The sequence below is a fragment of the Furipterus horrens genome, unplaced genomic scaffold, assembly GCF_987537825.1.
Source record: "Furipterus horrens unplaced genomic scaffold, mFurHor1.1.pri manual_scaffold_1, whole genome shotgun sequence".
Taxonomy (NCBI): domain Eukaryota; kingdom Metazoa; phylum Chordata; class Mammalia; order Chiroptera; family Furipteridae; genus Furipterus; species Furipterus horrens.
The window spans coordinates 46,659,654-46,731,742 of record NW_028327171.1 but is presented as its reverse complement, the minus strand read 5'-3'; the positions used below and the strand labels follow the sequence as shown (position 1 = coordinate 46,731,742).

The 72,089-nt window shown below is 41.4% G+C and overlaps 1 protein-coding gene, 1 non-coding gene and 1 pseudogene across 2 annotated transcripts; 2 read left to right on the top strand and 1 right to left on the bottom strand.

The window, feature by feature from the left end:
* Positions 1–12,483: 12,483 nt before the first annotated feature.
* LOC150021026 (large ribosomal subunit protein uL24-like) lies at positions 12,484–13,421 on the top strand (annotated as a pseudogene).
* Positions 13,422–38,454: 25,033 nt separating this feature from the next.
* On the bottom strand, positions 38,455–57,745 carry LOC150021025 (nmrA-like family domain-containing protein 1). The gene is made up of 5 exons (XM_090275136.1): positions 57,612–57,745; positions 50,809–51,047; positions 48,865–49,114; positions 45,790–45,980; positions 38,455–38,771 (listed from the first exon to the last, which is right to left on the bottom strand). The coding sequence occupies exons 1-5, from the start codon at positions 57,649–57,651 to the stop codon at positions 38,592–38,594; spliced, it is 900 nt and encodes a 299-aa protein (XP_090131262.1). The 5' UTR covers positions 57,652–57,745; the 3' UTR covers positions 38,455–38,591.
* A 4,032-nt stretch (positions 57,746–61,777) lies between these two features.
* LOC150021024 (U1 spliceosomal RNA) lies at positions 61,778–61,943 on the top strand. Its single transcript, XR_016513722.1, has one exon. It is a non-coding gene; the product is annotated as a U1 spliceosomal RNA (small nuclear RNA).
* The last annotated feature ends 10,146 nt before the right edge of the window (positions 61,944–72,089 follow it).

The following is a 72,089-nucleotide window of genomic DNA, read 5'->3' as shown; positions in this document are numbered from 1 at the left end:
TATTTATATGTTTTTATTAAATTAAATAAGAGTGTGCACACACACAAATGTGATAAAATGTAAACATTAGGGAAATCTGGGTGAAAAGTATATGGAAATTCTTTATAGTATTCTTGTAATTTCTTAAACAGCTTTTATTGTGATGAGGAAGAAGAGATAAGTTCGCCAAAGGTTTGGGATTTTTGGTTGTTTTTTTTTAATGACAGAAACTTGAGCATACTTAAATACCTATGGGAAGATGCCAACAGAGGGGAGAAGGTGAAGAATGGGGGAGGGCGAGTCCAAGAATGAGAGAGAATTGAAGGAATGAGGAGACGCTTGTGACTATAAAACAATATGTGTTCAATGTAGAAAATCAGGTAAATATAGAAAGGTATACACCAAAGAATACAAATCACTCATCATATCAAAACCTAATGCGAAGATACATTGCTAGAGGCATGTCAGGTGCAGGCAGGCCAGTGGGAGGCCTGGAGGACAGAGGCATAGAAGAGACCTCAGAGGCCCTCTGAATTTGCTTACTCATTTCACAGATGGGGCAACTAAGGTTTAGAGACACAGAAGTATTTTCTTTAGATTACAGAGCTAGTTAAGGGAAAACATCATTTTCTAACTCCTGATCCAATGCTCTTTCCACTTCATAGAGCCTATCACTGAAGTTCCCAATGGTTGTCAACCAGGGGAGATACTGTCCCTCAAAGCAATGGCAGATGTGTGAAAGCCTTTTGGTTTCTTGTTTGTTTTTTGTTTGTTTGTTTGTTTGTCTTTAAGATTTTATTTATTTATTTTTAGAGCTAGGGGAAGGGAGGGAGAAAGAAAGGGGGAGAAACATCAATATGTGGTTGCCTCTCACATGACCCCAACTGGGGACCTGGCCCACAACCCAGACATGTGCCATGACCGGAAATGGAAACGGCGACCCTTTGGTTTGCAACCTGGACCCTCAGTCCACTGAGCCACACCAGCCAGGTCAAGAGCCTTTTTGGTCATCATAAGACAAGGGGATGCTATGGCCATTTAGTAGATGGGAAGCAAAAATGTTAAACTTGCTACAGTGACCCAGGAAGTCCTGCACAATGAAGGCTGCACTGTCCAAAATACCAACTGCACCTCTGTTAGGAAACCTTACAGGAGCTGTGCCTGGAAATCAGGCTTCTGGGGTCCACATCCAACCCACTATTATTGAGCTATGAGACTGGGCAAGTCACCAATCCTCCTCATTCATTCGGAAAACCAGCATTTTATACCAGATGGGAACTCCCATCCCTCAGCCTTTGACTTGCTCAGATTCTGTCATCACATTTGGTTGGCCCCTCAAAGGGAGCCAACAGTGGTCAGGAGCTGATTCTGCCAATGACACACAGGTGTAGGCAGAGTAAAGCCCCAAACCCTTCACTTTGTCAGTTCCTTGGGCTCAGCTGGTTCACAACTTACTAAGCTAGACATCTAGCATCTTAGATGATAACTATGCTATTATTTGTAAAACTCTTGAGAGTTACAAAGCATTTTCTCCTGCATTATTTCATTGTTCTCCCATTAGTGCTCTGAAGTAGTTATCACAACTCCAGTTTTATGAATGAAAGAAACTAGATTCAGAATACAAATGACTTGCCTCAGATAACTGGGTCAGTAATTGAAAGATGGAGCTGGGATGGAGGCCCATCTTCTGAGGCAAAATCCAAAGCTCTTTCCATCCCCACTCTATTGCCCTAAAGGCAAATGCCAGTTTTGTACCTGCTCCCTTGGGTCCAGGCCGGGCAATGATTTCCACTTCCCCATCTTCCTTCACTTGGATCAGAAATTAACTAACGAGCAAGCAGGAGGAGCACAGGCTTGCTCTTAGCTTCCTTAGCAAACAGCTTTCTAATGCCAACAATGGATGGTTAATTGTTTTAAAAGTTAGTGAGCTCCCTGTCACTAGGGATGTTTAAGAAGACAGTGGATAACTACCTGGCAAAGATGTGGTAGGGGAGATTCCTGATTTGCAAGCTCAAAAGATCTCTGAGGTCCTGTCCAAATTTGAGAGCAGAGGACCCTGTGCTTAGGGAGACAGCATGGCTTGGAAGCTGAATGGGCAGAGGCCCAGGCTGTGGAACAGAGACAAGTCTGGAGAAGGAAAGAAAAAGAAAAAAAAAGTCTTAAAGTAATTGTGAAGACTAAAACAGATTCTTTTCTTCCAAGAAAAAGACTGGAGCCCCAACAGGGATGAGGAGACAAACTGGGCTGATGCCTAAAGAGGAAGTTAGGGGAAATGTCAGTATTTCTCAAATAGCCTTGCCCAGAAAATGTGTCAACAAACACCCAGCCAAACTTCCCTGACTCCAAACTCAGACATCACAGACGAGAAACAGAGAAGCGGTCCCTGGAGAGAAAAGCACTTGAATTGAGTTAAAAATATATTAAATTTACAGTCAGTCAAAAATGCTAAAGGCCCAGAGAATATCTTTAAACCAAACTTCTCCCAGGTCTCGGAAAGTGGGATTTTTTAAAAAGCATTATCTGAATCAACATTTGGGGGTAGAGGGTGGGACTGGCCTTGCAGTGGGAAATCAGCATTTCACCTTTTAGCTGGAGGACTTTGAATGCAAGTCCAGAGGGAATTCTGGGGACTCTACTTTTCTTACAATGGAAACTAGGTCCAGAATGTATCTTTGCAGCCTGGCATCCTGATGTCAGGTGAAAAAGGGATTCACATTTGTGGAAGCCAACAGAATGCCTTTTTTTCCCCTCCAAAATCCTTTAGAAATCTCATTCAACCCCTCTTTTCTTTTCTTTCTTTCTTTTTTTAAGATTTTATTTATTTATTTTTAGAGAGAGGGAAAGGGAGGAAGAAAAAGAAGGAGAGAAACATGGACCAGTTGGTTGTCTCTCACACACCCTCAACTGGGGACCTGGCCTGCAACCTCTGCATGTGCCCTGACCAGGAATTGAACCAGTTATTTTTCAGTCTGAAGAATGATGCCCAACCCACTGACCCACACCAGTCAGGACAACCCCTCTTTTCAGCCATGAGTACACTTAATACATTTAGGAAAAAAAGGTTTTAAAATAACTCCTTTTCTTATACCCATAAAACAGAGAGAAAATATACAGGCATCAAAAACAGAAAATAAATATTACATGTTTCCCCACCACCCCCAAATAAGCATTTTTAATATGTCTACTAGATTTTTTAAATTTAATTTTAGGTTTTTGAATGTTTCAAAATGAAAGTGGTATTAAGAAAATATTCTCTGAGCTATATTGCCTCCACTTGACCCCCGTCTATCATGTTTCCTACCCACTCCCAGGTGAACTCTTTGGCATTGGTTGTGTATCCTTCTAGTGCTCCTAATGCAAATATAAGCACAAACATAAATTATAACTTGACACCTTTCTTACTACAAAAGGTCACATACCACATATACTACATCTAGCTTTTTAAAGCACATGAAAATATACCTTATTTTATATTTTTTAATTTGTTATGCAAACACTTTATTTTTTGCTAAAATGGGATCATACTTTTTATAACTTGCTTTTTTGCTTAAGAATTTTTTATGGACACGTTTGCCTATCATCAAATAGTCTTCTAGAGTATACTTTTTTAAATTAATTATTTATTTGTTTGCTTGTTTATTTTATTTTTAGAGAGAGAGGAAAGGAGAAAGAGAGGGTGAGAAATATCACTGTGTAGTTGCCTCTCACTTGCGCCCCCAACTGGGGACCTGACGTGCAACCTAGTTATGTGCTCTGACTGGGAATCGAACCAGTGAAACTTGGCTCGCAGGCCGACGCTCAATCCACTGAGCCACAGCAGCCAGGTAGAGTATATTTTTAAAGGATATGATGTCAGGAAAAAGCCCTTGGATATAAATATGACTGGGTTTTCATTTTTGTTTTTGTTTTTGTTTTTTGCGTCCCCCAGGGTAGTCTCAAGTAGGAAAGAATGCTGGAGCTGAGGCCTACGACTGAGTCCCAGCTCAGCCAGTTGCCAGCTACATATAGGCAATGACGGAGGCAAGACAGAGGCTGTGAGCCTCAGTTCCCAATATTTACACACTTTTGCACCCACAATAACGCCAGCTTGGCCTACAACCCAAGACTGTAGTGAGAATTAAATGAGACAATGGTTAGGAAAAGACCATTCAATGTGAGGCAACAAGGTGTTAAAATATTAATATACGTACAGCATACACACAAGCATACACCCACGCCTGCACACACCCATGAATATACAAGTATTTTCTTTTTAATAGGGAATCTCTTTGGTTCCTGTTTTATGGTTATTCAGTAAATAATTTTTCTTAAAATTTGAGTCTTCCCTCAACAAATTCAAGAAAATTGAAATCATATCAAGCATCTTTTCAGATCACAATGCCTTGAAACTAGAAATCAACCTCAGAGGAAAAAATCAAAGACACCCAAACTCATGGAGATTGAATAACATGCTATTAAATAATGAATGGGTTAACAATGACATCAAAGAAGCAATCAAGAAATTTCTAGAAACTAATGATAATGAGCACACAACAACCCAAAACCTGTGGGACACAGCAAAAGCAGTCCTGAGAGGGAAGTTTATAGCAATACAGGCATATCTGAAAAGGCTAGAAGAATCTCAAATAAAAAACCTAACCACAATGCTACAAGAACTAGAACAACAACAACAAACAAAGCCTAGGGCAAGAAGAAGGAATGAAATCATCAAGATCAGAGCAGAACTAAATGACATAGAGACTAAACAAACAATCCAAAAGATCAACGAAACTAGGAGCTGGTTCTTCGAAAAAATCAACAAAATCGACAAGCCTCTAGCCAGTCTAATCAAGAAAAAAAGAGAGAAGACACAAATAAACAAAATCAGAAATGAAAGAGGAGAAATCACGACTGATACCTCAGAAATACAAATGATAGTTAGAAATTACTTCAGACAACTGTATGACAAGAAATTTGACAATCTAGAAGAAATGGACAAATTTCTAGAAACATACAACCTTCCAAAACTGAATCAAGAAGAAGTGGAAAGTCTCAACAGACCAATAACAAAGAAGGAAATTGAAACAGTAATCCAAAATCTCCCGGCACACAAAAGCCCTGGACCGGATGGCTTCACAGGCGAATTCTACAAAACATTCAGGGAAGAACTAACTCCTATCCTCCTCAAACTGTTCCAAAAAATCCAAGAAGAAGGGAAAATTCCAAACTCTTTCTATGAAGCCAGTATTATCCTAATCCCCAAACCAGGTCAAGACACAACAAAGAAAGAAAACTACAGGCCAATATCACTGATGAACATCGATGCTAAAATCCTCAATAAAATATTGGCAAACAGGATCCAGCAACACATCAAAAAGATCATACATCATGATCAAGTGGGCTTCATTCCAGGGATGCAAGGATGGTTTAATATTCGCAAATCAATAAATATAATACATCACCTAAACAGAATGAAAGACAAAAATCACATGATCATATCAATAGATGCAGAAAAAGCATTTGATAAAGTTCAACACCCATTTATGATGAAAACACTCAGCAAAATGGGAATAAAGGGAGCATATCTTAACATAATTAAGGCTATATATGAGAAGCCTGAGGCCAACATCATACTCAATGGACAAAAACTGAAAGCATTCCCCCTGAACTCAGGAACGAGACAAGGTTGTCCACTCTCTCCACTCCTTTTCAACATAGTGTTGGAAGTCCTAGCCACAGCAATCAGACAAGAAAAAGAAATAAAAGGAATCCAAATTGGGAAAGAGGAAGTGAAACTTTCATTATATGCAGATGATATGATAGTATACCTAGAAAATCCTATAAACTCCACTAAAAGACTACTCAATATAATAAGTGAATTTGGCAAAATCGCAGGGTACAAAATAAATATACAGAAATCTAAGGCATTTCTGTACACCAACAATAAAATAGCAGAGACAGAGACAAAAAAGAAAATACCATTTACTATAGCAACAAGAAAAATAAAGTACCTAGGAGTAAACTTAACCAAAGAGATAAAAGACCTGTACTCTGAAAATTACATAACATTGAAGAAAGAAATTAAGGAAGAAACAAATAAATGGAAGCAAATACCATGTTCTTGGATGGGAAGAATCAACATCATCAAAATGGCCATACTACCCAAAGCAATTTACAGATTCAATGCAATCCCTATTAAAATACCAATGACATATTTCACAGACCTAGAAGAAATACTCCATAAATTCATATGGAACCAAAAAAGACCCCGAATAGCAAAAGCAATCTTGAGACAGAAGAACACAGCAGGAGGAATCACAACACCAGATATCAAACAATACTACAAAGCCACTGTAATCAAAACAGTATGGTACTGGCATAAGAACAGACATATAGATCAGTGGAACAGAATAGAGAGTCCAGAAATAAACCCAGGCCTCTATGGTCAACTAATCTTTGATAAAGGAGGAAGGAACATAAAATGGAGTGAGAAGAGCCTCTTTAACAAATGGTGCTGGGAGAACTGGATAGGGACCTGCAAAAAAATGAAACTAGACCACCAACTTACACCACACACGAGAATAAACTCAAGATGGATCAAAGACTTAAATGTAAGCCGTGACACCATAAAAGTCCTAGAGGAAAACATAGGCAAGAAAATATCAGATATCTCACGTAACAATCTCTTCACGGATACATCTCCTAAAGCAAGAGAAATAAAGGAAAAAATAAATAAATGGGATTACATCAAACTGAAGAGTTTCTGCTCATCAAAAGAAAACATCAGCAAAATGAAAAGGAAACCAACCATATGGGAAAACATATTTGCCAATGACATCACAGACAGGGGACTGATTTCCAAAATATATAAAGAGCTGATACGACTCAACATCAAGAAAACAAACAACCCAATTAAAAAATGGGCAAGGGACCTGAACAAACACTTCTCCGAAGAGGACATACAGAAGGTCCATAGACACATGAAAAAATGCTCAACATCATTAGCCATCAGGGAGATGCAAATAAAAACCACAATGAGATACCACCTTACACCAGTCAGAATGGCCATCATCAACAAATCAACAAGCAACAAGTGCTGGCGAGGATGTGGAGAAACGGGAACCCTACTGCACTGTTGGTGGGAATGCAGACTGGTGCAGCCACTATGGAGAACAGTATGGAATTACCTCAAAAGATTAAAAATGGAACTGCCTTTTGAACCAGCGACTCCACTACTAGGATTATACCCGAAGAATCTTGAAACACCAATTCAAAAGAACTTATGCACTCCTATGTTCATAGCAGCACTGTTTACAATAGCTAAGTGCTGGAAACAACCTAAGTGCCCATCTGTAGATGAGTGGATCAAAAAACTGTGGTACATTTACACAATGGAATACTATGTAGCAGAAAGAAAGAAGGAACTCCTACCATTTGCAACAACATGGATGGAACTAGAGAGAATTATGCTTAGTGAAATAAGCCAGGCAAAGAAAGAAAAATACCATATGATATCACCTAATACAGGAAACTAAAGAACAACACAAACAAAGGAACTAAATAGAACAAAGAGCAGAATAGCAGTCAATAGGGGGGAGGGGAGAGGGAGAGAAGGGGGATAAGTAAGGGAAGGGTTTAATTGAAGAGCCTGTATAAAAGACTCATGGACATAGACAACGGGGAGGGATATGATTGCGGGAGAGGGGGTGGGCTGGGTGGGGGAGAGAAATTGGGGGAAAAGGGGACAACTGTAATTGAAAAACCAAAAAAAAAAAAAAAAAAAAATTGAGTCTTCTAAAAACATTTTTCTTGTTACATATTGAATGTATATGCATCATAGAAAAATTAGGAAGAGTAAATAAACAAAAAGGGTAAAATTGAAATAATCTATTTTTGTAAAAATCTCCAATTTTCCATACATATGTGTATACATGTGCATGTGTTATATACACATTACATATATAATTTATAAAACTTGGCTCATAATGTATATTTTGTTTTGTAACCTCCTATTCCCACTCAACATATAACATATATTGTTTATATTCATAATAGTCATTATTGTCATTCATAATTATATAGATTTCTGTACTATGGTTTTTTAATAAATAAACTTACCATACTTTGTCTAACCAATCCACTTTTGTTGAAAATTTAAGTTCTTTTGAGATTTTTATTATTATACATGTTATACTGTACATCTTTATACTCATATACTGTACTCACATACATTGAAGAAGTCAATGTAGAACAAGTGTTGCATGTTTTCTTTTATTCATTCACCGTGAACTGTCTAGGTGCTAGAGTTACAGAGATGAATCTGGTTCAGGAACTGAATTATGATTACATTTCAGGTTCACTGAACTCCTTACGGTTCCTGAAGTCACTTTCACAACACTACTGTCTTATTCATAAAGCCCCACACTACTCCCTAACCTAAACTGACCCTTTCTTTGCCTGGAAAACTTCAAATCATCTGTTAAGACCCAATCCAGATATTCCCTGCTTTGTGGAGCTTTCCCGGATCCCCCAAGAAAGAATGTTTCTCCTGGAGGACTTTATGGCCCACGAACACCTGTCACTTTCAGTAATTATCCATGTACCCTCCTATTTTATCTCTTTTTCTGCATTGTAGGTTCCTTGAAGTTGGGAACTTATTATCACCAGCTATGCCCAGTAAGATCCCTACCACATAGATGTTTTTACTGAAATGTTTATTGAATAAATTACTAGTGCCACATACTTAGTAAAATAACAGATACAACAACAGAAGTTACATTATTGGCAGAGAAGGGCTTTTAGCAGAGACCCATGGCCAGCAACCAGTTTAAGGAAAGGTTCAAGTTGTCCTGGCCCAGGGGGTAGGCCAGCCTCTTCTTGTGTCCTTTTTGTCACTCTTTCTTGTCCCTGACTATTGAAGATTTCATTTCTAAGTGTTTTGGCTTATTTAGGCTGCCAAGGGGCACCAGGGATGGGGGGCGGGGGGCATTTTGAAGTAAAATACACGAAATCATGAATATCAAATTATGGATAAAATAATTATTATTTCAACCAAGAAAAGAAAGCAGCAAAATGCAAATTTTAAAAGTTGACCAACATCACAAAGTCCCTAGCTACCTGATGCACTTCTCTAGTATGTTTAAAATTTTTCAATTATTTGAGGAAGAAATATACGTTAATCTAAAATTCAGGAATACACAAGAACAATTCAAATAGATTTTTAAATGACTAAAATCAGGGGCAGGAAATATGCATGATAAGCCTTAGCATATTGTAGTGCCAGGACGGAGGGAAGGAAGGAAGTGCTAAGAAACTGAAGACTGCGTGTCAGAAGGGCACAGGCGCCAACTGAGGGAGCTCCCAGTAGCCAAGGCTGGAATGATTTGAGCAACAAAGTAAAGAAGTATTGGATTATAACCCAAAGTATAAAATAAATATCCAGACTCCACACTCATAGAAATAAATAATTGAATGAGAGGAAGGAAGGAAAAGAAGGAAGGAAGGAAGGAAGGAAGGAAGGAAGGAAAGTCTTCCAAGTGGAAGAATTCCAGATAAATTATGCAGATACTGCCCCCTCAAGGAGGGTTACATGACGCCCCATCCCTTAGGAGAGGGCTACACACGGTGATTTCCTTCCGAAGACTAGAGTAGAGAAGGGGTGGGGTGGGAACAGTAACTGTACAGTGGGGAAACCTGACAAACACTGCCTCAGCCAGGTGATCAAGGTGGGCATCAACAGTACATAACCTTTATATGATGTGATGAAAATGACACTTTACCTCTGTGGCCTTCCTCCGCAAAACCCATAACCCCAATCTAACCGTAAGAAAAACAGACTCATTTAATAGAGATGCATTCTACATAACCTGACAGGTACTCCTCAAAACTCCCTGGCTGGTTTGGCTCAGTGGATTGAGCGTCGGCCTGCGAGCTAAGTGTCGCTGGTTCGATCTTCCAGTCAGGGTACATCAGAGAAGGAAAACTCTGACTCCAAAAAACCTCCGCTGCCTTGCGGCATACCTCTTCAGGGGAAAGGCTAAGGGAGTAAACCCCGACAGAAAATCTGGAGCCAGAGTCCCTAAGGCGGTTTGACGTTGTAGTCAACACCGGCAACTCCTGCGGCGCACCTGAAGCCAAGCTGTATTGACTCCGTCTTTCCCTTGGACCCTTCAGCTGCGAAGAGAGGGGGGGTCTGCTGCATGGGCAACAGCAGACCCTCCATATCACCCCGCCCAGGCTCTGTAGCTTCAGCTTCACTGGAGAGGACACTCCAGCGTCATCGCAAGATGTCAATTCAACGCGGGAGGAGACAGATACCGTGTCACTCCCGAGTCGGACTGCACAGCCATTCTCGGCGGTGCAGATAGACTCTTAAGAAGCTACACCATCGTCTCTCGAGACGGACGGCTGCCGACGACGACAACTCCTCAAAACTGCAAAGTCTTCAATAAAATAAAAATTTGAGAAACTGTCACAACCAAGGAAAGTATACCAGTGCCCTGGCTGGGTAGCTCAGTTGGTTGGAACATCATCCCATTTCACACCAAAAGGTTGTGTGTTCGATCCCCAGGCACCAGGGCACATACAGGCGTGGGGAAAGGGCTGATCGATGTTTTTCTCTCATATCAATGTTTCTGTCTCTCTCTCTTCTTTCCTCTCTCTTTAAAAATAGTGAACATATCCTCAGGTGAGGATTTTTTAAAAAGTGTAAGAATACATGACAACTAAGTGTAAAGTGCTCTCCTGAATAGGATCCTGAAATAGAAAAAGGACATTAGGTAAACACTTAAGAAATATGAATAAATATAATTTTTAGTTAATGAAAATGTATCAATATTGGTTCATTACTTGTGACAAAGGTACCCTACTAATGTAAGGTAGTAGCAATAAGGGGACACTGAGTACAGGGTGCATGAGAACTCCGTACACTCTTCACAGCCTTTCTGTAGCTCTAAAACTGTTCTAGAAAGAAAGTCTACTAGAAAAAATGGCTACAATGTTGTCCTGAATTCTACAAATGCATAATGAAATTATTCCTAAACTACAAAATTTAACTTTTTAATGAACATGTGTTGGGGTTTTAACATGAGAACACTTGTTTTCAGGCCGTTTGGCTGCATCAGGAGAAGCTTTCCTTGTTCCTGTGTCTAGAACAACCAGGCTTTATCAGTAAATAAGGGGTTTCCACACCTTACCTGGAAGTCGTCGTCGGCAGCTGTCCGTCTCGAGAGACAATGGTGTAGCTTCTTAAGAGTCTATCTGCACCGCCGAGAATGGCTGTGCAGTCCGACTCGGGAGTGACACGGTATCTGTCTCCTCCCGCGTTGAATTGACATCTTGCGATGACGCTGGAGTGTCCTCTCCAGTGGAGCTGAAGCTACAGAGCCTGGGCGGGGTGATATGGAGGGTCTGCTGTTGCCCATGCAGCAGACCCCCCCTCTCTTCGCAGCTGAAGGATCCAAGGGAAAGACGGAGTCAATACAGCTTGGCTTCAGGTGCGCCGCAGGAGTTGCCGGTGTTGACTACAACGTCAAACCGCCTTAGGGACTCCGGCTCCAGATTTTCTGTCGGGGTTTACTCCCTTAGCCTTTCCCCTGAAGAGGTATGCCGCAAGGCAGCGGAGGTTTTTTGGAGTCAGAGTTTTCCTTCTCTGATGTGCCCTGACTGGAAGATCGAACCAGCGACACTTAGCTCGCAGGCCGACGCTCAATCCACTGAGCCAAACCAGCCAGGGTTTTACCTGGAAGTATATACTTTAAAATGAACAGGTAAGAGTGAGTGCTCCAGCTGAAGTAAGAATGGGGGCCTGTAGCCCAGAGAAGTGGCGCTCCTCTCCCAACCCTTCATGGCACCTGGGGAGCTCTCCAGGGCTCTGAGAAGGGTGTTTGATCATTCATTCAACAAACACTTGTGTAACAGATCAGGGCCCTCCCCAAAGTCCCCACAGCTCATGGTTTTGAGGATGAGGAAAGGAGAGAGTACAGCTTTTAAGGTACTTTGCATATCTATGGCAAGTTGGTAACTAGATAATGCTGTCCTGTAGCCCAGGGCAAAAGGGCAGATGATCGGCTTAAAATGCTTTTATGCTGCCTCCAGGTAGAAGGGTGGATGATAGGCTTAAGACACTTTTCATAACAATGACATATGATGCTTGGGTCAGCATTTAAAATTAAGGGGAGCCAGGAGATAAAAGGAAAGAAGCCACACACCCTGAAAGGCGTATAGATGGGAGTTGGCTAGGAGGTCTGGTGTGTAGGGAGAGTGCCAAGATGCAGCAGCTAGGCAGATTTGTAGGAGAGCTGGTCCACCATGGAAGAGGGCCCTACGGGGGGAAGTGAGTGTAGAAGAGAAGAGGAAGAGTCATGAGGAAGGAGCCATGAGCCAGAAGGGGATTCAGCCATGCTGCCTGTAGTGAAGTTACAGTTGTGCAGTTTGTATTCGGGATTCGGCCACGTGGCCTGAGCTAGTAAGACAGCAGACATTCTCTTCCCTTTTGCGGCCATCGCTGAGGTACCAGCAGTCAAAATGAAGTTCAATCCCTTTGTGACTTCTGACAGAAGCAAGAACCATAAAAGGCATTTCAATGCACCTTCCTACATTCACAGGAAGATTATGTCTTCTCCTCTTTCCAAAGAGCTGAGACAGAAGTATAATGTTCAATCCATGCCCATCCGAAGTTTAGGTTGTATGAGGACATTACAAAGGGCAGCAGATTGGCCAAGCAGTCCAGGTTTATAGAAAGAAATATGTCATCTACATTGACCGAGTACAATGGGAGAAAGCTAATGGTACAACTGTGTACATGGGCATTCACCCCAGCGAGGTGGTTATTACCAGACTAAAACTAGACAAAGACCATAAAAAGATCCTTGAACGTGTTAGAAACAAGGACATAGTGACTCCCAAACCAGTAAAAAGTCATTAGTAACAAAGGGCAAATGTAATTAAAGGGTCTTAAGGGCAAATGTAATTAGAGAGTCTCTGAGAAGGGAGCTGACAGCACTGGCATATCTACAAACCACAGAAGGGGCATTTAGATACCGTGTTAGATTGTAACTCCGGAGTAACCAGTAATGGAGAAATGGGGAAGAAGGAGAGGGGAGGGGGAGCTAATTGCGTTAGGGCGGGGAAGCTAATCGCTCTCACTTTAGGGCAAGGAAGATAATCACTTTAGGGTGGCAATTTTAGGGTGGAGAAGATAATCACTTTAGGGTGGCAATTTCAGGGTAGGGAAGCTAAGACTATAAAACCAGTTTCCTTTGTCTGCTTGGCGCGCATTCTCCTGGCTGTGAGGGTGCGCCCGGCTCTGCAGACTCATGAATAAAGGCCTCGCTTTACTGCTCAAGTCCTGTGTCCCAGTTTTTATTGTGAGTGTTCCTCACAAACGTAAAGCCAAATCTCACCAAGTAGGAAAGGAAAAGGGCAAATACAAGGACGAAACAATTGAGAAGATGCAGGAATAATGTAATCTTCTGTACAACTTTCATTAAAAACTTGAAATGAAAAAAAAAAAGAAAGTAGGTATTGCTGCTGCTTTGATCATGCCTGATCCACCTGACTCCAAAGCCAACAAGAACTCAGACTCTATCTGGACTCTTGGAAATTGGGACTTAAGGACAGGACACTCTCTTAGAACTTGTACCTTTCCTGGACTTCACCATGATCCAGTGTAACACAGCACATGCTTTCTTGGACTATTATACAGAGGCTGAGGACATCATACTGCAGGTCCTGAAAGAGAGAGCTGGCAGATAAGGGGTAGGGAACTATTGGGCGTGGTTTTGGTTTATAGCCTTTTGGGGAGCAAGGGAAGTGCTGGGCCTTGTGGGAGATCAGGGCTTTAAGCTGAAGTGCTCCCAGCCCCCCAGGTTGGAATATTATAAACAAAGACCTGTTTTTCTCAACACTAATTGTTGGCTCTTACATCAAGGTGCCACGTGAATGAACCCTGCTTTGCTCGGTAACACTTGAGTTGCTAGAAGACAGACAACATTTCTGTCTTCAGTAGGAGGTGGTCTGGAAACCCTGCACTGGTTCTCAGTTCTGGCTGGACTTTAGATCACCTGTCAAGCTTTTCTAAAAAGGACCAAAGCCAGGGCATCTCTCCAGAATCTCTGAGTAAGGGACCCAGAAATCTGTATGCTTTAAAAGCTCCCTGAAAGATTCTAAAGCACAGCCAAGCTTGAGAAACATTGACTCAATGATAAAAAAACAACCTGCTCTAAAGTGGGTGTTCTGTGATTTTTGTCATTATGGACAAGGAGGAGAAAAGGTCTGAAGTCAAGACTCTGGTGAGGGTCCCCTGCCTTGAGGGAGCCTGGGAGGAAGAAGCAGGGGTGGCAGAGGCTCCTCAGCTGAAGGCAAGGCTGGCTGGCGTTGGTGGAAGTGGGGGTGGGGGGCGGGCGCTGTGGAGCAATGGTGCAGAGCTACCCACGCACTTACTCGTTTTAGAACACATCAGCTCTTTCCAGATATGTGTACTGAAGAAGCCTCCTCCTGGAATTTTCCAGAGAGAGCTGAGGACTACTCCCAGCATAAAAGCAACACACCCAGGTTCTGCTTATCTTGATACAAAGAATCTTAAGACTGGAAGGCCCTTAAAGGGTCACCAATGTCTCACACACACACACACACACACACACACACACACACACACACCTGTCAACACTGTTAGTGTATGAGCTGTAGGTTTCAGAGCAAGTATTGATGGTGCATCTGAGCATAGCTGTAGCTATTTGATTTGTCTTTCAGTGCTTTTACAAATGCAAACAAGAACTCAGTTTAAGGAGAGCCTGGAAAATGTGACTAATGGCTAAAAAAGAGGAAGAACCAAGTCCTGGTGGCCTGGAGTTGAACAACTTCCCACTGCCTTATAACCTTATAAGCAAGGTAAGATCCTCCTCACTTTACAGAGGGGGAAGCCGTGCCTGAAAGAGTCAGAAGTCTTCCTTTGGGTCATTTAGCTAGCTTGCAGCAGAGCTAGGATTTACTTCTTCCTAAGAACTCTGTGAGGTTTTCAGATGAGGAACTGAGGCGGGAAGATGGTGCATAGCAGGATTATAATTGAACCTCGGTCTCTAGATCCAAGGTCAGAACTACCTCCAAGGTATCACAGCTGCCAGTTGATCAGGGAGGCACTGTCTGTCCTTCTCCCTCCCTTTCCCACACCAGGAAAGGATCTGGAGAACTCTCTGTGCTAACTTCACAACTTTTCTGTAAATGTAAAATTATTCCAAAATAAAAAGTTTATTTTAAAACAGCAAATATTCAGTATCATTGCTCCCAACCCTTTATACACTACAAGTAAACAAGATAAAATAATTTTTTAAATATTTGTTTTTTAACTCTTTAAACATTTTGAAATATCTATTTCTGTGTATGTTTTGTAACCTGCATATATCAATACAGTAGCACATACATAAAGTTCAGTACTTTCTAGAGCTGCTGTGACAAAGTACCACAAAGTACATGGCCTGAGACAACAGAAATAGTTGGTCTTACAGTTCTGAAGGCTGGGTCTAAAGTCAAGGTGTCCTCAGAGCTGTGCTCTCTCTGATGTCTCTAGGGATGAATCTGTTCCATGCCCTTCTCTCTGCTTCTGTTGTTATTGGCAATCCTTGGTGTTCCTTGGCTTCCAGACACGTCACTCCAATCTCTGCCATGTTTGTCACTGATCTTTCCCCTGTGTGTCTCTGTGTATCTTCTCTTTTTATGAAGACACCAGTCATATTGGATTATTGGTCCACCCTACTGCAATACAATCTTATCTTAACCGCAGCTGCAATGACCCTATTTCCAAAGAAGGTCAAATTCTGAGATTCCGGGAAGGCTAAAAATTTTGTGGGATACTAGCCATCCTAGTATAGTATGTCATCCGGCCTCCCAAAATTCACATCTGACCTGCCTACAAAATATATTCACCTAATCCCAATATTCCCAAAAGTTTGAAGTCATTCCAATATCAACTCTAAGTCCAAAATTTCATTTAAATGCCATCAACTCAAAAAGCCCCACAGCTCACTATCTAAATCATTTATGGGTGAAACTTAGGGTATGGACCTGTGAAACCTGAAAACAAGTTATCTGCTTCCAAAATACAATGGTAGAACAGGCATGGGGTAGGTATTCCCAGTCCAAACGGGAGAAAGAAGAAAAAAGGGTTATGGATCCCAAGCCAGGCTGAAACCCAGTGCCCAAGTCTAGGTGACAGTCTAGGTTTATTAGTCCAGTCTTGCTATTTTTATATTTGTTTAAATTTTTCCAAAATAAAGAAAAAAATTAAAGAAAAGGAAAAATAGGTCATTTTTTCTTAATATAAGAAGTGCAAGCTTATTGCAGAAAAAAATATGAACAATAAATATTGCTCCTAATTCCATGGCCTAGAAGTAACCCACTGTTCACATTTGGTATAATTCTACATACACATTGAATTTTTTTCATGTTTTATCATTTTTCTACAGTATACCTGTACTACACATGTGAAAAAAAGAAAACAATATATTATATCTATAGGACTCTGACTACTTTGTCCAACCTGTCTGCCTCCCCTGCCACGTCTTTCCCAGCCATTGTTACAAACAGCATTGTTGGAAGAAACAGTTTCCAATTTCCAGAGACATCCAGGCACCAGCCACTGATTACCACTAAGGAGATACAATGGGCGAGGAAGATTTATAAGAACAGAATGAGATGTTACCTTTTTCAGACGAAGTCCTGGGGATTTGGTTTTTGGCTTCCAATAAACCACGTACTTTCTTTCTTCTTTAGCTGGCTATAATGGAGACTCTAAAGAAATTAAACTGCAAAATATATTATCACTGTAGATTGTGAAGGAAGATGATCATAGAAATAATTATTTGAGGTAAGGTACACACAGTTGTCAGAATCTGTAGAGCTGTTGATCTTTGTTTTTAAGTATTGATTAAATTTTAGAACTGTGCATCAATTCTGAAAGGAATAATACTCCAACAAATAAATGTGGACTAAAAAGAAACATCCTTAGATATGACTAGGGACAAACTGGATTGGATTAAACTGGCTGATAATAGAATGTTGAAACTTATTTAAGATACCTCATCAAATACCATCTATCTTTTTATATCTCCAAATACTTGCTCAATAAATCAATGTTTTTGAGTTAGTGTTTAGTAATAATGTGTAAGTTCAATTATTTCATAAAATGTTTTATTTCTATTTAAGAATAATATCACAGTTAAATGCAACAATCCCAGCAGCACAGCCTCAGTCAGCCCCCTTCCGTCAGACTGTGTATCCTCCGCCCACGACGGTTTTTATTAACTGGGATTCCGTCCATTTCTGTGTAAGTTTATGAAATGTGCTTTGGCTTGGAGCACAGAAAATCCATTTAGACATTAATAGTCTAGCTGCAAGTTATGTTATTCATTCACAAGAGTAACAACAGTGTGCTGTGATTTTTTTCCAGCATTTTTCTCTTAATTTTATTGGCTAATAAAATCCAAACACAGGAACCTTTTGCCCAGAAAGTGGCGCCAAAGGAAAGCAGCTGCCCACAAGACCCCCAGGGGTTCTCCGAGTAGGACCTGAGTCTTGGGGGTGGTGAGAAGATGAGAGGAAGACCTGCTCTCCAACTGCTAGGCCTCCCCGCAGGGTCAGCCAGAGGCTGTCCTTATGGTTTCCCAAAGGATAGCAGAGAACTCAGGTGTCCCTCGAAATCTAGAAAGTCAAAATGGTGGTATCACTGCGGCGTGTTCCCTCATTTAGTTCTTTTGCTCAGCTGTGCTTTCCCTAACAAACCTTAACAAGCAATTTGGAGCAAATGTCATGTGCCAGATTCTATGTAAGGTGTTGGGCGTATGGAAAGGAGCTCACAGCTAAATAGCAAAGAGAGAGACACGTAAACCAATCACTGTAGCCCAACTTGAGGAGTACCATAAGGAGGCAGAAACAAAGGACATGGAGGCCCAGATAGATTTGGTACAAACTCAGTTAAACTGAGATTTAAAAAGGGAAACAAGTGACCAGTATATTTGTAAAAATAATTCCCAAAGAATTATTATTGTATAAAAGTGGGTCAAATACATATAAGAACATTACCTCAACTCCATTTAACACATGGTCAGAGATATCAGTAGGCAATTAGAAAGGAAAAAAAAGTAATAAACGAGCAGTTTTAACAGATCATCTATTTTATTTGTCTCCAAAGACACAAAAATTTAAAACAATGAGAACAAAAGCTTATAAAATCCAGTTCTCAAAGGTCTACAGAATAATTGAAACTCCATTTAATCTAGTAGCAATGCAAATTTATACAAACTTCTAGGAAGACAATTGGACAATATAACACAAGTCACAATAATAATTATCCTTTTAAACCCAATACTCCCAATTCCACAGAATTTATCCTAAGAAAATAATTGTAATGAAGAAAAAACCCTATATGTATAAAGATCTTTGTCACTGTTATTTATCATAGTGATGGACTGAACCTATCACACATACTAACACAAGGGGAATCTTTCAGTAGATTACAAAAAATAATTTTATAGGCTTTGAACAACATGAAAAATGGTTTACTTCTTTTTTAAAAAATTGATTGTAGAGAGAGAGCGAGAGACATTGATTTGTTGTTCCACTTATTGATGCATTCATTGGTTGATTCATGTATGTGCCCTGAGCTGGGATAGAACCCACAACCTTGGCATATCGGGACAGCACTCTAACCAACTGAGCTATTGCCAAGGCCAGTTTACTTCTTAATATAAAATGTAATAAAAGAAAAACACAAACTGTCCACAGCAATAAATATAACTCTTATCTGCAGATCCAGTTGAGACTCCAGCATTAGAAACCCTCTGCTAGAAAGGGTTTCAAAGTGATTCACGAAACTTTAGGCTAGAAAATTTCGTAGTCAGAGATAACCAGCTTATCTCTGTTATGCTTCCTTTTCCCTCGTCACCTCCTATTCAAGTCATCCTGTTTTATTCATTCCATTTTAAGATTCTTCTTTACCTCTCTGTCTACCCTCCTTTGAATGTAGATACCATGTCCTACTCATTGTTGTAACTACTTACCCCTTCGCCAGCCACTAACAAATTCAATGAAACCATGAGTATTTAATTACTTAACAGTGTACAAATATGTGTGAGAGTAAATGCAATGAAATGACAATAATTTTGTTAAGCTGGTGGAACTGAGAGTGTATTTAAATTTTTTCATTTTATATTTTATTTTACAATGCTTTTTTATTTTATTTTTTTAAGGTAGTGCAAGTTGCCTGGAGAGGATTTCACCATGGTATCTGAAATCAGGCTCTGGGCATTTATGTCCCATAACAGTAAGCAAGTTTATCTGGAAAAATAAATTCATCAACTTAAAAGACAAGCCAGGACATTTTTGGAAAAAAGTAAGGAAAGAACCCTTATTCTACAGATATTATAACTTCTTTTAAAGCTATGATAATCACATGCATGAGAAAGAAGCCAACAATCCAGACACTGATCTGAGTGTGACTGTATTGTTTTATTATCACTGGAACATCTGACTTTAAGAGCTAGTACATCCAAGTATTCAGTAGTGCTGGATAGCCACACAGTTTTCATTGTGAACCATGACGAGTTTGAAAGGGCACACTTGGCAGAATAGCATAGGACCCACCTTGGACATGACTCAAGTTCATATGGAAGCGTTACTTATTTTCCTTTTCCTCTTGTCAGTAATTCTCTAAAATGCTCCACTTTTATGACTTTCAAAGGAATTAAACTTGAATAGTACAAAATTGTACAATTATATTACAATTCAGTGGCAATTATCAACAGATCCATTACTATGAAGTAATAATGATGATTATAATAATAATGATTGCTAACATTCACAGTCTGTTTACCATGTGCCAGATACAGTGCTAAACAATTAGCAAGATGATTAAGACTACCACCCTGCTAGTTCATGTGTGCTAGTTATTTAGTATTTAAAAAATTCTATGAATTTCAGATGAGCCACAGTCTGGAGGCAGATGAGTCACATTGAGCTCCCAGAATACATATTGGATGCACAGGCCCTAGAGAAGGGCCCACATTCCCATGTGGCAACAAGGGGCAGGAGCTGAATTTCTCAGGTTCCCTTTAGACAGGACAAGCACTTCTGCATTCACTACAATCCCACTGCTCCCTACTGGGCTTATACCCAGCCTTCTACATTTAGATAGTTTGCTTGCCTCCTATACATTTGAGTTTTCGACCCATCCACCTAGACATTATGACTGCAAGCCAGGCATCTTCCACTAATTGTACAATACCAATAGGCAAACAAAAGCTAGAAGGGACATTGGCAATCATATAGCCTGATGGTTTTTCCAACCTTTTTATAGCGATGAAGTATTTCTTCCAATAAAACCTTACAGAGAGGCCTGATCTCTAAAGACAAAAGAGGAGCTGTTCTGGAGGTGGGGGGGGGGGGGGCAAGAAGCACCCAACCTACTTGGCTCCTTCTACCTCCCATGCTTCTCACTTCCACCCTCTGTGGGACCCCTTCACAATCTAAGGGTGCTGGCAACAGTCCAGTCTCCTCCTTACAAAACAGAGGACACAAACAAGTGAAGTCATCTGACCTCAGTGTCACAGCTAGTTAGTGGTAAGACCCAGGTCTCTGACAGATGATTCAGTGTTTGACAGTTTCTTCCATTAAAGTTGTTGATTTTGTGGAAAGGAAAGAAGGAAGAAAGGAAAGGAAGAGCAGAGGGAGGGAGGGAGGGAAAGAGACGCTTTTTTCAAGCCCCCTTGTTACTCCATGTCACATACCAGCAAATACCTTTATTAGAAAACTTAAACTAAATAGTCAAGCATAGAATTATGAAAGCACATGGTGTTGCAGCTGAAAGGAACATTGAAAGTTTTTTTTTTTCATTCCACCCGTTCATTTTACAGACCAGATAAGTGCTTAAAACCAATTCCCCTTCTTAAGTGTTCCAAGTTACCATCCTGTTCAATATGTCAAGTACTGTTACATCTTGACTTGATGGTCAGAAGCCAGAACTTTCTATTTTAACCAGTTTCTTTATGAAAACCATGAAGTTAAGATATAAATTAAAGTTGTGATTTCTTTCTCTTTGTGATTTGCTTTAATCTTTGAAAGGCACTCTCCCAGTTGGACATTCAAACATCTCCTTACTCCAGAAAGTGCATTTACAAACTTATGGGAAGATTTTTTTCAGACTTAACTTTTCTAAAAGAATTCATGTCAAACTATCTGTGGTCAAAGAGCTTTTATTATAAAATTTTCAATCCATTGCAATGTAGACCAATAATTTATACAATGCAACGAAATCCATTAATAGACTAATGAAATTTTAAAGAGACTCAAAAATAAAAACTTATTTCTCATTTTTTATTATTAGATTCTAAACCAAAAAAAAAAAATTACTCTATCAGATTGCTCCAGCAGTTTCTAAATGCCTACTTTCTATTCCTGTATTTTCCCTATCATGAATCAATCACAAATACTTCGTGGACCAATCTTGGACCTACACTGAGTAGCTCCAGGGTAAAGCCCCATTGAGGTGGTTGGTATGGATACAGATTATGTCAGTAAGGCTGTTTACATGAACCAGGTATTGCTTCTCATTTAATCCCAGTCCCAGTCAGCTGTTTGGGGAATATGGGTATGACCCTCAAAGGTCTGGTGCATGGTCCCTTTATTGCTCAAGGGAAAGAAGTACACAACCTCCTACCTGCACCACCTGAAAACAAGCCGGGCAGGGTTCAAATCATGGAGGGTTTGCAAAATAGACCAAGGAATTTGGGTACTTCATCCTCAACATAATGGGAAGTTGTTAAAACACCTGAGTTATGTTAGGGTATGGAAAAGATAGGAGTCCACAACGTGAAGCATGGTTTAGAGGACAACCTGACCCATTAGGAGGCTTCTGTAATAGTTTTGGAAAGAGATAATATGTCCTGAACTCAGAAAGTAGCAGCCAGGTTTCAAGAGCAATGTAGGGGACTTGATTATTGATTGAATGGAGGTGATAAAGGGCAGGGAGGAGGCAACAATGATGCCCAGGCTTTGGCTTGAATGACTGGATGGCTGGTAGTGCTATTCAGTAAGCTGAGAGCGCAGAAGGAGGAGGGTGCTGAAAGCAATGTGTTCCATTTCTGGTAGGCTGTGTTTGACCTTTCCTGACCCTGGGCTATGGCTCATGGTGGTCTCTAAATTGGAATGCTCTACCTTTATATTACTCGTTAAATCCAAGACTTTGCAAACATAAAAGAGCTTATTAAGAACATTAGAGCAACATAAGAAAATATTTATTAAGTAATATTAGGTAAAGTAATAAAAATGCAAATTAAAACAAGGTAAAATTCTTCCCCTCTTAAATTGACAAAAAAAAAAAAAATTTTTTTTTCTTTTAATTAAAATGCCCCAACTGCCAAGGATGTGGAAAAACTGGCATTCTCACACGTTGCTGGTGGTAATGCAAATTGGTGCAAACCTTTTGGAAGAAATTTGGCAAAATGCACCAAGAACCATAAAAGAGCTTGTATCCTGTGACCCTGTAATTCCACTTCTGGAAATCTACTCTAAGGAAATAACTCAAAATGTAAGAGAAGGAACTTTATACACAAAGATGTTTATTACAGCAGAAACTGGGAACAAACAAAATGTCCAATAATAGAAGATTGGTTAAATAAGTTATAATAAATTTACTTGTTTGCCTCTTGTGCATAATGAAACTAATCAGTAATGAATAGGAATGAGCTATAATGTAAAGCATATATGTATAATATATATCTGCTATTGTTTTAATATGTAATTAATTTCCATAGGAAAAAAGAGCAGAAGGAAATGATCATAATGATTGGGTTATGGTGGTGAGTCTATAGATAGCTTCTAAAATTTTTAAAAATAAATTTCCTTAAAGTCATTGTAAATAGTCAAAATGTTTTAATAAAAACCATAATGTATCGCTGATTGGTGTAGCTCAGTGGATTAGGTGTTGTCCTGCAAACCAAAAGGTCACTGGTTTGATTCCAAGTCAAGGCACATACCTGGGTTGCTGACCAGGTCCCTGGTTGGGAGCATGTGAGAGCCAACCAATCATTGTTCTCTCACACATCGACGTTTCTCTCCCTCTTGTTCTCTCTCCATTCCCCTCTCTCTAAAAATAAGTAAATAAAATATTTTAAATAAAAAACATAGTGTATACAAAGAAAACTGTTCAATGAAAAAAAGTAAAATAGAAAATTTTATCTGTGTTAGTACTAAAACCTATGTATGTTTTTTCATGGACCAAGAATGGAAAAGACCATAGGTAAAAGCATACAGTTGATTTGTTTGAGCAAAGGATTTTTTAAATTCTTTATTGTAATTACAACATTATATGTGAACTTATATTCATTTCAGGCAATCTACCCAATTATAAAAACCCATCTCTAAGACTTCACCTTTTTAAGGCTTTCCTCATCCTCTGATTAAACACTATTGCTTCTTTTTTGAACCATCATGGCATTTGGTTTTAGTTCTTGTATAATTACGGCCCAATAGTTCTCAAACTTTAGTGTGTATCAGAAAACCTGGTGCTCATTGCTGGGCCTTATCCCCAATTTCTGATTCAAAAGATCTGGGGTGGGGGCTAAGAATTTGCATTTCTGACAATTTCCCTGGGACCGCACTTTGAAAACCATCATAGGAATAGATGCAGATGCAATAGGATACCAGTCCCCAGGAGCAATGTCTATTCTCTTCCTATGCCAACCCATCCTGATTAATCCAAGATTATAGACGAGGAACCCAGGCTGTGCCATTCAAAATATATTCTGCCCTTGGGCACATAATTGGTCCAAAGTGCAGATCAGATGTTCATTCCAGACCAATCAGAGCCCTTCCCTGTGATTTTCCAAACACAGAATCATTCAGGTGTATGCGGGTAGCCCTCCTGTCGTGGAAGATAGCCAGCATTACAGAGAAGCCCAGATGAAATGCAGAGTCCTGATGGTGTTTGTCTGAGCCTGTGCACATTTGGATGCTTTTTGGTGAAAGTAGCAGGCATTGAACTCAAACCATGAACAAAATGAAAAGAGAAATTTAAAAAACTGTCTCACGTAAGATGAGATGAGATGAGGTGGGCCCTATGTCTGGCTTGGTTTTTTTCAAGTCTTTGGTGACATCATAATTGGCCTAGTCTAATCATTAGGGTCAACATTAAAGGGTGACATGTGAAAAAGGAGTTAGGCAACACAGCCTCGAGCTATGTCATGAAGTCACTCACAAAGATCTCCATTCAATCTAAGAGCTAACCTTCTAGAAAACGTGTTGTTTGACTATTTATTTGATCCTGTGACCCTTTATTATTATTATTATCATCATCACCATCATTTTTACTAGTTTTGCTTTACTTGCTTTGGGTTGCTGTTCATGGCTATCAGAGCCCTATTATTTTAGTCTCCCTTAAAGTATCTTACTTTTGTCCCTATGTCCCATTCAACCTTCAGGTAACCACAACCCTATTTTCCTGTCTAACCTACAGCTTACGGCTTTGGCTGGGGTCCCACCCTTGGCTTGGAGATGAAGCGTATAACCTAGACATAAGCCCAACAGCGCATCATCTCCTTTCCCCTACCCACACTGGACTAAGAAATGGGCATGTAACCTGCTCATAGCCAGTGAGGCATGTGAGGCTTTGGCTAATAATTCTGAGAAAGGAAACTTTTCTCTGTTTCCCATTAGACATGAGCCAGACTGGTAGCCCCAGCAGCTGCTAGGAACCATCTTGCAACCACACCAGTACAGCCGGTCTGAGAATGAAGCCAACCCAGAAAGAGAAAAACTAGATCGTGAGCTCCTGGCCACTGTTGCACTTCTTCCCTTTCTTTGCTTAAGTCAGAGGAACACAACGCTGTCATCAGTTGCAAGCAAAAGGGTCCTGACTGATAATCCTACTCCCCATCCTCCTGCTGCCGTTAGTGTGAAAGCAGAGGCTGGATCTTATCTGCAGGTCTGTCCCTAACAGCCTTGTTAGTGTCTGGCACACAGTAGGTTCCAAAGCAGTTTCTTGGATGAGCTCGAGGCTGCCCTCACAAGACATTTCTAATAAGGTCCCAGAGCTCCAGGTAGCTAGGAGAGCTTTTGGTCCCTTCTTCAGGCAGTTCGGTTACTGATGCAAGGCCAGGACCCCTCCTGAGTCACAGCAGAGACGCCCAGGTTTTGGTCAAAAGAGAAGCTGCAGTATGGGTTACAACTGAACGATCAACTTGCAGCTTCCACTTGGAACCATCTCATGGTTCCCACCCAAATGCAGCAGTTTGCACAAGAGCTATTTATTTTGCAACTAAGCAGAAGGCCCTTCTTGTGTATTTTGTATGAGGGCTGAATATTAAACCTGAGGTCAAGAACCTGAGGACTGCCAGGCACCCAAAGAAAGTAGTTTCTTTCATTTGGCCTCTTCTGTTGTTTCCCAGAACCTGTCAGGATTCCCACATTCCAACAGACCCACCTTCCTGGCAGAGCCTGGGGCTAAGAGCAGAGAGAGAATTATTTAACAAGGTTAAATCTCTCTCAGAGGCTGATGAACAATATCGCAGCCCACTCCTTTGGGCTCTGACCTCAGAGTCCTCCAGACTGTTTGCAGGAGGCTAGGGGCCTCTCAATTTCCGATGTTCCCCGACCCATCTGAAATGCTGAAATGCTCGATGCCAGGAAAGCTTGACTTTCTGAGAAGATGCTAGCCCAGAAGTGAGCACCCAGGCTCTTCTTTCAGGGGAGGGACCTTTAGGTGTTTTCCAGGGAGAAGTGTGTGCTTTGCTTTGCGTCTCAGCACTGTGGGGCTCCAGGCAGTTTGAATTCCTACCCCTGCTGCTAGGAGGAGGAGCAGCTTGATTGTAGCAATGTGGGAACTGAGAAGATGAAGGCAGAAGTGATGAATCTCTTGGAGGTTTGCTAGTTGATGTTAGAGCTGAATGATCCCCAGGTCCCAGTCCCCCAGTTCTGCAGACCCCACTGTTAGTAGGAGAGGATGAGAATATACAAGGCTCACCATTTAGACCCTCCAGGACCCACCTCTTAGCTAATACTCCAGGGATAGTCTTCCTGGAATAGGTCACTTAAAACAATCTGCATTGCCCCTCTGTGCTTTGCTCACGCTTTTCTGCTGCCCAGATTGTCCTACAAACTCTTCCCTATTCTGATCCCCATCCATCTAAAACTCTCTCCTCTTCAAAGTCCAGCTCAAATGTCATCATCTTCTTTATCAATAGCTCTATCTTGCTTCATCTCACCTCCTTTGTCAATGCAGCAATAATCTTTCAGTCCTGTGTGATCATGGTCATTCGAGGCTGTTGGTTAGGCTCACCACCTTTGCCTCTCTACCTCCTGTATATCCTTTACCGTTAAGTTCAGGTATCACCTCCTTCAAGAAGCCTACCCTGATGTTCCCAGGCTGGACTGAGCGCCCCATCAAGCTTCATGCCTTGTCTTGAAATATGTGTGTGTCTCTCCCTGACTAAGCTGGGAGAGCCCCCATGGCAGGGACAGAGTCACAGTAGCGTGTATATCCTCAAGGTCCACCACAGGATCAGTCACATAATGGAGATCAATTTCAGGAGCTTTGGACTAACGTGCCTACCATCTGTGACATCTAAGAGACAGATACATTCTTAGGGACGAGTTACTTGTGGTAAACAAGGAGGCATTTACCCAGTTCACTAAATTTTCTGGATATTGAGGAAGGCAGAACCAGTGAGCCTGGCACAGCCAGAAAATCAGTCTACTGCTCTGGCTCCTCCTTGGCATCATGGGAATTTGTCCCACCAGCTTTCAAAAATTCAAGTAGTGACATATGCTGAACAGGCGCTAGGTGGGGGTGGGGAAGACATAAATAAGGCTTAGTCTGTCCCCAAGTTTACTTAGTGGCACACACAAACAAGTGCAGTGCACAGTCCCACGGAGTAGAAATGAGGGGCATCAGCTTTGCCTGGAGGAGTTAAGAAAGGCTTTGCGGAAAGAGCCATATTTGAACTGGGTCTCTGAGGATGAGGAATCCACCAGGCAGAGATGCGAACTAGGGGAGAACAAGCAGGCAGAGGGACCAGCCCGGCAAAGGCTCGTTGGCTGGAAGGTATGGGCACATCGGCAGGTGAGCACATATCTAGAGAGATGAGCTGAGGACAGAGGGTATCTTGGGGCCTGCTTGTCAGGAGCCTTGAGCACTGTGTGAAAGGTGAGACTTACATTCGATAAGCACTGGAAGGCCTTGAATGTGCTTAAGCAGAGAAACAAGAACTGACAGCGGTGTTTAGGACGAGCGAGAGGGACAAGGAGATCTATCAGAAAGTATCACTGTCATTGGTGAAGATGATGAGGACCAGGACAGGAGGCCACGCCAGAGAAGGAGAGGAAGGGATGGCTTGAGACTTGAGAGATGTTGTGGGGGTGGAATCACAAGGAGCCAAGCCTGTTCAGCATCCTGAATCCTTCCAAATCCTTTTTACACATCCCCGCCCCCTCCCCCACCACCACACTGCTCCCTGCTCCCAGCTCCACAGCACATTCATCTTCCCTCCTTGGCTGTTAAATTCTAAGGCAAGGAGATTCCAAATGCTGACTACATCTTCCTTGGCCCATCTCAACTTTTGGCAAATAAGTTGGTGCAGTTCCCCAGAAAGCTTTTCTTGAACTTCATAAAGTTAGCAAAGAGGAGAAGTGTTAACAGTATGATCTGTTGAGTCTCAAATTCTAATCCCAGCCCTAACAGTAACCCAGCTTTTTCACTCCCTGAAGTTCTGCCAAAATCAAAAGAGAAGGTCTGTGCCAGACACAAGTAATTTCAGCTGAACAAGCACTCCCAGGTCACAGCGCTGCTGGGCTCGGAGAATGCTCTGCCTCTTTAGGACAGGCTTTGGGCGGCCGGTGGTGGGGCCTGTGCATGACACAGTCAAAGGGAATGTGAAATGTATTTTCCTTTGATAAATAAATATTGCATTGTTGATGCTGAATTGAAGCAGAAGCTCCAAGAAGACAGGTGTCATTCATGTATTAAAAGAATGAAGAGAGAAGGCGCGATTCCAGACTGCCTTCTAGTGAAAGACGAAGTCGACTTGTTCCTGGCACCTTGAGAAAAGTCAAGGTTTGGGAAGCAAGCAAAGCATATTCTTGAGGGTCTATTATGTGTCCGATTCTTTAAAAACACTGTTGCATTTAATCCCCACAATTACCCTATGGGACAGATGGTATTATGCCATTTTAAGATGAAAGAGCTGAGAGTTAGAAAGATGAGTCATGACCCCAAGGGGGTGTGTAAGCAAACTTTGTTAGAGCAAAGTACAGACTGTATAAAAATAGTCTTACTTTGGGAAACGAGAGGAAAAGTGATGTTGATTCCCTTACATTTGTATAGGACTCTAGAGTTTGCCAGGCATGCTCACATACATTATTCTCACATCATACTCAGTGAGGCCCTGGGAGAAGGACAGTAACATTCCCACTGCAGAGATGGGGGAACTGAGAGTTGGGGAGAAGAAGGGGTTTGACAGCTGGAAACTGGGACTTAAACATAAAACTTGAGTCTGGACCCAGCTCCTTTTCCATAGTGGGTAAGCTCTGAGGAAGACATAGGGTTTGCTAGGAGAGAGAGAACCAGCAATAAGGGTCCTCCAGGAGAATTTAGGGTATACAGTAGAGAAGCTCGAATCCACATGGCAGAGTTATATCAACATGCAATGGTGGTGTGGTCATATGTGTCAGGCCCGACCGCACCAATAGAATTTGAATGCAGAGTCTGCCACTCAGCCCACCCATGCCTCAGTTTCCTCATCCGCAAGTGGTTATAACAATAGTACCTTCTTCATGGAGAATGCTGTGAAGAGCAAACATAGGAGAAGCACTCAGAGGGGGGCCTGGGGCATAAATAATCTTAATGAAGTTCTGCTATTACTACTATTAGTAGTAGTAGTAGTAGTACTATTGCTTCTACCATTGGCGAGTCCTGGGGATGAGGCTGGATGGAAGAGCAAAGGCTTGGGACCTCAGGTTGTAAAGTCTGAACCTTGTCTCAGTCTATTCGGGCTGCTATAATGAAGTACTATAGACTGGGTGACTTATAAACAACATACATTTATTGCTCACAGTTCTGGCAGCTGGAAGTCTGAGATCACAGTGCCAGCATGGTCGGGTTCTGGTGAGGACCCTCTTCTGGATGGCAGACTGCTGTCTTATTGTATTCTCTTAGGGCAGAAAGGGGCAAGGGAGCTCTCTGGAGCCTCTTTTATAAGGGCACTAATCCCATTCCTGAGGCTTCACCTTCATATCTAATCATCTCCAAAAGGCCTTACCTCCTAATACCATCACATTGGGGGTTAGGGTTTCAGCATGTGAATTCGGGGGTACACATTCAGTCCAATGCAAATATAAAGGAGCAAAAGTAATAGGAGGCCATTTTTAGTTGAAACAGGATGAGAGTGTTATTTTATGACAATGAGTCTGGCAGGAGTATGCAGGCCTCCCCCAACACCTTCCCCCATCTGGACTAGGCCCCACCTGAGGGCTCCCCTAGCAGCCTGTGCTTCTTCCATCACCACACTCACCCCAATACACTGTAAGTGCCTGATAATTACCTGCCTCCCCACTGGACCATGTCTGTCCTATTCCTGGTGCATCTGGTGTCTAGTACACTGTCTGGCACTTAGTGGGAACTCAATAAATATTCTTCTGATGAATGAGTGAATAAGTGGGTGGAGCCAAATTATAGTTTGGAGAGGAAAGAGTCTATAGGGAGACCAGCCAAGAGGCAGATACAAGATTCTGGGCTAGGATAAGGGCAGAGGCGATGAGGAGAAAGTACAAAATGCAAGAGTCATGTGGAAGAAAGCACAGATAGGACTTTGTGAAGGACAACCATGGGAGTTCATGGTGAAGGAAGGATCAATTCTGACTCCAACCCTGGGCTTCTGGACACTGGCAAGGACCTGCTTAAAAATGGGAAGAAAGAAAGGAGACATTGGTTTGCAAAAGATTTGGCTATGATTTTGCCCTTGTTGAGCTTCACAGAAGTTGCTGGTGATGATAAGGGAGTAACCTAGGGCATTATGAAGGGACAGGTGCTGGCTGAAGATGGGAATTTAGGAAGGACCAATTTGGTAACCTTCAGTGAGTGCCTGTTCTTCTGGGAAAGGGGCAAGCACAAGGAAGGCTATGGACTGACCAGTCCAAGGAGGCTTAGAGCAGAGAGGAGACAGGGATGGCAAGAAGGGAACTTGGATATAACAATAATGGGACTGTCATTCCCAACCTGTCAGTTTTGCTTCAGGCAACCTGGTCCTTCTGGTGAAGCTGATTTTAAAATTAACCCTTGGCCCTCCTCAGACATCCTCTTTCACTCTTCCTCCTCACCCTGCCCTTCCCTGCTCTTCCCTTCCCTGCAATGGTCACCCCACCTTTTCTCTGTTTCAGAGAAACACACACATACAAAACCCATAAAAAAATACCAGCAAGAAGAAGGCATATTCACCAAGTGTTCTGAAAGAAAAAGACAGTTCTTAGCTCTTGGGACCATTTGCTCCCCTTTCTTCCTCAATCCACACTTTCCTGAAGACCTGCCAGGGGAAGAACTGAATCAGAAAGGAATGAAAGCCATTTCATTTTTGTTTTGTTTTCTTGAAACATTTTGTTAGTCATGGCTGCTCTGAACCCACAACTTCTTGTGTCTTCATTTCTGCCATTTCTGCAGGGACACTGCCGCTGCTGGGGTTCGGGGTGGGGGAGCACGGAGAAAGCACAGAGCCATTTCTGCACCTTCTGTCTCCCCCCGCCAGATGAAAATCAGGGAAAAGAAAACTAATGCTCATCTACACTATGGGACAATGGGAAAAAATGACTTTGGAGTGGAATAATCTTAGGTGTGCACTGCAATCAATGGACTGACTTTTAGAGCTTTTCCTTTACCAACCAAACACAGCTGATAATGACTCTTATCTCCAGAGATGATAGGATGATCAGGTACCATGGTCAAGTGCTCTGCACAATGTAGACGCACCCTGAAGACGGGCTCCTGGTTGCCCTTTTTGTTTCTCAGATGAACCTCCTAGCCTCTGCTATCTGTGGGTCTCTAGGGGAAGGAACCACAGAGGAGGGATGGTCTAGGGGCCCACCTCCGACACCCCACCTCCAACGGATCTTTCCAACTAATGGTTTCCAACACTTTTCACTATTACACATTTTTAATGTTTCTGTCTGATTTGACTAAAATGTCAAGAAACCTCACATATTTCGGGTGGCCAGAGCCGCATGCCTTCCTAAGCCGATCACACTCTGTGAGACCAAATTTAACACCATCTCCAAACAGAATGTCTATTTCTGGCCAAAAGAAGGCCCCGGAAAGACTGAACTGTCTACCTCATCAAGTGGTGCACTTGCTTGGAAGGGATCCAAGCGTATTGGAGTCCTGGTCAGCCAAAAGCACCCAAGCTGCTCTGGGAGAGAGCAGGCGGAAGTGAGGGCTCTGATTTTCATGTTAAATCCCCATTTGGCCTCGGAAATGTTAAAAATAAACTTTCACCTGCATCTGATTTTCCTCTTTGTTATTGCAACCATTGTCTGTTTAAACAAAGAGGTAGCGAGAGCCTTTTTGAGTGGTTCACAGAGTTCAAGCCAGAGCCCAGATTGGAGGGGCACAGATGTTAATGAACAAGGGGGCCAAACAAGAGTGCCACTGGGAATCAGAAAGCTTCCCCAGAATGACAGACCCCACTCGGCTCCCACAGGACAGAGACTTGGGAGCCGCCTGCGCATTTCCCCCTCTGCAACTTGATATTAGAGTGAGATCTTGGTGGCTGAGTCCCCCACGCCCATTACACTCTCTCTTCCCACTTGCTTGCATTTCAGAGGCACCCATTAGATTTGGGGGTGGGGGAGTTGGTTACAATAGGACAAGAAATCACAAATTAGGCAGCATAGAATTTATTGGTTACCTTGGAAACAGTATGTTGTTATAGAAGGAGCCTAGGCTTGGGAGCTGGATTAACTTGGGTTCAGACTCATTCATTTTCAGTTGTGTGACCTTGGGCAAATTATCTGGCCTGTCTGAACCTCAATTTGCTTCTCTGTAAACGGGCATTAAAAACACCATAATGGTTAAAGCAATGCCAGCTGCTACAATAAACACATAAAAGAGTTAATTGGCCCTAACATGATGGAAATTTATTTCTGATTTGTCTAACATCTAGAACATGTGTTCCTCATCTGTGGCTACTCTTCTCCAAGAAGGGAGTTAAGTGCCTGGGTGCTTTCTTTGGCTTCACCATTTTCTAAACATGGCTTTCAAGGTCATCCGGCTTATAGACGGCAATTCAAAGGTAGCAGGAAGATGATGGAGGAGTGTGGAGAGTAGACGAGTTTTACACTGAGCCTAGAAATGGCACACGTCACTTCCGCTCACAGGCTAGCATCTAGATCACAGGTACATGGCTGCAGTTAATTGCAAAGAACACTGAGAAATGAGTACCAGCTGTGTGCCCAGGAAGACGAGGAAACAGGTTTGGTAAACATCTAGCTAGTCTGCCACATGCACCAACTTTTCAGAAAGATAATATGGCTTAAATGAAATGAAGACGATGAAAGAGGGCAGTTTTCAGCAAATGTTGGCTCCTTTCTTCTTTCTCTTCCCCCATGGCCCAACAACTTCTGCTAGAAGCAGTGAGGGAATGCTCCATTTGTAATGATACACAAATCGGAGCAGCTGCTGCCAACCAGCTCCTCCCCCCAACAGTCCTCACCTAACATCCTCCCTGTTTCCAAAGCAGGGGACCGTGAGCCTTATTCTTACTCTTTCTCATCATGAGCAAGCCCCCTGCCCATAGTCCTTACAGTCCCATCAGGTCTCTACCCTTCCACAAAATTGGAATATTCGCTGTTAAACATTAGGATCAGAAAACCATCTTTTTAGGAACAACTGAGGTAATTTATATTTGGTGTCACTGTGTTTCTGTTAACCTTTAGCTCAATACCTGTAGCTGGGTCATGCGGTCTCTCACTGCCCTAGTCTCCACCACTCCCTGATGTATTACATCTGACCTGCTTCATTCAATTACCTGCCTAGCTCTTGAAAACATTTAGGTTGATATCCCGATCCTCTCCTATGGGCTCCCAGGTTTCCATGCAGGGCTTCTACACTCAGCCCACCACACCTATCCTGAATGCATTTCCAGCCAGCCATTCAGACCCCATGGCTTCTGCCCTGAGGCACACTTTGTCACTGCTTTCTTTTTCTGTATCCATACATGGCTTTTCCTCCTTGTAACTTGCCTGCATGCTGCCTTGTCCTCACCCCCACATCAGTTTCATCATTCTCTGTGTGTTCATCTGGGAGAAAGGGTTTGTAGGAAACATGTTTGCAGAAAACATCTTATCGAAAGTTGTGTTTTCATAGCATATGTGGTTTCACCAGTTTTTGGAGGGTTGATTTTTTTCATTAATTGACAAGACGGGGCGGGGTGGGGAACTGGGGGTATGGGCATCGATTTGGTGTTCTACTTATTGATGCATTCACTGGTTGATTCTTGTATGTGCACTGACCAGAGATTGAACCCAGAACCTTTGAGCACAATGCTCTAACCAACTTAGCTACCCAGCCAGGGCTGGAGGGTTGATCTTTATGCAGGTTGGTGTCTCATCTCTACAGTGTTTCTAAGAGATAAAATGCCTCCAATTCTAAACATCAATTCTGAATGAATTTGATGACCCAATCCTTTCATAACTTGAGAATCGCACTGATCAAACTTCCAATATGGTGGAAAGTTCACTTTCGAGACATATAAACTTGAATTTAAATTCTGGCTTTGTTACCTACTAATTAGGTGACTTTGGGCAAATTACTAAACTCTCCGAAGTATGTTTCTTTATCTGTAAAATGAGGAGGTAATCTTATTTGCAGTATTGGTACAAAGACTTAGTGGGAGTTTTTACATACATCTCCTAGCATGGAGCTGGTACCCAGCAAGCACTCATAAATAACAATTATAGTTGTCATGACATAATGAAGAATTAGGACAATCTGTGATATTTGTTAAATTATAAAGCTAACTTTTTACATAAATTTCAACATCTAAGTGACATATTTTCATTATGGAAAGCTGCAGGAAAGGGGCAACTTAATAGGAGAAAATAGAAATCAAACAAAATCTCATCCTGGTGTTTTTCCTCTAAGTATTTTACTATGCGCATGTGCACTTTACACAGTTGGAATTAAGCCAGAGATAATGTTACTTCACATCCAACAGTTTTCACTTAAAATAATAAGTTTTAGCAAAAATTCTTTAACAAATGATAGTTTTAAAGAGTTTAAAAATTAAGGGAATTTCATAACTACTCAGTAATTTAATCATTCATCCCTTTAAAGCAGAATATTTAGCTTATTTCCTTTTTTTTTTTAACTCTCATGAACAACACTTCCATATAAAATCCTGGAAATTTTATTTTTATCTACATTTGTGTTTATTTACTTAAAATAGCTTCCTAGAGGTAGTATTGCCAAGTCAAAGGGCACGCACGTTTTTAATCCTCTTGCAACAGACAGCTGAGTAGCCCATAAAACCTTATCCTCTGGGGTGTATTAAAAGCCATGCTATTGCCTTCCTGTTCACTTCTGCGAGGAGTCCAGAAGTTGACTCCTCTGCCAAAGAACAGCCACTTTGGAGAGTGGACACTGGGGCCTGCCCCGCATGCACTTCCTTTTCCTAACAGTGCCCTGAATTCCTTTTGGGGACTTTGTCTCTGCCCCTTGTGCAACCTTGATAGGACTCCAGAGCTGGAAGGGTCCCCTGGGTAGAAGAAAGGATGACCGTGGAAAGCCAGCTGCAGGAGGGCCCACCCCAGGGCTCTGCCCCTGATCCCAGGCTGGAGAGCAATGTGCTCTGTGCTCCTGGTGGGGGGGGATGGGGGGGCGAATGCAGGGCAGGGGAGAGGGCGCGCCTTCTGCAGTGGGTTGGGCCACTGCTGGAGCTTTTAAATAATACCTTGTCTCTGCCTTTCTTTAATCTCAAATTAGGCACAGAGAAGGCACGTCATCTGCAGTGCCAGGCAAAGTGAAGGGACCCAGTACTTGTTCATTGAAATGACCGTGGAGGGTACTGAGAGAGCCTGAAAGAGAGGGACTGAAGGGCTGTAATATGCACCATTAACTGTCTCCTGGGCCTTGTTCCGGAAGAAAGCCCCTGGAGACGCCTATCGGGCAGGCGTGACCCTTCTTCATGCTGGGTTTGTCCTGCCATCTCGTGGCGGGCAAAGGAAGATGGGCAGGGAATGAGACCCCCACCAGGGGGCAGTCAGGGCGCGAGGAACCGGCAGCACCCAAGGCTACCAGTGGGTGCAGGTGGGGGTGAAAAGACCTGGAGCAGCCCTCGGGCACCTCCGAAGTCAGGGCGCTGTGTGAAGGCAGCAAGGGCCGGAATTATTCTCAACAATACTTACAGCTACTGTTGACTGATCGCTTACTATCTACCAAAGACTGTCCAAAGTGCTTTTTATACTTTCAATCTTTTAGTCCTTCCAGTAGCCCCTTGTGAGGATGGGGAAATCGAAGCCCACAGAAGTCAAGTGACCGGCCCAGGTTCACACAGCTAGTCAGTGGCAGGGCAGGAATCACATCAAGCACGATCGGACTTTATAACTTGGGTTTCTAGGACCATTTCTAGAATCACAGAGAGATCTCCTCCTGCATCCATCCCTTCTTTTCCATTGCACCCACCCCCACCAATCCCTTCTCTGGACAACAGAGGGTGGTTTTGTTCACTGTAGCTCACAGCCCCATTTCCACTTCCTATGCCTCTCTTGAGTCCCCAAGTGTCTAGTGTCTACTCTGAAAAATTGCAAAAGGAAGCTTTCCTCTCCCTGGGCCTGGAGATGGTCAGCAGGGGAGAGAAGATGGTGGTGAAGCCCCATGTCTACAATCAACAAATATAAAACGTTTTAGACTAATGTTCCCTGTTCTCTCCCCTTATTGATCAAGTGAGATGGGGACGCAAACCAGTCCCTTTAAAAGATACAGTTGCATTTCAGATGGGCCTCTGTAAGGTTGTGCCTTGTAGGAATAGTGGCAGGGCTGGTCAAGGGCTACCACAGCCTTCTTTCAAAGCTGAAAAAACCAACCAGCCATCCATCTAACACACGAGGAGGCCAGGTGACCTGCCAGCCTGCAGACAACCCTCCCACCCCACCCCCACCCCCTTTAGGGGCTGCAGAGGTTTACTTAGGAAACAGCAGCCATTCCTCCTGCCTGGCCCACCCCAATGAGTAATAAACCACCTATTTTTAGTTTAGGGTTCTGTTTGCTTTTCCCTTTTTAGAAATTTATCCAGACCTGTTTCCCAGGGTTGAGAGCTGGAGTTGCATTGAATTTATTGCTTGGGGGATAAGGAGAGAGCAGTCTGAAAAGGAGAGTGGTCTTCAAATGCACTTGGACTGCAACCCCCCACCACCACCAAGAATCAAAATTTGTCTGCAATAACTTCAGCATATTTCATTGAACACAAACATACCACTTCGATGCCTTAAAAGACCAAAAAGAGACCCTGGCTGCTGTGGCTCAGTGGATTGAGCGTCAGCCTGCGAACCAAGTGTCACTGGTTTGATTCCCAGTCAGGGCACATGACTAGGTTGCACGTCAGGTCCCCAGTTGGGGGCGCATGAGAGGCAATCACACATTGATGTTTCTCTCCCTCTCTTTCTCCTTTCCCCTCTCTCTAAAAACAGATAAATAAAATAATAAAATTAAATTTAAAAAAAAAAAAAAGACCAAAAAGGCTGGTATTTGGCATCTCCAAGGCTCCTCCTCCTCCGAGTCAGGTCCTCAGACACTGTGTCCTCTCTCCCAGGCACCACCTTCCCATCCCGGCTCAGCTGCTCCCAGCCCCATTCACTCCCAGATGTGGACTACCTCTCGCTCTGTAAGTACCAGTTGCTGGTTCTTACCACTCTCCAATCTAGATACTTGCTTATTTCCCTTTTCTTGTAATGATATGATCAATTAATTTTATTCACTCATTTACTGTCCTGGCTGGTTTGGCTCAGTGGATTGAGCGTCGGCCTGCGAGCTAAGTGTCGCTGGTTCGATCTTCCAGTCAGGGCACATCAGAGAAGGAAAACTCTGACTCCAAAAAACCTCCGCTGCCTTGCGGCATACCTCTTCAGGGGAAAGGCTAAGGGAGTAAACCCCGACAGAAAATCCGGAGCCGGAGTCCCTAAGGCGGTTTGACGTTGTAGTCAACACCGGCAACTCCTGCGGCGCACCTGAAGCCAAGCTGTATTGACTCCGTCTTTCCCTTGGACCCTTCAGCTGCGAAGAGAGGGGGGGTCTGCTGCATGGGCAACAGCAGACCCTCCATATCACCCTGCCCAGGCTCTGTAGCTTCAGCTTCACTGGAGAGGACACTCCAGCGTCATCACAAGATGTCGATTCAACATGGAGGAGACAGATACCGTGTCACTCCCAAGTCAGACTGCACAGCCATTTTCGGCGGTGCAGATAGACTCTTAAGAAGCTACACCATCGTCTCTCGAGACGGATGGCTGCCGACGACGATTCACTCATTTAGACAACCAACGTTGATTGATCATCTATCATGTGCCAATCACCAGGACAAAGAGGAGTACAAGTCACTCACAGCCGAGAGGAAGACTAGTAAACGAGGCAATTGCAATATGGCATAGGAAATGCTAAGCCAGAGATATACAAAGATACAATGGGGGCCCTTCCATCACCTCCTCTTTCCATTTCCTTACCTTTCCCCATCTCTTGCCTCAAGCTCCTGCCTTCATCCACTGCAGAGCCTCTGGATTTCACTTGCAGCTAAATGGTTAGATGGCCCCCTTGCCCTAGTGTGACACAAAGCCAGCCACGAATTAAAAGGAGCCATGGCAGTCTTTGAAGTGTGGACCACTCAATAAGAAAATGCATAGGAGGGGAGAGAAGTTTGCAAATGCACCACCGGTACTGGTGCTAAAAATAAAGTTTGTGAAATGCCTAAAAGAAGGATAGGAGAATAAATTGGTGAATAATTGAATGATTCAATAGATGATTTAATGAATGAATAAGAAAATGAACTGTCAGCCTTGAAGCAAAACTGAATTTTAGAATCTCTAATGCTTGTGCTTATTCACTGAATGCCCTGTTCCCCAGGAAGTCCCCTACAAAGATTTTTATTTTAAGAAATTAAAATTACTTAAAAGTTCACCGAGAATATGACAAGGCACTTGAAAAACAATTGGAGCTGCCGAGGGGAGTTTCAGAGCCAGGTCGTAAGATCATTTAGGCAGGAGAAAGCTGAGTGCCCCTATTTGTGTCAGGAAAGAAGCTCCAAGTTCCTCAGGCCAGAGCCTTGAGAGGCAACTTGGCTGTTGGGAGACAGAGCTACCACAGCGGCCAGGCTTGGGGCTTCTTACTTAACCAAATGGGTGTACCATCCCATCAATAGCTGGAAAGTTATATGTGAATCAAATGGCTGTGTCCAATCACTGTTTCCATGTTTCCCACTTTGGCGAGAACTTCCGGGAAGCCTTCAGTGTTGCAAACCACTGCATTCCAACATTTCTCTTCTGTGAATGGAGATGTGCTGTAAAGAGGACCAGAACCATGGGGGAGGACATTTGTGTCGTCAGGGGCCTGTTCAAACAGCTTAATTGTCCGTCAAGGCGCCCTGGTTCTCTGAGATAAACTGGCTGAAGCTTTTGACTTTGGGGTTTAGTCGGTGGGTGAGCTTGGCATCACGGTCTGGCTTCATGTGATAGAAGCGAAACATGTCAGCCATCTCCTTCGCTCCAGGAAATCCCAGCTTCTCATAAGCCTCCGGGGTGATCTTTTAAAAACAAGTTAAAATATTATTTTTTTAAAAGAAAATGTTTTAGCTCTCATTGAAAATAGCTGGAGAACAAATTATTCACCTTAATGATGATATAGGTCCACAGTTCTTTCGCCTAACTCCAAAAGCCAAGAAACTCATGTTTTTTTATACACAATTTGACAGCAAACTGACTTTTCTGAACTAATTCTGATCTGAACTTATGTGAAGCTATTTATGATCTTTAATTATCTTATTTAGTGGAAATAGTCATATATTTTTCCTGTAGAGATATTGATGTGTTTGATTGCAGGTTCCTGCCCCCGCCCCCAATGGTGATGTTACATGATACACGTAGAACATAACCGGTCTAAAAGCTGAAAGCTTCTGAAAGTTGAATTGCTTCTGGCCCCAAGCATTTTGGATAAGGTACTATGGATCTGTGCTCCCTCCATCTGACTAGCCTTCATATCCATTTCCTCGTGGGATTCCCTCAGCAGCCCTCTCAGTCTACCCACCCTGCCCTCTATGCAGCCCCCGCACATCCTGGCACCAGGCTCTCTATCCTTCCTCCTGGCTGATGTCCCTTCATCATCATCATTTCCCTCCTTGGTAAGAAATGAGTGTCTTGACTTTAGCCACCCCAGACTCTGCCAGGCCCAGGCTCAATCAAACGCTTCCCATCACACACTGATTGAGCTGCCTTCTGTCACCTTCCACAAAATCAACCCCTTGGGTCCCTCTGACACTAACCAGATCAATAGCCCCCCACCTGAATTACCAAAAACCACTTCCAACTATTGGATCCAGTGCAATCTGTCTTTGGCCCCCAGAGATAAACTCTAACCTTGCTATTCTACTTGGCCTTAGAAAAATGTGACACATGATTCATATAAAACAATGATTGTCATATCTCATTTATAATAATAAAAAAAGAATAATTTACTTGTGTAAAAAATGAGTGGCAGAATAAATTATACTATATCTACTTTAAAAGTATTATACAGTTATTAATGTTTTCAAAGAACTTTAACAAAATAGAAAATGCACATAATACAATGTTAAATTAAAAAGCTAGGTACAAGCATATATATACTGGAAAAAGACTAGAAGAAAATGTGCCAAGTCTTAACAGTTGCTATCTCTGATAAATTAAAGTATGTGATTTTTATTTTCTTTTATAATTTTCTATATTTTCTGAAAAAAGCATGTGTTATTTTTGAAATCAGAAGAAAATTTAAACTTTTAGTAAGAAGACTACATGAGAAGCATGGAAGATGACTTTAAAAATGTCTGTCTCCTTAGAGTTGCTCCCTCATCTTATAACGTTGATAACTAATAACCCATAGTAAAATAAAAGATTCTTTTCTGCAGATTCTTGAAGGAAAGAGATTTCTTTTGTAGTGTTTCACTTTCTGAAAGGATCATGTTCCTTTTGGGGTTGGACAGACATTTTCAGTCAGACCAGAGGTCCTGATGGGAGTTTGTTCAGCGCCATGCACACACCGAAGCACGTGTGCGAGCGGTCTCCTTCTGACCAGACTGGGGAGGAAGTCAGACTGCTGGGGCTGGAGCGCCACCTTGTGGCCGCATGCATTCTTCCCCAGAGTATCATGGTGCCTAAGCATTTCCCCATTTTAGAACTCTGGGCAGCATCTGCAGGTCAGACTAGTTACTAAGAACAGCATTAACCATTCTGTAGAACTTCCAGTTTCTAATGCCCTAGAACTTTTGATGCCAGAGAAGTTTCTGCTGAATAGTGAAACAGTCTGATGTATCAACAATGGCCAGGCATCAGGCATGTGACGAGAGATGCTTGGAAGGTCCTGAGCCGTCCAAAACAACAGCAGATGGAGGTGTAGGTAAACACAGCTCGCCTCCTCACACAACCACATCAAAATTACAACTAAATTCTAGAACAACCACCACTCAGAACCAGCACAAATCTAGTTGAATGGAAGTCTGACAACTATGGAATTAAAGAAACCACATCCATCCAGACTGGTAGGAGCGGCAGAGACAGGGAGCAGGCTGATACCACATACATGTGTGGTAGATAAAAATTCGGGAGGGGTATCTTGGGAGTGAGGAGTCCCAGCCCCACACCAGAACCCCCTCCCCCCAGCCTGGGGTACCAATTGCCAAAAAGATAAGTCCCCACAACTTCTGGCTGGAAAAGCCAGCAGGGATTGAGTAAGTGGAAGGAACTGCTGGAGCCCCAAGCAGTTCCTCTTAAAGAACCCACACACAAACTTATTCAGACTCACTCCTTCTGAGCTCCAGCATGGGGATAGCTGCTTTAAAAGTCCTAATGGATTTGAGAGGAACTAAATGGCTGGCATCAAGGTGAGAGCTGGAGGACAGCTTACTCTCAAACAGAAAGGTAGGCAGAGCCACAAAGCCTGCAGGCGGGTGCCGTGTCTGAGGTGCCATCAGCGTGGCTAACACTGCCCCTGCCTCCCCCGTCAAATCCCCTGAGGCTCCATCACACCCAATTTACAGCTGCTACAGTAGCTTTTCCATATGAAACTCTTGTCTTGGCTCAGGCTTCACAACTTCTTAAATCCTTTCACACAAGCAACAGTTGGCCTCAGTGAGCCCCTAGCCCCCTGCAACTCTTGCTAAGTGGCCCCAGGCATGGCACTAGTAGCAGTCAGCCTGGATTCACAGTTTGGCTTTGCCTGGAATCTCCAAGCCCAGCACAGGTAGCAACCCTCTCACATTGCTCTATAGCTCAAGCAGAGTAGCCCCAGGAAAAACACAGGTGGGACTGACTTTGGCCTGCAACACCTGGGAAACCCCAGGGCCTGCACACCCAGTGGACAGCTACAGATCATGGTGGAGCACCATCACCTTGCCCCAGCACAGCTGATCCTCCACAGGGGTTGGTGGTTGGTGGTCAGTGGTCACAGCCACCTGCAGCTGACTGGCCTGGGTAAATCCCTCCCATTGACCTTCCAACAGCAATCAAACCTCAACTACAAGAGGAGGGTGTACTCAGCCCACATGAAGAGTGCACCTCAAGTGCCCAGCTTGGGTGATAGGGGAAGCTGTGCCACCGGACCCTACAGAACAACAACTACATTAGACCACACTCCAAGACACGGAGTCAAAGCAGCTCTACCTAATACATAGAAACAAACACAGGGAGGCTGCCAAAATTAAGAGACAAAGAAACATGGCCCTAATGAAAGAACAGATCAAAACTCCAAAAAAAGAACTAAACAAAATGGAGATAAGCAATCTATCAGAAGGAGAGTTCAAAACACTGGTTATAAGGATGCTCAAAGAACTTAATGAGGACCTCAACAGCATAAAAAAGATCCAGTCAGAAATAAAGATACACTAATTAAAATAAAGAACAACTTACAGGGAATCAAGAGTAGAGTTGATGAAGCAAAGAACTGAATCAATGATTTGGAACATAAGAAGCAAAAAACAACCAATCAGAACAACAAGAATAAAAAAGAATTTTTAAAAATGAGTATAGGGTAAGCAGCATTTGGGATGACTCAAGCATTCCAACATTTGCATCATAGGGGTTCCATAAGGAGATGAGAAACAGCAAGAAATTGGAATCTCTTTGAAAAAATAATGAAAGAAAATTTGACTAATTTGGTGAAGGAAATAGACATGCAAGTCCAATAAGCACAGAGTCCCACACAAGATGGATGAAAGGAGGCCCACTCCACGATGCATCATAATTAAAATGACAAAGTTTAAAGATAAAGAGAGAATCTTAAAAGCAGCAAGAGAAAAGCAGAGAGTTACCTACAGAGGAAATCCCATAAAATTGTTAGCTGATTTCTTAAAAGCAACTTCATAGGCTAGAAGGGACTGGCAAGAAATATTCAAAGTCATGAAAAGCAAGGACTTACAGTCAAGATTGTTCTACCCAGCAAAGCTATCATTTAAAATTGAAGGGCAGATAAAGAGCTTCCCAGACAAGAAAAAAACTAAAGGAGTTCATCATCACCAAACTATTATTTATATGAAATATTAAAGGGACTTATTTAAGGAAAAAAGATCAGAACTATGAACAATAAAATGGCAATACATATATACCTGTCATTAACTGAATCTAAAAAACAAACTAAGCAAACAAGAGCAGAGAGAATCATGGATACGGAGAGCATTTTGATGGTTACCAAATGGGAGGTGGGTATGGAGAATGGGCGAAGAGGTGAGGAGATTAAGAAGTACAACTAGGTAGTTACAGAATTTCCATGGGAATGTAAAGTAGAGTGTAGGAAATGGAGTAGCCAAAGAACTTATACGCACGACCCATGGACATGAACAATGGTGTTGGGGATTGCCTGCGGGAGTAGGGGGTGCAGGGTGGAGGGATGGCAAAGGGGAAAATATTGGGACAACTGTAATAGCATAATCAGTAAAATATAATTAAAAAGAAAGAAAAGAATAATATTAAGATGTGAAAAAAAAATGTCTAGCCAGTCCTCTGAAAATGAACACACATGATATGCTCACACCCCTTTGCCTTTCTCCCCTTCTTCCTTACAGACTTCAAACTTCTCTGAGAAGCGTATTTGCACCAAGGTACAAGTGGCTTTACAGATCCTCTCATGAGTCCATCTTTTGAGTGATTGGCTGTCTTCTTGGTTTTGGGGTTAACTTACTTTCTTCATTAAAGACACCTACAATAGTTTTTAAAAAATATTTTTTCTTAGCCTCCTCAAAGCTCCTGACGCTGAATTGTGTATTCATATACCCTTTTAAGACTCAAGACTCACTGGATCAAGAGTTGCAGATGAAAACCACCACCAACTTTCTATCTCTAACTCTGGGAAACATTCTAGAGCAGAGGTCAACAAAGCTTTTCTTAAAGCGCTGGATATAAACATTTAAGGCTTTGCAGGTCATATGGGCTCTGTCACAACTACTCAACTCTATCGTTATACAATGAAAACAGCTGTATACAATACCACAGCAACACTGTGTCTGTGTTACAACAAATCTTTATTTAAAAAAGCAGGTGGCGGGTCCTAGTTTGCAGACCCCTACTTTAGAGAGATGTTGGTGCTGGGTAGGACCTTAGAAGTCATCCAAACAACACTATCATTTTACAGATGGGAGAGTGCAGCCAGGAGAGGTGAAGAGCCAGGTTACTTAAAGCCTCCCAGCTTGAAAGAAGTATGGGTCCTCCTTTCAGCTCTGCGGGTGTCTCTGCAGGGCACGTATATACACTTCCTTCCCGGAAGCTCTGTTCTCCTTCCTTTTATCAACACCTGATTTTGAGAAATGGCTGGAATCCATATTATCACCAGGTCCTCTCACTTTTCTGTAAAAGGTCTGTCCTATCCATGCTCTCATCAGGCCATTCCCACCTGATTTGTACCATAATCAGTTATTGAGAGCTTGCTAATTACCAAGTGCCTGCCATTCATATCTCATTTCATCCTCATAACAATCTTATTAGAGAGGTATAATATCTTTTTTAGCATATGAAGAAACTGAGTCTGGAGAGGTTAAGGAATTTGCCAAGATTCCACAGATAGACAAGGGCAGAGTTGGGATTTGCTCACTTCCCTTCCCTATACTGTAGGGGCACCAAATATTCCCTGTAAAAAGTTTCAGAGCTCTGCTAAATATGTAAATATGTAGGGGCTTCAAATGTTCTTTGTAAGAAGTAGCAAGGACTTGCTAAAAAAACTTGGAAGGAGGCTCCGTAGCTCAGGGGTTAGAGCACTGGTCTCATAAAAAGCCTTGGAAAGAGGAATGTAGGGAGGAATGTTATAGCAATTGGTGATTTACAAGCTAAAAGCACCTCAGCCTCTATCACCTTCCATTTGCTTGTGTCTTATTTATAACATTTGTGAAAGTTATACTTTACAGAATATCTAGCCCTTTGAAGATAAATTACTTCACAGAGAATTTGTCCCTGGCTGGAGAGCTATGCTGCCACTGGAGATAACCTGATAGCCTTGAGAATTTCTGTCCCTGTTACTGTCAAGACATCCCTACAGTCCCGTTCAGCCCCCCTTCTTCCTAAGGCTGTTTCCCGCCAAAGAAGAAACAAAGGGGCATTACCAGTATATAAGCCCCTGCCTAAAAAATCCCAGGACGTGGGAGCTTGTTAGAGACCAGCTCAGGGTCTGCTTGTCTTGCTGCAACCATTAAAATCCTTTGCTTACTTTATACACCGCTTCAGAGTGTTCAATCTCGCCTATGTAGCCATAACAATACTGCCTCTGCTTCATTCATGTGGATCTAGCCAGGCTAGAATTTAAAATTCTAGAATTTGGCCAGGCAGCCCCATTGTTCCCTCCACTTACATATAGTCTTGCCTACCCTCAAGGACCACCTTAAAGTCACTTTTTCCATGACGCCTTCTCCTACTCTTCTCTGGTCACAGTTAGTGTGGACAATGCAATTAAGCACCTAAAGTGTTTCATCTTCTCCTGATCACTGTGATGTCATGTGCATTAACATTTGCACCCTGACTTTGCTATAAACTCCTCGAAGATAGTACCAGGTACATAATAGGCACTTGGTATATATCAACTGGTACTTGATGTATGTGCCAAACCCTATGCTAAGCCTCTTAAGTATCTTAAATATATTCTCTCTAATTTTCACAAGAACACCCTGAGGTAGAAGCTATTACCCCACTTCACAGATGAGGAAGCTGAGGCACAGAGAGGCTGAGTGCCTTGCCCCACACCAGCGAGCTCTGGCAGCCTGGAGTGCTCAGCAATGAGTGCTTGTGAGAGAAGAGTTGGGTCGTGTATACGAAAAAGTTGTACCTCAGTCTTCAGATTCTAAGTTCTTGTCACGCAACAGTAATTTTAATCTAACAACTTGATTAACCTTATGCCAAAGAAATAAAGCCATAAGGGTGGGATTCAGATGCACGAATACAAGACAGATTTGTGGAACTGAAATCCTTTTCAATTTCTTCTGACAGCCTAAGCTGAAGCCTGCTGAAATTCATGGAAAGTCTACCAGAATTTGTAAGTCAGTGGCTGTGACCCAAGGTGGAGTCTTGTGATCATATTTATGTCCCCTAAGAACTCACCTTTGTGTCTCGGACTTCTTTCCCCAAACTCTTGGACAAAACATCAGCATATTGCTGTACTGTTAGTGCTTCCGCACTGAGACCCACAGCCTTGCCTAAAAACTCTGCTGGAGAATTAAAAATGCTAGAGACGACTGCTCCAACGTCAGCAACAGAGATGCCATCCATCGGTATGTCCCCCATAGGCAGTGCTAGTTAAAAAAAAAAAAGAAGATAAAAAGAGCTAATTACATCACATCCTTGGTAGGTCCCACCAACTTGAATTAATCAACCACTTAAACAAAAGGTATGGGAAAACGATGTAACAGGTAGTGGCCACAATCTATGTATAATTTAGTTACAAGGTTTTGTCTGAGAAAATATCATAATGCCTAAGTATTGATTTTTTTAAAAAGTGACCATTTACTAAGCATCTGCTATGTGCAAAGTATGATGAGTTTTATCTCCAACCAAGACATCTCTGCTGAATCCCAGACTCTATTTGTCCAACTTCCTACAACATCCTTACTTGATTGCTTAACAGACATGATAAACTCAATATGCCCCAAAATGAATTCCTATATTCCCCAACAATTTGCTCCTCTTACAGACTTCCCCATCTCAGTTAATGACAACTCTATCGTTCCAGTTCCTCAAGTCAAGAATCTTGGAGTCAGCTTGACACTTTTCTCACACCCTATATCTTTCTGGTTTTTTTTGGAAGTCCTATTCATAGTATGTCCAGAATCTGACTACTTCTCACCATCTTCACTGCTACCACCCTGGTCCAAGCAACCTTGGACCATCATCTTTGACTTGGATCATTGCAAAGTTGGTCTCCTTGTTTCCACTCTTGTCTTTCCATGGTCTCTTTGTGAACCTATAAAACTGAGGTCAGCTCATCTCATATCTGCCCATACCCTCCAAAGGCTCCCTGTCCTTCACAAGACAGGCCAATGCCTTATAGGACCAGATCTCTGTTAATTCTGGCCTCACCTCCTACTACTCTCCCTTACTTGCTTTGTTCCAGCCACACTAGCTGTTCCCACTTCCCAAAATGTTCTTCCTCTACGTACGCACAAAGCCCACCACCTAGCTCTATCAGAAGGTGCTCAGATGTCACCTTCTCAAAGAGGCACATTGATCTTATTTAAATTTCACATGCCACCTCCTTACTGCTAGCATTCCACATATACCTTACCCTGCCCTAGTTTTTATGTACTACTTACCTCTTAACATTCAATATACCTTACTTATCTATTATGTTTATTTTCTAGCTCCTTCATCCAAATAAGAGCTTCACAAGAGTAGAGCTGTTTGTTTTGAACTGCTTATTACCGATTGCCCAGTAAATGACTGGCACATAGTAAGCCCTCAAGTATTTATTGACTGGATGAAAGAATGAACAAACAAACATACCAGCTGGTTTAATCTTAAAAACAACCTTGAAACAGGAATATCAGGTACTTGCCAGAAGTGGGTTCAGGCCCTCACATGTCACTCTAAAGCCTGTGCCCCTCCTACAGTGTGATACAGACTCTCATAGATTCCCAAGATCCCAGAATCCTGAGGCTGGAACCCAAAGTGGACATGGTCTAATCCCAGACTCTCATTTTTTAAATGAAGAAACTAAGTCTATTGACTCACCCACTGCCTCATAGCTAAAAAGCAACAGGCCAGGACAAGAATCAAGGTCTATGAATTTTAATCCAGTGTAAAAGTGACTTCGAGCTTAGCAGCCAGGGACTAAATATTTAGTCTTTTGTAGTTAAATTAGCTTCCTGCCTCAATTTCTTGGTAGGCAAATTGCCTGCTCAGATTAAATTACAATTGTATTTTATATTCATAAAGCAGTTTGGGGTTTTTGAGGTACTCAAAGCTAAGCCTGTTCTGACCTTGAGGTTTGTTTTTATCTGAGAGTTGAGGGTCTTGGGAAGAGATTAAAAGCAGCTATGGGACAGAGGTAAAGAATATGGCTCTGGAGTCAGACTTACTAATGATCTCTGGAAAGTTACTTAATCTATCTTGCCTCAGTTTCCTCACATGTAAAATGAAGGTAAATAGTGCCGTGACAGACCTTTAGTAAGTGGTTAGTAAATGTTAGCTATTCCATAGTGGAGAAGGATACCTGAGTCTCAGGAATACCTAAGACTGGGTTATACAGATGTTGGGGCCCCATATGGAACTGGACACCAGAAGTAATTTAGGACATCACCTCTTCACCCAGACCAACCTAACTGATAAACTACGATGTCCTAGTTCAGGACCTGGGAAATGTCAGTGAGCTGGCTTCTGAAACCTGGTAAGGGCATAGGAAGAAAGGAGGTGGGAGTAAAAAGAGCTGTGTCACATTTATACATTTATCTAGTTACCTGTTGAACTATTACTCAGGTCGTCTATTGTAGGGCAGGTGCTCCAGCTGACTTTGATTGTCACTAGTTATGCCTCTGATAAGTCTCAATTATGTGCCAAGGAGAAAAGACTGAATCCGCTGCTGTTGATAGTCTCATAGTCCCTCCACTCCACGGAGCCACCTAGGACTCTGGACACAGAAAATACTCCAATGGGCAGGGGAGTTCCAGCCAGTGGACTGGAAGCATTGGAATTACTAGGAATCCTTGTTAAAACTATAATCTTCCAAGCCCCAGTGCAGACCTACAGGATCAGACTCTTTTTCTGGGGAGTCGGGCCCCTCTAGAAATTCTGACCATGGGACCCAGGTAAAGAGAATAATGTCTTTCCTGTTGCCACAGAAGGGTCAGATGAAGGAGCTAGAAGGGACCTTAGAAGTCATCTTGTCCAGCTTTTCCATTAAACATGAAGAAACTAAGGCTTGAGGTCACATAGCTAACCACTTACATAAAGAGCATCACATTGTTAAGACTAGGAGTGAAATCTGTTGTGTTTCCAGTCCAAGAACCAGTTTTCTGTGAGGTCTAAAACTCTATGGTATCCCTGTCAGCACTTCACACAGAGGCAATTACAGAGGAGGCACTCAAATGATGTGTCCACTGAAATGAGGGAGGAAAGGCAAGGGGGAGGGGGAGGGGAGAACAGCAGGTGTCTGGTGAACTTGCACTGCAAACTTCCACTTACCCAAGGTGTAGTAATCTCCATCAGAGGCTTTCGCGGCCTTCCATATGGTGAGAAAGTTTTCAAAGTAAGCTGCCAAGCGGACGCTGGTCATGGGAACACCAATGGACCAGAAATATTCCTCTACCTCTCCCTTTCCATCAAAGTGCTCAACTTCCAACTTCCCGCCCGTCAGGCGCTTGACGTTCTCCAGGCCACTGTACACCACATGCTTCAGACCCAGGCTCTTGGCAATGTCCGCCACCAACTTCCCCTAAGAGGCAAACGTAAATTCTTTATATAGATGGCTGCATTTGCATACAGAGAAGAGGGCGGGTACTGGTTTCCTTTACCCCCTCCTTTTCTTATTGCCCTCCTTAGAGAGGAAGCTCTTCTGGCCTCAAAATATATTCAAGTTACCATCTGAGAGGTCCCCAGTATTAGTGGGCAGAGGCTCCACCATGTCAAAATGCTGAACTCCATCAGAAGCTAAGAGGCAGCCTGGTGGGAATAGTCAGGAGCATTGGTCCCTTGCTCTAGGCTATCAGTATCTTTGTGATCAACTGCCACATTTATTTATATATGAGGCTCAGGAATACCTGAGAAAACAATATTCAGTGTAATAATGTTTTCTGGTAATGAATGATATCTGCACACCATTTCAGTATTGAGGGCATAATGAAGACACATACACACACATTCTCTTTTTTGTGTTTTAGTTCCAAATTTTCCAAAGCACCTTTATCTCTTTCTCTTTTTCTTTCTTTCTACTGTCTCTCTCTCTCTCTCTCTCTTTTTTTTTTTCTTACAAAACCCCATGTAGCAAACAGAGAAGACATAATTAATCTGGTTTAGTCGATGCAGAAAGCGAAGCAGGGAAGTGACTTTGTACCCTCCCTGTTTCACAGTGACTATCAGAATTAGAACCCAGAGTTCCTAAAGTAAGCCCTTCTAAAGTTTATCACTAAAAGACAAGCTGTAAATGGTGTAATTAATTTAACAGACATTCCTGAAATGGTTCGATCCTATTCTTAATTTTTTGACTTATGCCATTTCTGCAAGAGACTGATCCCATGCATTACATTTTTAAAATCTAATCTGCATATTTTTCCAATTTATACTCATGTAGAATTTCAAATAGTACTGTCATGGGGGGAAAATAGATCTTATAATGACAAAGATGTTCCCTGAACCCCATGCTGATAACTACCATCCAGAAGTAACCACTTCCACCTCTTTTAGTTGTGTATATCTAAATAACATGTTTGCACTACTGTCTTGGTTTTTTTCGGTTTAAGATATCATCTACTAAATTCCTACTATGAAAGATGAGCCCTCATTTTAGTGCCCCCCCCACACAGTCCACCACCACCGTCATATATATATGCAATTCTCCTTTTTTCATATTCCTGATATGATAATTTTGTGATAGGTCAATACTCAGTGCTTATCCACAGCAGAAATTGAGCCATGTAACATTCTATGGTTACATTTATTTTTTTCTACAAGCTTTTATTTTCCCTCATGTTAATTATTGTGTGTTTATTTATGTGTTTGTTCAGTTCTTTTTCTATGCACCCATTACTAATTTGTCCCCCAAATTCTCTGCCAGAATATAAGTATACTCATTACACTTTTGTTCTTCCCTCTTCACTTCAGAGTTACCTGAATTTGTGGGGTATCCTTCCTATGTCATCTGCAAACAGATGGTGAGTATCTAATGACTGGCTCTGGTGGACAGTCACTCTCTAAACTCCAAGGTCTTGAGATGTGGACATGTGCTATGTAACACTGATTTCACAATCAAAGACACCTCTAACAAGCACTTGAAATACATAGATTTCATAAATACCAGAAAGATATGGTGGAGGGAGGCTTGTATTTTTGCCCAGGCTGAAGGCCTACCCCCTTCAAGGGAGGGCAGAGCAACCAGGGAGGGAAAGAGGAAAGGCTTGAAGGTGCTCCCACCTGACACACTTCTTTCTCTTTGCTGAGATGGTCCCAGAAGTTGGTCACCACGAAGGCCCCATAGGCATCTTTTAAGGCAGCCTCCACTGATGCTTCATCATTCAGGTCTCCTTTTACCACTTCAGCGCCAAGGTCCTGGAGGACCAGTGCGTTCGGTCGAGTCACATCCCTGGTCAGAGCTCTCACAGCAAACTTTTTGCTCTCCAAAATGGCCCTGGCCACAGAGCCACCCTGAGCTCCTGCAAGATTGGAGAAGAAGAAATAGAGGAAGAATGTTCACTACAAAATAGTTGGTCAAGAAGTCCCATTATTTAGAGTACAGTTGTTGTGGTAAATTCTTCAGGCAGCATCCCCGTGGCTTGCAACAGTGGTTTTCAAACTAGGTTTCCCGCAGCCTCCTCAGAGGCACCTTTGCAGAATCCATGGTGAAGAGAAAGAATGGGAGAGGCTTGAGGCAACAAGGTCAAATGAGCAGGGTACCAGACCCTCCACCCCAGATTCAACTGGGAAATCTACTTTTTCCTGATTATAGATTTTATTTTGAGGTTCTTCACACAATTTTATTTTCGAATGAGCTTCCTATTTTATATTTTTTTAAAAGTTGAAAACTTGCTGAATTTCTTTTTATGGCATTCAAAGACATTGATGATATGATCATTTCTTCCCTAATTTATCCACTTTACCAATACTTATTGAAGGTACTGTGCTGAGTTACTGACATTTGGGATCCTTTATCAAACTGGTTGCATACTTGTCCTGAATATGTTTTTTGTGCCTTCAGATCTACCTTCACCTGCGTAGTGCCCTGAGAGGCTGACCTGTATGGACTCTATCGATGGGCTCTCTTGCTCTCAGGTTGGGTCTAGCCAATAAGAGGCATTAGCAGGAGATTCAATGGCAGGAGGAGAAGTGACCTTTTCCATGTTGCTACTAAATTCCTACAATGAAAGGTGAGCCCTCATTTTAGTGTCCTCTCTCTCTCTCTCTCTCTCACACACACACACACACACAGTCCACCACCACCATCACACATATATGCAATTCCCCTTTTTGGGTTTTGGTCATCTCTCTTGCCCTCTGCTTCTTCTTTTGCTTACTTATTCATTACTGGTCTCTTCCCTTTCCGCCTTTATCTTTTCCTTGACTTCTTTGAAAGAGTGTGGCACTTGTTTCTTGTGGAATTCCAAATGATACACCACTGATAACCCTATGGGTCTGCCAGTCAACGAGCTCTGCTCTTGCACAAGGAGCTTCAGCTAAAGTTTAGTGCTCTAATAGTAAATATGAACAGACAGCCAAAGGTCACCATATGTTTGAAGAAAGCCTCCAATAAAACCAAAATAAACAAACTGATAAAATGAAACAGAAACAATGCAGTGAAGAGAAGAAAAGTTTTAAAGAATTAATATTTTCAGAGACTGGAGAAGATTTTGCACTCAGAACACTGCATCTGTATACTGTACCAATAAAAGGGAGAGGGAGGCAGAAAAGGAGAGAGAGCATTCAGAAGAGAAGATGAAGCTCTCAGAAATTTAAAATGTTATAGCAGAAATAAATTTTTCAATAGAAAAAAACTAGAGAAATCTCTCAGAATTAGAAGAAAAAAACAACAACAAAGAAATGGAAACTAGAAAAGAGATAACAGAAGATCAAGCCAGGGGAATTCCCGAATGAGAGACTAGAGAAAATGGACATATGGAATTATCAAAGAAAATAATTTCCCAGAGTTCAAGGATTTCAAAAGAGCTTCCAGATTAAGGGGCCACTGAGTATCCAGCACAATGAATAAATAAAGTCCCACATTATTTACATATTTGTAAAATTTCACAACACTAGGGATAAAAGACCTTATGAACTTTGGTATAAGGGTAGTTATACCAAAGGTAGGGGGTAAAAATAGCACCAGATTTCTTTATAACACTGGAAGCAATGGAGTAATGCTACTTAGGGGGAAAATTAATTTCTATCTAGTGTTTTAAACCTAGTCAAATGATCAATTGATTCTAAACATTCTACATAAAGGTATTTTCAGGCACTCAAGATCTCAAAAATTCAACTCATATATTCTTTCTCTATAAGCTTCTGGAGGATGTGTGTCAGCAAAATGACAAAGTAAAGCAAGCAAGAGGAACAGAAACCAAACCCAGGAGAAAGACAAAGAGAATTATTAGCATACTGGGGAAGAGAATCCTAGAATGATTTAAATAGAAAAAGGTAGCATTCCAGGAGGAAGGTCTCATGGAGGGAAAAAAAAACAGAACCAACAGATTAAAGAAAAAAATGAGAGGTACAAAGAAAACTAAACAAATAAAAAATAAAGGCAATTATTAATTTTAAGAAAAACTAGAAATTATGTGAGAAAAGAAAGTATACACTACATGGCTCAAGTATGAACAATAATTGCATAGTCATAATAAAAGTCCATATTAGTCCATCATCTATATGAAAAATGCAAATTGCTATATAGGGAGGATGATAAAAAGGAAGTGTGTTCTTGGGCCTGGGGATATAGGGGAGCTAAAGACAATGAATAATATCTAAAACTGAAAAATCAAGAAATAGTGTATCACCATATTATTTAGGAATATGGGGACAAACACCAGTAGAAACAGAAAAGTTAAATGTGAAAAGAAGTAGGGCAGGGGCTGCTGGGTTTCTTTATAAGACTTGTAGGTAGACTTTTAAAACTATTATATGCACATCTATAAAAATAAAAATTCAATATAAAACATTTGTTGGCTGTATTAGTTTGTTAAGCCTGCCATAACACAATTCCACAGATTGTGGCTTAAACTATTGAAATATACTTTCTCATAGTTCTGGAGGCTATAAGTCCAAGATCAAGGTGTTGCTATATTTGATTTCTCCTCAGATATCTTCCCTTGGTTTGCAGATGGAGAGCCTTCTAACTGTGTCCTCATATGGTCTTTGCCTTGTGCACTTTAGCCCCTTCTTTCTGTCTCTATGTGTGTGAAAATTTCCTCTTCTTAAAAGGACACCAGTCCAATAGCATTAGGGACCACTATCATGGCCTTACTTTAATATAATGGCCTCATAAAGGTCCTATCTGCATATACAGTCATATTCAGAGGTACTAGAAATTAGGACTTCAACACATGAATTATTTTGGGGAGAGACACAATTCAACCCATATCATTGACTATTGTAATTATTTTGTTATAACCCTCCTACTAAACTAGGTTCTCCCTGAGGACAGAAACTCTTTACTCTTCAACCTTGTTTCCCAACCATGTGCTGAGACTATTCTCTGGCAAACTGTAGGTTTTCAACATCTATACATTGAATTATGAACAAAAAGGGGCCACATAAAAAATCTGAAAAGTTCAGGGGAGGCTTGAATGAATGAATGAGAAGACTGAAACCTCTGTGCTTTCAACTCTTAACTTTGGAGGTGAACAGTCCTGCCTGGACCTGTATGAAAGAATAAGAGGAGCTGGACCTAAACCAGGACTGGCTCTCTTAACCACTCCCACGTTTAATGTTTTACTAAGACCCAAACCAGAGGAAGAATTCATCCATCTTGGCCCTGTTCCTTTGAATTAGCAAGACGTAACATAAACCTATGAGCCTGAAAAAGCAGCCACCAAAGTATCTATTCTAGACATACTCAGTTGTCCCAGACCTTCCTTGTGTAGTCTGGATCATTCCCTCTTGGATTCAGTTCCCTACCAGGTGATTCCATGTTGTGAATAGTGTCAACATAAGAAACATCCAAACCTGCAGAGAATTTTTATAAGAGTTTGAGCATTCACTTTTGCAGCACATATGTTAAGACAGGATAGATAGGAAGCCAAGGAAGGGAGGAGGAGGGATACATGTCCCACTCACTGACTCAGCAGTCCTTTAAATTCTATGTATCTTTCCATTATCTGGGAAAGAAAACCTTTGAAACAGTGCTTTCATCCCAAGGCCTGAAAGGCAGGAAAGGGCCCATAGGGCCTAAGGAAGAAGCCCGTTAACACCTTTGGGTATTCATGCCCGGTCCTGGAAAGCTAGCACCACCTTTACCTGTCAATCAATAGGTAACTTCTTCACCCTCCCCCATCCCGCCAACTGTATAAGTCCTCAGAACAAAAGACTCACTCTCTGGCCTCCAGCCTCTGGCTGCCCAGCTGCAGGCCAACCCGACTGTGGCTCTTGCCACCCCTGCCCTTGCCTCTCTTGCTCTTGCCAACCCCACCCTTGCCACCCTTGCTCTTGCCCTTCTCCCTCACCCTGGCAAGGCTTGTTCTCTTCCATGAGAACATATCACCAATAAACCCTGCTTACTTGCACGATAACAGACTCACTGATATGTAATTCTTTGGTGAGAAGAACTGAGTTTCTGGGAGTTTCTCCCATAACACATATATTAAAATTGTTTGAGCCAAGTGATGACATATGCCAGGGAGCAAGATGTCAAATACTCCACAGAATAACAGTTCTGCAGTTTCTTTTATGCATTTGAAATTAAGGAGGGAACGTAAGGAAGATACATGAAGGTGGCAGAAAGCAAGGCAGGAATTAGATTAGAGGATAGTTAACAAGAAAATGTGCTCTCTTGAGGGTGGTTAAAACTTATTTCAAAGGTGTGTTAACCTAGGTGCACAGAAGCAATGGACAGGGCTAGCTTAAGGCAGAGATGAGCCTTTTACTAAAGAAGTTACATGCCTGGACACACCTACCCACCATGACCAGTTAGAAACTTATGATCAGATCACCCTGTGAGGTTACTTCCCATAGGACCCCCTTGTCGTCTACAGTTGCATTTGAATGGCAGGCACTGCTCAGAGTTTGATGTGCGAACACATACAAAAGTAAAGGTTAACACATGTCCCTGTCAAATTTAACTAGGCAACTTATATTTTTATCTGCTAAATTGAGCAAGCCTACCTAAAACACCCAAACACACCCAGAATTCCATGGTAACTGAACTAGGGACAAGATCTGGGCAATAAGGTAATCCATCCACTCCCTTAGCTAAGTAGGAAGCAACTTTCTTCACCCCTGACATATCTAATCAGATTCCTTAAGAGCCACTCCCAAGACTCTCATTCAACTGCCTACTCTGGATGACTAGGCAGCAATCACGTTCCAGAAGAAAACAGAGCACCTGGCCTTTTTTGACCTGCTCCCAGCACTGTCTTCCCCATTTCAGTGAATCATACAACATGAGCTTCCAGCTGCCCTGAACGCTCTGGAGTCATTGCTTACTCCTCTTTTCTTACCTTGGTTATCTGGTCCACTGGTGAATCCTGTCAACTCTCTTTAAAATAGATCCAGAATCTGATCACTCCCCACCACCTCATTGCTACCATCCCTGTCTAAGCCTTGGTCATCTAGGCTGGATTATGGCAGAAGCCTCCTAAAAGGTCTTCCTGTTTCAGCCCTTATCCCCTGCCCTCTCTTCACAAAACAGAAGCTAAAATGATCCTTTAAACATAGAAGTCATAATGATCACTCCTCTGCTCAAAATCTTTCAATGGCTTCTTTTTCCTTCTTTTTTTTTTTTTAAGCTACATCAATCGGTTGCCTCTCACATACCCCCATCTGAGGACCTGGCCGGCAACCCAGGCATGTGCCCTGACTGGGAATTGAACCGGCGATCTTTCGGTTCATAGGCCAGCACTCAATCCACTGAACCACACCAGCCAGGCTAATGTCTTATTTATTTATTTCAGGAAAAAACAATATTCTCACCTTCACCCTAACGCCTTGTACAATCATCCCCATCTCCCATTTACCTTTTTTTTCCCTTTTAAATTCCATGTCATAACTGGCTATTGGTTTTTGCAAATTTATTTCTCTTCCCCTGCTTTAGTCCTTTCCTCTTTCAGACAAAATTCCTTTGCTCATAGAGCTTATATTCATTTTAGGGTGGAGAGAAATCAAGCAGGCAGCATAGCCGAACAACAGCAGGGCGGAGCAGAGTCGCAATTGTAAATATGGAGTTCTGGAAAGTGCTTATGGAAAGGGTGGCATTTGAGCAGAGGTTTTGGTGACACGAGGGAGAAAGCAGTGTGGGTAACGGGAGGGAGATTATGCTAGGTTGAGAGGGTGAGCAATGCAAAGAATTTCAGGTGGGAGTGAGCATGAGGAAAATGCAGAGTAAGTAAAGGGGAGGGTAGAAGATGAGGGGCCATTAGCTGGACTCTGCATTTTACTTGGAGTGAGATGAGGGAGCAGTTAGAGGGTTTTGAGCCGAGTCATGTCATGATCTGATAGTTTCACATGGATCATCAAGAGACTGAAATGAGAACAGATTGAATAGGAATGGCCTGATTTAATCAACATTTTGCAAAGATGGCTCTAACTATAATGAACAGATTGTAGAGGAGCCAAGATTGAAAGCAGGGAAGGCAGTTAAAAGGCTCGGGCAGCTGTTCCGGTGGGAAGTCACTGAGCACGTTCTCCTAACCCCCACCCACTCCATCCTTTCAGAATCGCTGGGGTATTGGTCAGGCATGTAGACGTCCCCCACAAATCCACAGGCCTCTCACACTTGCTCCTCTCACTTGTCAGGAAGTGAGTGAAGTCTTCAGAGTATAGCTTATATTAAAACGAAAGTTATCAACAAGTCAGCACACAATTGAGAAAGAGAATATGTCAGCTGTCCATGTCCCACTGAGATCATTTCTGGCAAATAAAATCAAATCACCCAGCCCCTTTACCACATCAGAAACTCAAGCAACAGAACACTTTTCTTAATTTCCTCCCAAGGGCTCTGTGTTCAGCCCACGCTGCAGGCTCTGACTTTAAAACAAGACAGAAAAGCAAGCAAAGTCAGCAAGGAGTTTTTTTACCTGTTGCTCCAAACACTACGATTACTTTCTTGCTGGTCATGTTACTGGACAAAGAAATAGTGCAGTAGCCAAATCTTCCTCAGAGCAGTAACGGCAGCTGAGAGAGTTTCTCTTCAAGCGTGTGAGTTATAAGCCACATTGCATTACCACACCCTCCTTTGTATAACTTTTTGGCCCCTCCTTTGCATAATTTTTGTTGGTACCAGCTAGCTTACACACTGTGACACTGCAATTTTCCAAGCAGGATTTGTTTGTTCCCTCACTAATGTGTTCAGCAGATGTGTATCGAGTGCCTTTGGTATACCAGGCACTGAACTAGCAGCCCTGGTGATCCAGATCTTGTAAGGGAGATAAACTAGTAACTAAAAATGGAGAGGAACAGCAGAGGGGACTTAGGTTATGGAGAAACAACACAAAACACAGACTGGAGGTGTTAGGGAAGGTTTCACAAGAGAGGAGCCTGGGGCTGGTCCGAAGACCCCATGAGAGATCATCCCAGGCAGGAGGAACCACACATAGCCAAGTTCAAAGGCATGGCAATTATGACAGAGGGTTCACGATGGCGACAATGATACTACGTGAGTGGTGAGAAGACTGGGGAGGATGCAGGAGCCAGAGCATGGCAAGAAGCTTGGATTTATCCTGATCGCCACAGCAGGTTTTATGTGATCCTCTGGCAGCAGGGAGCACACTGGGTGGAAACAAGATCAGGCTGGAAATAGGGCTACTCCTAAGGAGACTAAAGAAATGATACAGATAAGAAATAACAAAGGCTAGAACAGAGGCAGTGTTTGGAGTTGAATTGTGTTCCCCCCATATTCACATGTTGAAATTCCCATCTCCAATACAGCACAGTGTGACCTCATCTGGAGACAGAGTCTTCCCAGAGGTAATCAAGTTAAAGTGAGACCGTTGGAGTGGGCCTAATCCAATGTGACTGGTATCTTTATAAAAAAAGAAAAATTGGACACAGAGATAAGCACAGAAGGAAAATGATGTGAAGATACAGGGAGACCAGCATGTGAACATGAAGATGGCCACCTACAAGCCAAGGAGAGAGAGGTCTGGCACAGATACTTCCCTCACAACCCTCCAAAGCAACCAGCCCTGCCAACATCTTGATTTTGGACTTCTGGCCTCCAGGACTGTGAGACAATAAATTTCTGTTGTTTAAGCAACCCACGGTTATGGTGCTGTTATGGCAGCCCTAGTAAACCAATACAGGCAGTGATAATGAGGGTAAAGTGAAAGATATTTAAGAGGTATACTGATCCAATCTTTGATTGGATGTGGCAAAAGAGAAAGCAAAGAAGAGAACGAACCAAAAATAACTGCCAACTGGATAGGCCATGGAGGAGCAGGACTGGGGCTCTGGAAGAAATGAGATCAGAATTGAATCTTTTGAGTTTGAGGCTGAAGCTTGTTGTGTGTTTGAGAGATAGATGAGGGAGTAAGAAAAGCAAGTATAGATATCTCCTTTAAGGAGCCTTGCTGTAAAGAACGTGAGAGTGAACTATGGTTACAAGGTGAAATGGAATTTTACTTCACGAGGAAAGACTTGAACATATTTGTGGGTTAAAGGTGGCTCTCCATCCCTCACACTGTTTATTTTTCTTCATAATACTTATGACTTAACATGCTACAAGTATATTTGTTTGCTCATATGTTCATTTCTGTGCCCCCTTCCCAACTAGACTGTGTGCTCCAATGAAGGCAATTGACTTTGTCTTATTCACCTGTGTATAGCTCCAGAGACTATAGCTATATCTGACACATAGTAGATACATAGTAATTATTTGTTGAATGAATGTAAGTAGGTTTCTAAGGAAGCTGGAAGGCATGGACTATGCAGCACAAATGAAGAAGTGCTGAAAATAGTGGCTATTGTAGGAATACCTAGAACCCTCTGCCAAACAGTTATGAAGAAGTATCAAAAGCGGGGCAAATCATGATTCTGCAGCCTGTCTGTCCCTTGCCATTCCCTCCACTCTCCTGCTCATATCTCCTGCTCCTGCCTGATTATCCTTGCAAAAGGAAACAATTCTCCTAAGTGCCTCCTCTACAATATAACTGGTAATGAAACTTAGAAGGAGGCTCTGGAGTTGTTACAGATTGGAAGAGTTGGTCTTGCACACCTCTGCATTTCTTAGGGGCAAAGGTAAAGAGACTAAGCTGGACAAGCTAAATCCAGAGGCCCAGTAAGTAGAAAACTGTATGTTCTCATTTCTAAGATAAAGATATTAGTGGAATAAAGACAGCTATGTCACAAGAAAGATATGTGGTGCCCCTGCTACCCTAAACTACACACAATATTACTCTAGACATATATGAAGAATTCTCAGTAACATTCCAAGCAAATATGCATTATTTACATGGAAAAGAACTAGAGACAATCTAACTATTAAATAAAATGGCACAGCCATAAGACAGAATGGTGTATCTCCATTAAAGTTACATTTTGTAAGAATTTCATAAAATGGAAAAATACAATAGAAAGTTATATGAAATCAACAGACTAGAGAACTGCATATATAGTGTGATTTCAGGTTGTAAAGAAAAAAATTATACACACATACACGCATACACATATATAGACTAAGAGTAGTTGAGTGATTTTATGCAATATGTTGGTGGTAGAGTCAGATGACTGGGCATGACCTGACATTATTGCTCTCACACTTCGATTACATCATAGTACTATGACATGCACATCATCCTAAGAGGAGAAAAAAAAAGCCTATGAGGACATAGCAACACTATTAATGGTTGCCTAGAGTTGGAAACAACCCAATGTCATCAACAGTAGAATGGATAAAGTGTTGTATAATCATACAATGATATATCACACAACAACAACAATGCATAAACCAAGTTTAACATGCAACAACCTGGAAAAACCTCACAAATAAAATGTTGAGCAAAAGAGTAAAGGAATACCTAGCATATGATTCAGTTTCTACAACATTCAAAAGCAGGAAAAACTAATCTACGGTGATAGACATGAGAAGTGGTTACTTTTGGGGGGAGTGATTAGAAGGAGCTTAAGGGGACTTCTGTAGGGGCTGCTGCAGGGGTGTGATATTCTATTTCTTGATGTGGGTGTTGAACGCCTGTGTGAAATAATTTTGTGAAAATTTATCAAGCTGTACAGTTAAGATCTGTGCAATTTTCTCTGTTTGTATTTTATTTAAAACTTTACTTTAAAAAATAACCTATAGGAAAAAAACCAAGAAGTGGTTGAGCAGGAAAAGCTAAAAATGGGCAGGTACCAGCCTGTAAATGTTTGCACTGGATGGAAGCAAGAAACTTTGGCTTTTTAATGAGGCAAATCCCTACCAGGGCAAGTAGGAACATGGTAACTGTTCAGTAATTTCTCAGTGTTATTATAGTAAAATTAAGCTAAGTTATTGGTGTTCTGAAAAGGGAAAGATTACTTGTCACTTGGAGAGAGGCTGGATAAAGGAACAAAATCAAGAAAGGCCAGGTATTCTAGCTTAGATAGGAATTAGGATTGTTGAGTTGGGTGAGGAAGTTATTTCTAGTAAAGGTAAAAGCTTTACAAGCCCATGACTATTTTAAGCATAAAAAGGTTTAGATGAAGTTTTTTGCTTTTGTTTTGTTTCTCATATTTTAATTGATTTTATTTCTTTATCAAATAATGCATTCCCATGATGAAAACTGAGAAAATGCTGTTACATGTAAAGAACTAGGAAAATTTTTCTCATATTATCACTACTCCAAAGGAACCACACTTAGTATGTTTGGTTTCATTTTTTTAATGTCTTTTTTCTTTACACCATCAAGGTAATTTTTATGAACAATTTGGTATCTATTGAGAAAAATAAAGGTATATAAAACAATAAGAACATATTAGTATATTCAAGATTTTATTAATCAAGATTTTTATTTGCAATCCACAGACGCTGGTTATGGAAATTATTCAAAAGATATGGAAAATCTCAGAATCTTCAGAAGTGTTGAGAATGAAGCACAGAGGGGCTGAGCAGCCAGGACATATCATAGCACTGGTCTGGCAAAGACACCATAACTGCCACTGAGCACAACCATCACAGCTTATAACCACCAACACTACTGATTCAGAACTACCCTCAGGGGGGAAATGGAGTACAACTGTAATAGAACAACATTTTAAAAATAAATAAATAATACTTACCTGGCAAGGGAGAGATATCATGATCACAAAGGTGGTTTTCCCAGGGAAAGGCTTATCCATTGCACTCCATATGTGCTGACTCCTGTGATTTCCCCAGATGTGGAAAACTCAACTGCATAACTTGTGGTAGCGGAGGATTGCCTTAGAGCTCTCACCTAGAAAAAAATAATTAATTAATTAATAGGTAGATAGGTATATAGGTAGATAAATGGAATAACCTAAAGAGAAATTATAATAAAAATAAAACTGCTATCCTGCTGCCTCTGGTAACTGAATGAAGTTGCTGCTGTGGTCTCAACCCATTTCCGGAATGCATTCTCTACAATATTGTTCCTTTGCATCATTAACTTCCAATTCCAAGACTGGGGTGGTACCTAGCAGTGGGGAAATCAAGTATCTGGCATTCATGACTTCTATAATAGAATCAGACTCTGCTACATGAGGAGATTCCTTCAAACACAGGAAAGGAATTCAGATGCTAAGTGATGATAAGAGGTTCAAATTTCCACCACAATCTACCCCTTTAGCTCCCCAAATCAGTATGTATGTTTCTTCCTGATTGTATACTACTTTTAAAATAATAACATCTAACATAATGCAACTACCTCTTATATATTTAACCCCTCTTAAAAGTGGTTAAACAAAAATCTCAGTTACTGCACTCAGGATCATTTTGGGATGATGCTCACCTGTCTTTTTTTTTTTTTTTTTTAAAGATTTTATTTATTTATTTTTAGAAAGAGGGGAAGGGAGGAAAAGAGGGAGAAAAACATCAATGCGTGAGAGATATATCTATCAGTTGCCTCTCGCATGCCCCCAGGTGGGGACCTGGCCCATAATCCAGGCATGTGCCCTGACTGGGAATTGAACCAGTGACCCTTCAGTTCACAGGCTGGCACTCAATTCACTGAGTCACACCAGCCAGGGCTCATCTGTCTTAATTCTCTTAGAGTCCATCTTGAAAACTTGTTCACTATCCTTTAAACTGTAAATTTAACAAGCATTTTTTCCATATATAATGAGGGAAAAGGAGAACAAAGAGAAAAATTAGTCTAAAATATACAGATATGTACATGAAAATGACAGAGGATGTTAAAGCCCTCATTTGTGCAACTGAATCCAAGGCCATAATTGGTATTTATAACTTGCCTTCCCAAGCACCTATTGTTATTTTTGCGTATGGCCAGCAGCAAGCACTTCAGCTGATCAAACCTTTATTCTAAGGCTTGAATTCTTAGGAGAATTAAATTACATCTGCCTATGTAAGGTTACTATAGTTTTTCATGAACTTTTACCACCAGACTTGTCAGTACTGGTCAACAATCCACCATGAATTATGCCTTTTTCTTAGTAGTACAACTATTAGTCCTTTCATTTGGAGAGAAACCAACTGGTCCCAGAAATGTCACTGAGATGACACGCCACTATAATTTTATGGGATTCGCTCCCACCCTCTGGCATAATTGTTTTTTACAAAGGCATCTAGGGTAACTGTTTCCAGTTCTATAAGTCATTGCATCCTAATGTCATCAATGTAGCGGAGTTGTGTGGGCTGATGAAACAATAAAGGCTCCTGTGGCACAGAGCCAGAGGTGACCTAACCCTGATGGCAGATGATGAAGTTGTACTGCTGCCCCTTCAAGGAAAAAGATGTTCTCAGTTTATTGGAATCAAGAATAAATTATTTGTTAGATTAACAGTTACATACCAGTTACCAGGACATATGTTACTTCCCCCCAAAAGGAGACCCTATCTGGAATAGTAAATGCAATTGGGATCATCACCTAATTAACTTTAAAATAATCCACTGTCATCCTCTAACACTCATTTGCCTTGTGCACTGTCAAACATTTGAGTTAAATTGATCTAAGATAAGGATAACCATCTTTGTGTCTCAGAAGTCTCTGATGTTAGCACTAATGTCTGTGGTTCTACAAAATTTCACTATGCTAATAGGAAAGAATTCCAGGGGCTTCCATTTGGCTTTCCTACCATAACACTTACTTTTTGGGTCAGAAAGACAATACAGGGATTATGCCACTTACTACATATGGTAAATTTCTATGATAAAACTCCAACAAAACACAGTACATCCAAAACATCAATTGACAAAAATGCAGGAGCATGTTACTGAGAAGCTAACAAAATGCTTAGGGTGAGCCAAACTAGTGTGGATCTATAGATCCAATCCTGAGCTTTTCAAGCATATTAGTTCTGGCTGAGGTATGGCACCACCTGGTGGAAATTATCTAATCTCATTTAAATGTTAATTGCAGTGATTCTGAGTCCTGTGAATGGCCATGCCTTCCAGAACGATTACAATAATTTCAGGAATATCTTCACTAGTTGGCATTTGTTTAATTGGTCCAAATTAGAAGTATTAGGTCAACCTCTACCTTATATTATCCACAGAAACTTTCTACTGGCAAAGAACAGTCTCTAGAGGTCTATTTTTTAAAGTTGGTGTTCATTTCTTGAAAGATTACAAAAGAGAAATTCACTACAATATGCCCATTTCTTTAAATCTTTAGATTACTCCTTCTGCCTTATCAAGTAATAATAAGAAATAGAGGTATAAAATTGGAAAGGAAGAGAAAAAGAGATCATTATTTGCAAATGAATGTATCACCTATTTACAAACAGCAATAGAATCTAGACACAAACTATTAGAATAAGTTCAGTAAGTTCTCTGCATATAAAATCAACACATAAAAAATAGCATTTCTCACACCATTAATAACTAACTAAAATATAACTTAAAATAAAATACTATTCATAATTACCAAAATATGTAAAGTGGGCATTAATGTCTTGTGAAAAAAACCTTTTATGAAGAATATAGAAGTTGATCTGAATAAGTACAGAGCCATACTCTTGGAATGAATGACAATATTATAAAGGTGTTAATTTCCTCCAAGTTAACCAATAAATTTGATGCCATCAAAAATCAAAATTTCATATGGATTTTTTGAGGAACTCAATAAACATGTCTTTAATTTATTTAGAGAATAAAGATTTACAAATAACTAAGCTGATCTTTTTTCTAAAAAGCATAAAGAGGATATATCAGTCAGAATTAAACCGAAAAAAACAGAGCCAGTAGGAGATACATATAAAGAAATTTATCGCAAGAATTTTGCTCATATGATTGTGAGGGCTGCCAGGCAAGTCTGAAATCATAGGGCAGGCTGTCAGAAAAAGCAGGCGGGAGCTTTCAGGCACAGCCTGAAACTGCAATCCGCAGGAAAAATGTTTTCTTCTTTAGGGAAACCTCAGCTCTGCTTTCAAGGCCTTTAAACTGATTGTATCAGGCCCACCCACTTTATCTAAGGTCATTTTCCTTACAAAGTCAACAGACTAAAGGAATCTAATCACATCTACAGAATACCTGTACAACACCTGTGTCAGTTTTGATTGACTATGCCAGTTGACATATCAAAATCACACAGGTGCACTTGCCCTACCAATTTTAAAGACTTACTCTAAAGGCTTCTTAATAAATTTTTTTTAAAAAGCATTATTGTTGCAAGCACAATCAGATGCACCCATGAAACGGTATAGCTTAGAGACAGACCTGTATATGTAGGAATTTAATAAACAATAAAAGCAGCACCACAAAATAATTGATTAAATAAAGTTATTTTTTTACAACATCGTTTAATACCCAATACGTATAGTCATGTGTTGTTTAATGATGGGAATATGTTCTGAGAAATGGATCGTTGGGTGATTTTGTAATGTGTGAATGTGTTGGGGTTACAAAAAACAAAACAATGTGAGATTAAATCAAGCACAAGAGAAAATGATGCAATCAAGAAACACAAGACATGTGAGGCTGCCGCTGGCATAACATGTACTGTTGTACAGAGAACATTTTTTTTCACAATTTTATTTATTTATTTTCAGAGAGAGGGGAAGGGAGGGAGAAAGACAGGGAGAGAAACACTGATATGAGAGAGAAACAGCAGTTGGCTGCCTTTTGCACACCCCCAACCAGGGACCTGGCCTGCAACCCAGGCATGTCCTTAGACTGGGAATCAAACCAGTGACCCTTCAGTTCACAGACCAGCACTCAATCCACTGAGCCACACCAGCCAGGACCAAATCTTTTTTAGTCACTAGAAAGAGTACACACTAAAATAATGATAAATAGTAAATACATAAACCAGTAATATATTCATTTATTATAAAGTATTATGTACTGTACATAATTGTATGTGCTATACTTTCATAAGATGGCAGTGAAGTAGGTTTGATTACACCAGCATCACTACATTATGATGGCTTATGGTGTCACTTGGCAATAGGAAATGTTTCAGCCCCATTATAATATTATGGGATCACCATCACATATGTAACCTGTCACTGACCAAAACTGTAGTGGAAAAACTGGTAATACGTATTGATACAGAAAAAAATAAAATGACCTATGTCTCACACCACCCACAAAAGTGAACTTTAGATAGAATTCAACCTGAATGTGATAGATGAAAAGAATAAATAGAATATCTTTGTAACTGGTTGGTAAGGAAAGACTTCGTAAACAAAATTTCTCAGTATACTAGTAGCCAGTTTAGGACCTTAATAGGGAAGGTATCCAATAAAAGAGCGACAGCCCCAGAGTCTCCATAAGACACTGAAAGGGGAGCCATGCAGAGCCACCAACTCCCATGGTCCCACCACAGCGAAGAAGCAGGTGAGACACACTTTCCTATAACCTTCTTGGACTAATCAGGAGGGGTTGGGGATGACTGGGGAATCTAAATAAAAAATAAATGAACAAAACAAAAACAGGCTCAAGATACAGAGAACAAACTGATGGTTGCCTGATGGGAGGTGGGTTGGGAGTGAAAAAGGGGAAGGTATCATGAAGTACATATTGATGGTTACAAAATAGTCATAGGGATATAAAGTACAGCATAGGGAGTATAGACAATAATGTTTTAATAATTATGTATAGTGTCAGGTGGGTACTAGACTTATTGGAGTGTTACTTTATATATTATATAAATGTCTAACCACTATGATCTTCACCTGAAACTAATATAATATTGAATGTCAACTGTAATGACAATTTTTAAAGAATCCGTGCCTCCATGTTCATTGGAGCATTATTTACAATAGCCAAAACATAAAAACAACCTAAATGTCCAGTGATGGATAACTGTATATTTAAATTGATTATATATATAAAAGAAATATATAACTATAATGAAATATTATCTATATAATGGAATATTATTCAAACATTTTAAAAAAGAGTAAAATTTTGCCATTGCACCAACATGGATGGATCTAGAAGGCATTTACTAAGTGAAATAAGTCAGACAAAAAATGATAAATACCGTATGATCTCACTTGTATGTGGACTCTAATAAAACAAAACAAAAAACTGAGCTCATGGATTTAGAGAACAGATTGGTAGTTGCTCGAGGGAATTGGAGGTGGGCAAAATGGGTCAAAGGGGTCAAAATGTACAAATTTCCAGATATAAAATTAGTAAGTCATGGGGCTATAATATATAGCATGGTAACTATGGTTAATAATACTATATCACATAGTTAAAACTAGCTAGAAGGGTGAATCTTGAAAGTTTGCATCACAAGAAATGTTGGTGGAAATCAAGTCTCTGGGTAGGGGCACTTCACACCCCCCTGTCCAGGTGTCCTGTGACTCAGTTAAGCAAGCTGGACTTGCTAATGCCGGCAGCTGCATGCTAGCTACAAGCTGTTTCAGGCCACTGAGCTATGGTATCCTGAGGACAAAGAGACTTTGCTGAGTACTCCATTACTCCCTTGTCCTATCATCTTGTTTGGAACTTAGCTTTAAGGACTTACAGTTCTGTTTTGTACCTAAGCAGTTAACGTTTGAACCCGGGTATCCTGTTTTCCCTGTAAGCAATAGGATGTGTATCCTGTAATTGCCACCCTCAGATTTCAATAAAAGGAAAGTGCTTGCTCTGCTCAGTGCTGACCTGCCTGAGTGTGCAGCAGTCCTCTGACCGACCCATTCTGTCTGCTGGAATTGCCCCCGCACCCTCGACCACTAAGTACTACAACAAAGAAAAAAAAAATGAACTATGTATAGTATTAACTGGATCTACTTTAGTGATCATTTGTAATACATACAAATAGGAAATCACTACATTGAACACCTGAAACATATACTGTTATGTCAATTATACCTCAATAAAAAATAATTTAAAAAAAGAGTCTAGGAACTGGTCTCCTGGTTTATCTGCCACTGGCCCAAATGATCAAATGTTTTGTTTGAACTTGAAAAAGGAATCTCTTCCTCTGGGTGTACAAAGCACATTGCTTAGATCTCAGTTTTCATGGACCCTTGCTAGGTATACTCCCAGCAGAGGTCTTGTTCCCGATCTGCCCTATCTCCAGTTTTCCTTGACCACATCACTCTTCAGATTTATGATCCACACTGCTACCACTTTTCTAAAACCTAAAATTAACTACATAACTCACCCTTTTAACCCCTCAATACTTCCCTATTCCCTAGTAAATAAAATCTTAAGTTCCTTAGAAAAGCATGCAAGGGTCCTCTGTGATCTGCCCCTCAGTGCCTTCTCCAATTTACTGAATGACAAAATGAGCAAAAACAAAACCAGAAACTAAAGAAAGAATGAAGTAGTAAATTCCAAGACAGATGTTGAACAAAGAAGGGATATTGGAGGAGAGAGTCTAGACTCTGTAATCAATAATCAAACTTGGAGGCAGTCTCTAAGCTGTGGGAATAAACCTGTTAGAGAATATTCCCAACCAGCCATGTTGTTTCTTTCTGCATCTACCTCCCTTAGCCACAAAGCTTTCATGGTCATTTTTTACTATCTCTTTTCCTTTTATCTACATATAGCAGTCCCTCTGTATCCATGGGGGATGGTTCCAGGACACTCTGCAGATATCAAAATCTCAGGATACTCAAGTACCTTATATAAAATGGCAAATACAACCTACACATATCTTCCTATATAATTTATATCATCTCTAGATTACTTATAATACCTAATACAATGTAAATACTATGTAAATAGTTGTCAGACTGTATTGTTTACAAAATAATGACAAGAAAAAAGTCTGTACATGTTCAGTACAGACAAAACCACCATAGGTCTAACTATATATGTTAGCAACAATGTAACATTTTTTGGAATATTTTTGATCTGCTGTTGGTTGAATCCATGGACGTGGAACCTGTGGATATGGAGAGCAAACTGCTTTCCCATCATTAGGACCAGTGAGGTCCACCCTCTCAGATTCGCCCCAATCGCTGTTTACTTTCCATCCTTATTGTCCTGGGAGTCCAGTCCTCATCACTTCATATTTATAGTATGCAACCCATGTGGCCACTCATTCAATAGTCTGGCCCTGTTCTAGGTGCTGAAGATACAGACATGAATGTTAAGGTTTTTGGACTTGTCCTAAAAGTTATGAGAAGCCATTGATGGTTTCAGAGAATGTAGTACCATGACCTACTTAGGTTTGTTTCTTTTTGCTGAACACTTTATTATGAAAATGTTAAAATACGGTGGAGAGAATTGTACAATGAACACCTATATTGTAGACTCACAGATTTTTCAGTTAATCTCTTGCACCTGACTTAATTTTTAAATAACATCACATTGAAAAGTGTTAAAAGGAGGCAATAAATTTAAGCTCATCTTCCCAGAGAGAACACAAGAAAGTTTAGAAATGGTACAGCCTAGCCACTATAATGATTAGAAATTAATAAATACATAAAAGCACGGGAATCATTACAAAATTCCAAACACAATTTTTGGGGAAAAGTGTGCTTAAGTCTTTTCCTCAGGCATACCCTATCCCATTTCATCTTTGTGGAAGTATGACTCCAGCTCCAAGGTAATGGTTTGAATTGCCATATAACTCTATGTCCTCTTATTAGAACTTGAAATAAAGTCCTTAAAAGTATAAAAACTCCCCAAACACGAATTTAGTTTCTAAGATACTTTGCAACTCTCCAGAAATGTAATTTGATGAGGCCCTGATAAATGGTGGTGGAGTAGAGAGGAAAAAATAAAATTTTAAAATAAAGGAAGTAGAATTGATAAGGAGGGGAAGAGAGAAGAAAGTTTTAGCAGAGACATTTAGAGGACAGAAGAGAGGTAGAATATTAAAATTATTTTATTCTTTTATTTTTATTTTTAGTATATTTTATTGATTATGCTGTTACAGTTGCCCCAATTTCTTTTCCCTTTGCTCTCCTCTGCCCAGTAGCCTCCTTCCCTCCAGCAATCCCAACCCCCTTAGTCCATGGCCATGGGTCGTGCATATAAGGTCTTTCGTTTCACCTTTTCCTGTATTATTCTTAACTTCCCCCTATCTATTTTGCACCTATCAATTATGCTTCTTAATCCCTGCATCATTTCCCCATTTCTCTCCCTTCCCCCTCCCAGTTGATAACCCTCCAAATGATCCCCATACTTATGATTCTGTTCCTATTCTGGTTGTTTGCTTAGTTTGTTTTTGTTTTTATTTTTTTAGATTCAGTTGTTGATAGTTGTGAGTTTGTTGTCATTTTAATGTTCATAGTGTTGGTCCTCTTTTTCTTAAATAAGTCTCTTTAACATTTCATATAATAAGGGCTTGGTGAGGATTAATTCCTTTAGCTTCACTTTGTCTGGGAAGCACTTTATCTGCCCTTCCATTCTAACTGATAGCTTTGCTGGATAGAGTAATTGTGGTTGTAGGTCCTTGCTTTTCTTCACTTTGAACACTTCTTGCCAGTTCCTGCTTGCCTGCAAAGTTTCTTTTGAGTAATCAGCTGATAGTCTTACAGGAACTCCTTTGTAGGTAACTCTCTTCTTTTCTCTTGCTGCTTTTAAGATACTCTCTTTATCTTTAACCTTTGGCATTTTAATTATGATGTGTCTTGGTGTAGTCCTCTTTGGGTCTAAGTTGTTTGGGATTCTCTGGTGCTTCCTGGATTTGTATGTCTATTTCCTTCACCAAATTTGGGGAGTTTTCCTTCATTATTTTTTCACATTAATTTTCAATTTCTTCCTCTTCTTCCTCTGGCATCCCTATGATTCAGATGTTGGCACGTTTAATGTTGTCCCTGAGGTTCCTAAGCCTTTCATGTTTTGTTTTTTTTTTCATTTCTTGTTTCTTCATTTTCTACTGGTTGACTTTTTTAGTTTCTTATGTTCCAAATCATTGATTTGAACCCGTTTCCTTTCCTTCACCATTGGTTTTGTGGGGATTTTCCTTCGTTTCACTTAGCATAGCCTTCACTTCTTTTCTGCATTTGCCATATTCAAGCATACCTGTCAAGTCTGTACGCATCTTTATTGCCAGTATTTTGAACTCTGCATCAGTTAAGTTAGCTATCTCCTTGTCTTTTAGGCTGGCTATCTCCTCGTCGCTTAGTTCTCCCAGTGGAACCTTAACCACTTCCCTTTTTTGGGCCATACTTCTCTGTCTCCTCAACTTGACAGTTTCCTTTGTTTGCCTCTGTGTCTTAGGTAGAGCTGTCATACCTGTTACGTTGCAAGGGATGGAGCCTTAGCTATTTGTCAGTATGGGGCCACCCATTTCACCACATTGTGGTGCTATAGGGGGCACAGGGGCCTGAGAGGGAGCAATGTCACTTGCTCAGCACTAGCCCCTTTTCCAGGCACTTCTCCCACTTCCTGTATGGGACTGGTGTTTCTCTAACTGTTACCTTGGCTGTGGTTCTCAGAGTGGGGAGTCTGTGGACATTCTAGTATTGTTGGAGCCCTCTAAACAAATGGACTCTGCTGAAAGATTGGCAGTTTCTTCCTCAGCCCCAACCACCACTGGTTTTCACAGTCAGAAGCAATGAGGTTTTATTTTCCCCGGTGCTGGAGCCATGAGCTGTGCAGTATGGTCTGGTACTTGAAGTGCTCCCTAGGTGTCCCTCCCTACTTTTTAAATGAGAGACTGCACTTTTTGCTGGCCAGCCACAGCTGCTGTTTCACCGGCTTCACACCGCATCCTCTCTGGCCCAGCTCCGCCTCTCCTACCTGTCTGGATGAGTATTTCTTCTTTATATATTTCTTTGTTAGACTTCCATGAAGCTTGATTTTTTGGAACTTCTGGTTGTCTCCAGTTTTGAGGTGCTGTATTTCTTATTAGTTGTGGAGGGAGATGCAGCATGTCTGTCTAAACCTCCACCTTGGCCGGAAGTCCAAGAAATCTTGATTCATCACCAAATCTCTGGGTCTTAGGTACCCTAAATACCTATGCTATTCCAGATGACTATTTTAAACCAAGAAAGAGTCATATTGCCAATTCTTTCAATTCACTAATAAA

Bases quoted from the DNA above. Each gene is read 5' to 3' on its own strand.
- LOC150021025 (XM_090275136.1), bottom strand. From the start codon at position 57,651: ATGACCAGCAAGAAAGTAATCGTAGTGTTTGGAGCAACAG. The intron at 51,048-57,611 runs GTAAAAAAACTC...CCAATCTTGCAG, and splicing joins CGTAGTGTTTGGAGCAACAG to GAGCTCAGGGTGGCTCTGTG. The intron at 45,981-48,864 runs GTAAGTGGAAGT...TTTTTTAACTAG, and splicing joins TGGAGATTACTACACCTTGG to CACTGCCTATGGGGGACATA.